We start from the raw sequence: 71,248 nt of genomic DNA on the forward strand, positions 1-71,248 counted from the left end.
CTGGATCACCAGCTATGAATAGTAGTTGTGGGTTGTGAACAAATCCTCTACTCCTTGAAAAGAAATTTAGGGTTTGAACAACTGTTTCAGGGCACGCCCACCTCCTTCTGTTGTGGAGCAAGCAGTTCCAAAAGGAGCAAGCTCTACTAGAAGCTGCATCCAGGAGGCCATGTCTGCCAGAAAGTGGAGGCAAAGTCATGTCCCTGGCAGCTCAGGGAGGAAGTGCAGCCATTGCCTGTGGGTTTGAGAGAGAGCTGGAGTGTAGTGACCAGAGTCAGACTTGCCCTGGAGTCATGTGCATGACATGTTTCCCCCAGCATCAGTGGACAACCAGCCTAGGGATGTATTTTTGTCATTGCCCTTGCAGCAGGGAATGAACGTGACAACTGCTAACAGATCTGACATGGAGAGGGAAGAGGAGTAGAATGAACAAGGAATGGGTAAGTATATAGTCATGCAGTTGTAATCTCATGAGAACAAGGTCAATAACAAGATTTAATTACACAGTACAGACAACAACAGAAATCACCACTTTCTGTGGGACTATGAACATCCATCAGTAACATTAATCTGGGAGAAGGAATCACACTAGATACTGCCAAGCGAAGCCCATCCCATTACAGATCACTTATCACAATAGTCCCCATTTGAAAGCTCCTGCCCAACTCATTTGATGGATGGTGTTTGTCTTCAAGGCATGTCACAACTCAAAATAGAAAGATGTGACTCAGTCAACAGAGCATCTGCCTTCAGAACAGTCATTAACACCAGTAAAGCTCAGATAAGCAAGAAAGCAACTGGGAAGAAAAGTCCTGAGAGTCCTCATGTCTAGGTAAGTGATATGGTTGCATTAGGAAGGCTGTAAACAACTGAGAGTCTTCTTTGGTGAACTCTTTCCCAAATACCTGACTCAGAGGAGCCATTATTCCTTATAAAAAATCAAAACTCTTCTATGTCAAATTCTCACCATGGCAGGGGAAGCTGGAGCTGCTAGGGAGGGATGCTGGCACTCTCTATATCCCCAAAGCCATCTGCAAACATGTAAGGTGAAGACTAAAAAAGAAGCCTTATGGCTCTGCTATTGCAACAGCTGTGCCCACCATGTGTATGTCCCATATATCAGAAGGTGGTGGAGAGGTGGGAATTCAATGTACCCCAGTGATATGGTGCATAGGGCATCCCTGGCCAAAGAGGCTGGAGGCAACCTTTGCACTGGGGTCCCTGATGTCAGTGAAGCAAGGCGGGATCCGGCATAATAAGCAAGACTGCTCTGCAGTCTTCACAGGGGAAAGGTTTACAGGACTGCCAGAGTGAAACCATCTGAGCATAAAACAGAAAACAGAAACTGCTTCAGTGAGGATGTGGAGATCGATGTCCACCAACAAGGAACAGCAGCCAGTTCCCTCCTCCACAGCCCTTGTATGAGGCAGGGTATTTTTGGTAAAAAAAAAAAAAAAAAATTGTAATGTTTCTGTCATCGAAGAATTTGAACATATCTTCCTGCAAGGCCCAGGAAACCACTGCTAGCTGTCCTGTGCTGTCTGACTACTTGGCTGATGCTCAGCAGAGTGGATAAAGGCTACGACCTCTTCCCCACCTTGCCATCACGAGCATGAACATCACCTCTCCCTGCCAGCTGGCCACCAATTCTCACCCGACTTTCAGGATTTTTCCTTATTAAGAGTGCTAGTCTTCAGTCAGATTTGTGTCCACCCAGCCAATGGCATTCTAGATAGATTGATGGACAGACAAACAGCAGATAGGGGAGTCCGATAGCTCTGTCTAGGGTAAAAGAATCAAAACATATGCTAAGCTGTTTTGGGACGGAAACATCACAACTGGTCTTCATAGCAGACTTGTCCAATATTTGATGTCAAGATAGTCATATGATAGCAACTAGAGGCCCAGGATTTCACAGTTGGCAGAGGGAGGCTGCAGGGCATGTATATACAAAGGCCGTGACCAACAAGCCAAGGTCTTACCAGAATTACAGCCAGAAGACTTCACAAACTCAGATTACTTCCTCAGACCAGATTAATATTTGGGAGAAAGCTGTGTATTTTGAACAGATTCATATGATGGAGCAGAGGCTGGGCATATATTTCACCAGACCATCACATACCTTCTTCCATTGCAGATGTAATACATTCCTTTAGATGTGAAGGGTTGTGAAGCATTGTCCCTTTTGTTTAGAGGGATCTGAAGCTGCAGTGGCTGAAGAATGCCCCATGGATTTGGGCCATCTGGAGAGAAGTTCAGAAACAGCCAGAAAGCCTTGAGAGCCATGCACTCTAACACCAAAGTATTGGCCAAGTACACACGTAAGAGCTTGTATAATACTAAGAGGAGATAAATAAAGCTTTGAAGCCCAGAGGAAACTGTTTCCTTGCTCAAGCTTAGTCAAGAAGTACAAAAGAAAAATTGCTATTAATTCATACAGCTACTTGGAGAGCTCCTATGGGAAGGTAGTAGCAGCTCAGGGATGCAAGTGGTCATGGTGCAACTGCTAAGACTTGGTATCTCCACTGTAGCCAAAGGCTGTAGAGGCTGCATGTTCAGGACTCAGCAGGAGATGACAGCTAGTGCAGAGGAATGACTAAAACCTACCTGATACACTGAGTTGGCTTGTCCACTTTTTTTAAGCTTGGGCCCCAAACACTCCGCTTTTTAGTTTCCTTTCTGGAAAGGGCTCCTGCACTCTCCTTGTTATCACCACTACCATCACTGTTTATTGCCGTGTCAGTGCTGCAGCACTCACAGCTCTCAAGGGACAGATGAGGCCCTGGGCCAAGGGGAGGGGAAGCCAGAAGGCCACACGACCACACAAACCGCCAGCCCCGGAGCATGCACCACCTCGCCACTGCCAACAAGCAGCAAAAGCCAAAGCCCAGTCTCCAGCCTGTGGTTGGGGCCCTGCCATGCAAGCATTTCCCTCCCAAGGGGGTGAGACACGCTCCCTGAGCCAGAGGAATGGCCATGCTGGAGGGAAGGGAGCCCTTGCAAGTGGGGCAGAGCCAGGGCGAGAACAGGTGATGGCAGGGAGCAGTTTCAGGCAGGTGACTCTGTTCTCTGCAGCTGAGAGTCATTTCACACAAAGCAAAATGAATAAGCATGAGATATTGCTGAAATGGCCCCAAATCAATGATATAATTCACTCACTCCAACTGGGTTGAACAGCAAGCAGTTACTGGCTGTCTGCAGGGTGTACAAGGAGGATGTGTGTGCAGTGAGCGGCTAGAGGTCTTGAACCAGTGCCAAAACAGCAACATCAAAACTACCTGCAGCTTCTCCACAGACACGGACAGCAAAGTTCTTGCTCTCCTTACTGGGACAGGCTGGAGGGCAAACACTATGTTTCACTTTGGGATCACTCTTGCTGTCTGGTCACAACAGGGGAAGCTTGCAGAGATATTTCTTTCCTGCAGATAAGCAGCAAATTTCTCTCTCCGGCACTATCAGTGCCCTCTCGCAGATCCAAATTCACACAGATAAAGGAAACCACTCAGAGCCTGTTCAAGTACTTTTCTCTTTCACCCCCAGGACTGTAGCATTCACACATGCACACACACACTTCCAATTTCTAAAGTATAAAACATTCCCCAGCAGAACAGCAGCACTGAGGACCTCTGTGCCATACACACTGCTCTTCAACGACCAGCCAGGGTCAGAGTACAGAGCAGAGCAGTAGGATCCTCTCAAAGGATGGGGCAGAAGGGGAGATTCACATTTCCCTGCAATCAGAGCCATTCAGTCAGGAGCAGTGTGCCAACCAGGACTCTACCTACTTCTTTAGGGCAGACACCGGGAGCTCGGAGAGTCTACGTGCACCTGAGACATCCTCCAGAGCGAAGACACAGAGCAGAGTCCTCGAGGTGCCATCGCCAGGTCCGCTCTGCCCAGCCAAGAAGTCACTCTGTGCAAGTGCGAATATTCCGACTGCTGCCTTGCCGCGGTCTCTGTTGCATGCTTCAAAGTCTGCAAAGTAAAAAGGGAAGTGCCTGAGTTATTTCAAGACAACTTCCTCTTTCATAGAGAAGTCCCTTAAGGAGAAAGCTGTCGCAGCGCCGGTCGTGCTCGCTCAGCACTCCCTGGGCATGCAGATGAAAGCAGACTCTGTCTTACCTTCTGTCTAATCTTCAGAAACCAGCAGTGCAGGTCAGGCTAGTTTTCTCCTGTGTTTTGCCACAGACCACCCCACAAAAAGGCGGCGAAGGCAACTTCCCTTGTGCTGACACCTCCCAGCCGAGGGAAAGAGAGAGCCTGAACACACTGCATACCCAGTGCCTAGAAATAAACAGTGTTGCTACGAGAGACAAGGAGGAGTCTGCCCAAAGCAAGATACTTTTCCAGTTCCCCATTCCAGCTTGCTGTCTTTCTGCTGCTCTGAACGATATTTTGTGTGTCTGCCAGCATCTCCCGCCCCTGGAAAAGCTCAGAGCACTTCACACACATCTGCTTTTGCACAAAGTCAGCACTGCCTCTGTGGCAGGGATGGGCGATCCGAAGGAGTCGTTGCTTTCCTGCTGCGGCTGCCAGAAGGGAGGCGTGGGCTGGGTGAGGGATGCCTGGGGCCTTGGGTGAAGCTTTCATGGGAAAGTTAGTCACGATGCTGGCAGAAATCGTGGCTGTATCTTGTTTTCTGGGCAGTGATGGAGATGTTCCTAGATGTGTGGGGCTGTGGGTCAGAGCAGCCCAGACTGTACTCACTATAGCTGGACGTTTGTCACCTCTCCTGACTCGGAGTCAGGGTGCTATGCAGGCTGGCTGCTCCCTGTAGGACCGAGAGTCAGGAGATAACGTCTGTCAAGACAGGATCTCACCAGTCAGGGCTTGTCCCACCACCCCCAGCAGGGTGAGGAGGGCAGACCTAGAGCTACTGGCCAGGTTCAACTAAGAGCCCAGATCACCAAGTCCATGGTGAAGAGGCAGGTCTGACACCAGGCTAGGCACTCAGTCTACCAGCTGGAGTTGGGATCAGTGGGGCCAATGGCCAGGCAGGCACAAGACCATGGCAGTACTGCTGTGGAGTCACTGGGGCAGGGACTGACAGCCCTAGCCTGATCTGAAATGGGGTCTTGCACGCATGGGCAGTGGGTCAGAGGAGGCTGGTCAGGACCATCAGGTCTGTTAGTGCCCTCAGTGTTCCAAGACTTGGTTAGAGCCAAGGCTGCATAAGCCTAGGCTGAAGTAAAGGGACCTGTGGCCCCAGCAGATCTAACTGATCTCAGAGGATGAATGCTCATCCTTATAGGACATAGGTGCAGGGCCTCAACTAAGACTAGGTTAATGAGGATCGGTGGGGGTCGCTGTTGCCCCAGCAAGCTGACAGGGTGCCACCTAAGTGACCACACCTCACAACCRTGGGAAGTTTCAGAAAAGCTCTATAGCACTGAACGATCCTTCCAGCTGGGGACTGCCACAGCCAATGCCATTCCCATTTACAGCCAGTGTCCTTCTGGGTCCCGATCTGGCAGCTTAACAGCCCAAGTTTTACCTAGAGCAACTCTTGGGGCTCTGATTTTCTTTGGAGTGAGTAGGCTAGGGGGAGAAGGTAGCGTGGGAACTGTAGCTGATACTGTATCACTTCCCATCTTCTTTTACATGAGAAAGAGCGTTAGGTACACTTACATACCTGGGCCTCAGATTTAAAAATAGCCTACTTCCTTCCTGACTGGGAGAGAAAGACAGGAGGAGGCAGATTTACTGGCTGTCAACATTATTTGCATTCAATTCCCATTTGTCACATCGGTGCCAAGTGGCTCTGTCAAGAAGCATCCCCTTCCCTTCATGGGCTCACAGCACTGCGTGGCCGAGCAGCCCTCCTGCAGGCAGGAAGGCTCCAGGGAAACTATAGCAACACACAGCAGCGGATAATAACATCCTCGTTTCCCCTGTCTTGTTTTCATTCACATTTGCTTCAATTCATGAAGGACACACGCACATGTCCTGGACCCCATACAGAATAGCTGCATAGTACGGATGCCCCAGCAGGCCCCTGGGCCAGCCTCGTGAACAGTGCGGTTATTGTGTATACATGTGGGACCCAGATTCCAAAAGGTTTGTCCCTACCAGTGTCAGAATCAGCATTTCCAACACGCCAGGTCTCCAGCCTGAGGTTTAGGCTGTTCAGTAGCTTGCTTGTCCCACCTATTTCCATAAATCCTTATGCTGTATTACATCCGTCCTTACTCAGCAGGAATTAACCAGTGTGCAGGAACTCCTGATGCTTGCAGAAACTTCCATGGAGATATTGCTCCCCACCCAAATGCCAGAGGAAAGTGAACCATCAATCAGAGAAACCAATGTCCTGACACAAGTGTGAGGGATTMGCCCAAAAGTGGTTGAGTCAAGAGGCTTCAGAGAAGCCCAGCAAGCAGTTTTCAAGTGGGATCACAAGTGCTGCTAGATATTTTAAATCTTCACTTGTCAGCTAGTCACTGCAAGCCTCAAATGCTCATCCTCCCCATCATTTGCATTAGGAGACTGTTTCTCTCATTGCACAACAAAATAAAAAGGATGCTTGGCAAAAGGTTGAGCCCAGCTCCTTCATCATCTTTCATTCATTTAGCTAAAAGGCCCTTCTGAAAACATTTCCTTGCTAGTTGCCTTTTCTGTATGCACCATCTGTAGTCATGCTAGCAGCTGGATTTCAGCCTCAGCGCTCCACTGGGTGTTTGGTGTCGTATTCTCTTGTGGCAGCACATGTAATGGGGAGGAAGGGATTGGTTCCCCTTGCTGTGTGTAATGAGCCTGCCAATTAGCACTGGTATCGTTAGACATTGAGACGTGGCTGACCTTCACCCCTGAGAAAAGAACAGGAACAAGCTGTCTGTCAAATAACCCTGGATAACATTGCATCTCTGCCAACCTGTGCGGGAACTGCAAGGTGAGGAGCTGGGCTGTTACACCATGGAAACAAAGGCTTTCTTATTTAATCAGAAGACCAAGCAATAACAAGAAGGAACAAATAGGAAGCCGGAATAGAGAACCTCTTATGTGGCAAATGGCAGGGATCCGAGTAAAAAAGTCTGTTTGTCCCTAGAAACATCATCCTCTGTGATTTACAGGTGTTATAGCAGCACTGTAAAAGGCCTTGCCTTTATGCTTCTGTGCATGCCTGGGACACACAACGACCTTGGATCAGTCCGATTCCCATTCACGTGAAAGAAATCTGTCCCCCAAAACAAACACAAAGAGCTCACCTGAAGCTCTTTCAAGAGGGGGGTTTCCAAACCAGAGGGAAATTTGTTACCCAGAAAGGGACTTTCCTGCTGTGGGAGCAGCACATGGCTTGATATTTTTTTCCCTCTTGAGTTACTACAGACACGGGTGTCTGAGGCTGTGCCAACAACAACAGCTTCCCCACCAGAGAGCACATTACACAACCGCCGGGCCGTGACGCGCTCTGAAACTGCGCGGGCTGCCTTTCTCCCGCCACGGCAGCTCGCCGGGCGGTCGCGCTCCGGCAGGTTGCAGCTGCGCACCTGGCTCTCCGTGCCCAGCACGCTGCAGCCGTCTTGCTCGAAACCAGCAGCGACGGGGCCAAGGAGCACTGGCAGCGACACCGGGGCTTGCAGCAACTGGAGGTTGGCAAAGGTTGGGCCAAAGGCCACATCATGACACTGATGTTCGGGTCCCATTTTCCCCTCTGCCTTGCACCCCAAAAATACACAAAGGTTCCTGTTGCAGGAGGAGCCCTGGAAACCTCTCTTCCTACCCCAATTTATATCATGGAGAYCTGAGTTTTCCCTACCTGAATTTTCTACCGTTACATTGCCACTTTAATAATATACTTAAGTTAATGCATTTCTGAGGGAAGCCAARGTATTTGCATGAAGAAAAAGGTACTGTTTGAACACTTCTCCTAAAATGCTTGACCGTCAGGGAAAAATTCTGTCAGCAGAGGTTTCAGCTATCAACATTTTAGTTAAGGAATGATTTTCTCCCAGTTTATAAGGGTTGTAAACCAAGGAATATTTTGATAGCGCATCTCTATTTTCCATCCTGAAATTCAACCGAAGTCTGGTTTTACCTCATCTTTAACAAGTAAGGGTCTCTGGGAGAGAAAAAGTCAAGCAAACAGCCAGTTTTATGCCCCGGGAACAGATAATGCTGCCGTGCACAGAGGGAAGTGTCTCCCCTCCACAGAGGCAAGAGGGGAAGCACATGGGCTCAGAGCTCATCAGACCAGCCAAAAGTTTCTTGACTTGCCCCATATTTCTTCCATCTTACATTTTGCCACAAGYCACTGTGTCCCTTCAATATTTCCCCTATCACCTGAGCAGAGCCTTCACCCGTGTTCAAGGAAGGACCTGTTTCTATAGCAAACAGAGAAGCCCTTTTAAAAATAGCCTGACTCAAAGAAAGACAACTTCATCTGAATGCCCTTCCACAAAGAGGGATTTGAAGGAAGAAGAGATGTGAAGCTCTCCATCCCTCACTCCAACATCCTCCACTTGGTGACATGGACAAGCCATGTCCCTTAGGCTCTCCAGGACAAGGGACTGTGCTGAGACAGAGTCTGAGATACAGAKGGAGATGCAGAAATCTCCAAACATTGCTTTTTTTGACTTGTCCAGACTGAGCCATTTCAAACTTTTTTCTTTTTTGAGAAATTTTGAAATAAGGAGATAGAAGCACATACCAGCATAATAATAAACCATGGACATTTTAAGTCTGAGCAGAATCACAGTATGTCCTGCAAGGGTGGAAAATRTCATCTTACTTGATAAAAATTGTACAAGTACTAGCAACAGGAGACATGACAGCTCACCTACAGATTAATTAAAGGTTTGAAAATCCAAGCAAATTGATTGTGATAAGRCTGAGCAAATATCTGATAAGAACAACCAAATTGTTAATCTCTTCTAGAGATCAGCTCTCACCCCCTAGGGACTGCAGTTATACATCTGATATTAAATAACTGCCCAGCAGCGTGGGCAATAGCAAAACTGCAGTGAATGGAGTTTACATATTTTTGAGCTGGTAATTTTGAGGAACCTGTAAGAAATGGGTCTGGTGCCACTGCTTTGGTGCTGCAGCTATCTCATTCTGACAAGCTGGGAATGTCCATGCTTTCACTTGCATGGGGATGTCGGTGACTTGCCAGTGCCAAGGAAGAGATTAGTGGCTTGAAAAGGCATCATTCCAGTGGGAGAGACTGGAAGAAAGGGGCATGTGATATTGCTTTTTGTCCAAACCTTAAGCATTGCATGCACACAAGTCATGGGTCATACTTCTCCAATGCCTGCTGCTTATAATCCCAGGATCTTTTTCACAGAAGCTAAGGATCTCCCGTGGGTTCCTAGGTGACAGTTTTGGAATGAGATCAAATATCTGRGTTTATTATTTCTTCCAGTGATAACATGCATTGAGAAACAGCTCTTTTTTTATCATAGTAAGTCAGCTCCAATCTGCCTAGTGAGCTGAAGACCTGAGTGAAAGAGCAGTTTCTACAGCCATTTTTTCAGACTGAATGAGCAGGRCTTTCAAAATGCTACCTGAGCTTCCAACCCACTGCCTAAGGTAGAGAAAAGAGGAGGTTGTTGCTTAGTCCTGAGAGGTGCTCCATCAGAGAATCCCAGAACAGGGCTGGATTCAGAAATCATCTACCTCCAGAGCATGCCCAAAGCAACATGAYGACTGTCAGGACTGTCTCCACAGTTTTTTTTGGCAGAATTGTCTCCTCCCYGGATGCTCCCCGTCCGATACCAGCATAGCTGCTAGTCCTGCCCCAGTGAGAAACCTAGTGCCTGTCTCCATTAAACAGCAACTGGGTAGATAAAAAAGCATACAGACTCAGCTCAGTTCATTTTAAATTCCAGTTCTCCACAGTCACCRTCCTTCACTGCTTGACCTCACCTGTAAGGGTAATTCAGATGTTCTCTGCTCCATCTCCCAGCTTGTTAATGAACAGATTGGAAAGCACCAAAGGTGACGTGAGTTCTACATAGCTGCCTTCCTCCATCCTTCCAGCTGGGCAGMAAACCTTCACTCAAGACCACAGAGACTGGCCTCCCATCCAGTTTGCACCAAGGCTTTCCTCAGTTCCTAGATGGCCTTTTCAAGGCTGATGCAAAAAAAAAATGTTTTTGACACTTTCAGCATCACCCATGAGTAGCTTTCTCTCTCCAGCAAAGTGATGACCAGCTTTTCCTTGTCTATCTCACACTGCTGATGTCCTCTCAGAATGAGTGTATGTCACTGTCATGCTCCTGGATCTCAGTGTCTGCTTCTCTATTTCTGGGGGATGCTCTTGTGTTTACTGTTAGTCATCTGCCTTAATTTTGATGCGTAGTCTATGTCCTTTTCATGTCCAGTCAGYGACAAGCTCATAACTTAGCCAGACGGTTGAGGCACTGTATTTCCTTTCTTTCCTCTGCAATGGGATGATCCGCACTTGCACCATTAGCCCTATTTCACTGCCTGTTGCCTCTTCCTGTAGACTAGCTTCCCAGCTGAAGTTAGCCTGTCTCAAACGTTTAGTTTGAGCCCTTCCTGTCTCTCAGCTTTCTGCACCTTCTGCCTGGCCCGCTAGGCTCTAGCTCGAGTTGCCTCTCGACTGAGAGCAGCTAAACTCTCCCACATCACAAAACCCCAGCGGTTCTGCCTGTTGCCCAGTAACCACCTCTCACAGCTCGAGCCCCTTCAGGCCTGAGTGACAACACCTGGGACCAGCACGTCCTTTAGGAGCACAGGTAGTCCCCGCTCTACATCACTTGCTAAGGAAGGGTATCAGCAAAGGGCTAATAAACGGGCTAAAGGGTTGCCAGGTAGCTCTGGCCTGCTCCTGGGTGTCAGACAAGCTGTCTCACCTTGTTATACATCATACCTGTAGCGTAAGAAAAGTGATACCACCATCTTGGGTGAAGCATGAAGAGATCTATTCCTAACCCCAAACGAAGGTGAGGGATTGTTGATACTGATATCAAGCATATTGAAATTTTTTTCCTGAATTAAAAAAGGCATTCTGATACCAATCACTCTCTCACTCTTACCTTTATAGTCATGAAAGATTTCGCCACTGGAGTTTCTTCCTTGGCATTGATAAATCTCTGTTGTGTCTCCCTCTGCTTCACCCCCTAGACTACATCTGTATTTTTTGAAAATAGATCCCAACTGTCTGAAAGAAATTTCTTTTAAAATATATTAAGAACTTGACACACTATTTTACTGATTTACCATTTCCTTTTTCTACTTCAATTTCCTCACTGCTGGGACTGTTTTCCCTAAAGTTCAGGGGCTCTGGAGGATTTTATTTATTTATTTTAAAGTGGGATGAAGAATTAGGAAGAGAAGAAAGGAAGGAGAAAACTGCAGAGGAGAAATGAAAAATCATGACAAATGAAGCTTAAAAATTCCCTAAAGAAAAAAACAGAATTAGAGAGGAATAGAAGMAGCAGCTCTTTCTAACGCCCCACAATGCAATGATGGTGCCTTTACTCTCGTATTCCCAGTTTTCCACTTTGCTTCAGTTGCTGACTGCCAAAATTATTCTTCCCCTCAGCTGCGGGGACCACCTCGCAACCTGGGTGAGAAGCCAAGACAGCTGCCCCAGGGCATCTCCATGGGGCGAGGAAGCGCCAGCACGCACCTTGGCACGTGGGGCTCACTGCGGTTTTAGCAGGGGCCTCTCCACACACTTAGCACCCACATCACCGATGCAGCTCCCACCCGCCTCCCACTGGCAGGGTGCTGGAGGGAAGAGCTGAGCAACACACGTGTGTGCTGGAGCAAAATGTCCACAGTTAGAAGCTGCAAATGCTTTCRCTGCCTGCATTGCAGGGATGTGGCTGCTGCCAGAGGAAGAGGCTGCTTTGATTTTTGGTTTTGATAATTTATCTACTAAAAGAGAAGCTTTATATAAAGAGCATGCATATGCATGGGTACCTGCCTGCTCTGTATCAACAGGTCATGAGTTAATAACCAAACTATGTCTATTTATATCACATTAATTTTCTATATTTAACAATAGAGTTGTGTGGGGGTGGAGGTGTTTAGGTAACCAAGATTCATACTGCACACAGACCTACACATATATGTTTATGACTTTACCATATAAAGTATGTATAATTGTATTCTATATTCTAAAAATAAATTTTTGGTGCATAGGTATATAGATATATACACCCACCTGCCYGTATCTGTATTGCATCYGTCAYGTATAATACAAYGSCTACACGTATACACACACAGAGGTTGAATGTTGTATGTCATACAAGCTATCCATTGACAGATACATGGAGACAAGTTAATTAGGAGATGTATACATTTATGCATATTCCCTGGTATGGGTGTATGTGCAAAGGATATTCAAAGGCTTAATAATGACTAATAATTGTCTTGATTCATGCTTACCTGAGTCAGACAAGTTGCATATTTAGACACACTAGTCATGTTGAGAGAGTTCAGAAAACATCTCTCTCTATTTTGATCTATTTGTAAATGTATCTGAATAGAAAGTGAAAAGCAAAAACATACCAGCCTGCTTTTGACCACATTTTACAGTCACTGATCAACAGGCGTTAGCTACACCCACCCTGCTCAACAGCGAGGAACCTGATTTACGTGTTTCAGCCATCCTGAGGCTGCCCATCAACCTCCAGGACTCCAGTTAAATATTCAGATGATATCTGACAGCAGTACCACAGGACAGTGGAATGGAGGGCACTGTAGTCTCAGTCTGTTCCTCCATCCTGCACTGTGCATGCTCCACTTCACGGGCAGAAGGAGCTCCACTGCTCAACCCAGTCACCAAGGCCAGGCTGAGGGGAAGGGGATGGGGGACCTGCAGCCCGGCCATCACGATGGACTCAGGTCCTCCAGCACACAACCCATTCACTCACCCACTGCAACGCACGTAATTTGTCCCAAGCRTCCCAGGAGCTGAGGGCAACGTGGGAACAATGCTGGGAGAGTCTCAGCTTGGTCCCACTATGGCCAGGCCAAGAACTGCCAAAGGCATAYGTGGCAAGTCACTCCTTACTGAAGGCTGTGAGGAAACAGAAAAGCTAGAGACAACAGGCTAGAAACCAGATATATCCGTCCTTGATTGTACACAGCCCAGGCTAAAGGTGCCCTTTCTCCTCTTTGAAATGTTTCTTTCCCTGGGCAGCTTCTGACCAGGATAGATATCTCTTCTGGTTTTCATTCTGCAAGGAAGGTGAGAAAGCAGCACGAGCAGTAGCCTCTCAAGCTTCTCTTCAGTCTCCCTGTGCTTCCTCGTGGCTCCACAGCCCYTTTCTCCCACTCTGAAGGCTTCAGCCCTTGTCCCTGCCTGGGCAGTCTTTGCCCTGCAGAACTGGTACAATTACCTGAATGATCTTAATTACCCACAGACTCATGTCATGTGTTAAAGCACAATGGCTCCATAGGATAGGAAGAAGTTGATTTCTGACCAAAGATTATTATATATTTCCCTTCAAGATGGCTGTAAAGTTAAGCAGAGGAAGAATCTCAGCTATCGCTCAATCTCCCTCCATACCCAGATTGTTCATGCCTGCTCCAGCACATCCCATCTCAGAGGAACCACATGCCTCTCTCACACAGTTTGCAGCAGGAAAGGGTCAGATGATGGTCTTTGAGCAGATACAGATATGAGCTGTTGCCTGCATTTGCTCTTGTTCTTTGCCCCTTGGCTGATCTTCCAGGGAYTGGCTCTGGGGTGCTGCTCTCAATCTAGCATTTACCTGATGTAGCTGGAGCTGGTCTATTGCTTCCTGCTTATGAAAGTATCCAGTGCACCGTTGAAACTACTCATTAAACAACAGCCAAAATTTAATCAACAGCTTTAGGATTATAAGCAAGTCCTAGGCAGGRAAACCCTCAATGGACTGAACTTAGAGCAATTTCCTCCAGAAACCTCTCAGAAGAATGTCCCATCCTCAAGTCTGCATAACTTTCAGGATTTCAGGAGTTGACCTCGACCAAGGTAAGCGAACACAGAGACCTACTATGGAAAACAAAAAGAAAAAAAGAAGGAAAAGAAAAAAGAAAAGAAAAGAAAAGAAAAGAAAAGAAAAGAAAAGAAAAGAAAAGAAAAGAAAAGAAAAGAAAAGAAAAGAAAAGAAAAGAAAAGAAAAGAAAAGAAAAGAAAAGAAAAGAGAAAAGAAAAGAGAAAGATAAAAAAAGAAAAGAAAGAAAGAAAGAAAAAAGAAAGAAAAAAAATACAGAGGTATACAGGAAAGAGTACTAATGATTCAAGATCTCATTCTTCCCGATAACTTGGTACTCAACCCTTGCCCACACACAGTGCAGAGGAGCAGCACTTGGGGGAGGTGACAGAGTCTGTGGTGAGCAAAGGTTTCCCAGTACTGTTGAATGTGGAGGTTGCTGTCTTGGGTTTTCTGACAGGTCCAGCCATAGATTTCATATTTCAGGGCCAGTGAGAGCCTATAGCTCTTAGATCCCTGCTATGAAGAGGTTACAGTGAGGACTGATCCAATCTAACATCTCAATGCCAGTGAAAAGGCTGTTCAGATACCCTCCCTGGTCCAGGCTATGCTAGGTCTGGCAAGCATAGGACTTTTGGGGAGCCACTCAGCTTCCTAAACCAACAGGAGATCAACCCAGCAGGAAGCAAATCATTTTGACTAGCTTAGGAGCTCCTTAGCCATCAGTCATGAGAGCAGATGCAAAGGAAGGGACATGGCCAGGAGCAGGACCAGACCTTGTGAGGACAAGGAGTGTTTGACTGTCTGAGCTGCCCTGCCTGGCTGCACTGGGGTCCTCTCCGCAGCCAGAAAGACAGACTAAGTACAAATATTGAGTTACTTTGTCCTACTGCTGTCCAGAAAGTTTTGTACTGTCAAACCCAAGTCTAGGTTAACCTAGAGCTGGGTAACCACTGAATYTTTTTCATAAGTACTTTGATATGATTTTTTTTTAATGTATTTGTTCTGACTATAATCCCTTCACTTTTGCATTTCTTTTCCTCAAATACTGCAGCAGAGGTACTTGCAGAGGAGAGAAGGGATTACAAGAGAGTGGTGCGGAATATGGAAGGAAAGCCATTTCTGGATTCACCCAGAAAAACCTACCTCGGTTACTCATGCAATCAGCTGCCAGAACCAACTGTCACAGGCACACAGGCTATAGGATGTGCACTSTTGTTTGAACATATTGACAATTATGTAACATGACATCGTTATCAAACCATTACTCTTCTTGAGTGAWTTTTCCCTGTTAGGAAAACTTTGTTCCTAATGCAGGCACAGGGAGCAAGATCTCTTTTAACCTTTAATTTGTCATTAATTAGCATAACTAAGATAAGGACACTGAGCAGCAAAGATCACTGGGAGAGATAAACAGCCTTCTGTGGCCTGGAAATGCTTCATTTCCCCATGTTTACTCTAGTTAGACCTGAGCAAAGACAAAGAGGGAGTCAATCTCCCCTTTCAGTCACTGGTACAGGCCAAAACACTTTAGAAATGAGCCCTAATCCTCAGGAAACTTCCAGTTTTCTCTGCTTTGCAACTCTCTATAAATGTGAAACTGAATCACATGCATTGGAAACAGCCTGAACTACCAGCACTGAAATCTGCAGCCACAAGAAGAAACTAGGGCAGGGAGTTCAGCAGAAGAAGGTATACCCTAAATCTTCTTCTACTTCTAATTTTCCTTTAGAAAGAAAGATTAGGCAGTAATTTAGAATGGTGAATTATTAGTGGGGTTCTAGATAAATCTCTTTAGGTCAGGCAGAATCTCCTGAGTATTGATACGCTCTTAGCGGAGGGGTGAATTTGGCAGTGATCACCCTGCAAGCAGGGCACAGAGTTCAGGGGGTCTGAAGCTCAGGGCCAGCACAGCCAGCCCCCTTGCAGCTCAGCAGGTGGTATCTGGCCCTGCAAGCACAAGTTGGAGAAGCTGAGCCATTTCCAGGTACCTTCGCTTCAGCTGAAGTAATTTGAGATGTAGCTATCAAATCACRTAGGCATAGATTTCTGGGGTTGGAAACTCTATCTGAGGAGATACCCTGGGTGCATTACTCTGGGAAGTCTGGCTCAGGTCTCTTCTATTTCTCGTTACAGCTGAGAGCAGATAAATATCTTTGAAACATACTGAAAAAATCTCTTTGGAAAGGGTCTTCTGAAAACAAGCTCTGGCCAGGGCCCACGTCCTGAGTCCCAAAGCGCTTGTAGTCTTCCACACCCTGTGTTGTGCTGTCTGCAGGTCTCTTCTTGCTGCAGAGTATCTGGAAGTGCCGCCTATGAAGCAATGGGAATTTGCTTCCAATAGGAAGCAAAAGTACATAGGGAAAGTTTGCCCTGGCACTTCCAATAAACCAACAGTTGAGCAAGAAGAAGGGATCAGAARTACTGAGCCAAACAAAGCTATAGTGAAGTTCTTATGCCTAGGAAGTTTGCCCCATAGGCACTCAAAAGCCTAGGTTACTTCTGTCACAGCAGTTGCTACCTCAGAAGCCYGGCAAGCCAAGCTGCAGGCTCTGGATTTCTCAAACAGCCTTCTTCCTGAACCTGGCCCTGGCAGAGCTCTGCTCAGCTCTGAGAGGCCATATGAGCTTTGTGGGCAAACCTTTACCCCCAAAAAACAGGAAACAAAGAAAWGCCAGCCTGAATAAATACTGTTATTTGGAGCAGACATTTTTCCTTCCCCCAAAATGCCTCAAGCCACCGCTATTATTGGGCGTATTTGTAAGAAAAAGCATCTCTTGCATACAAACAGTCTGCYGATGACATACTTGCATCATGAGAGGCTTGGGTTCAATTCCTCCACCAGTCAAAGAGGGATGGCATCTGTGTTTTCCATTTCTTCAGGGAATACCTTAACCCCGTGATAGAGAATTCAGCATTGGGATCTCTCTTCTGCATATTGATGCTAATTCATTCTATGCTCCCAATTAGCCACCAGATCAGGAATGGCCACTCAAGGACCACTCTGCTGGATGAGGGTTGGATCAGGTCGTGTTGTTCTCCACCTCATACATTAGAACRTTTCCATCTCTAAAGTTGTTCAGAACTTGGCTGGAAACGACTCTGAGCAATCTGATCTACCCTCAGAATTGGCCCACAGTTTTTCCTGAGGCTTCCTTAAGCTCACAGGTCTCAATTAACCATGGCCATTTTGGAGAACAGTGATTGATGTTGCCCATCAGAATGTTAAGCTCTTTGCTTCCAGATAGCACATGACCACAGCAGCTCTAGGATGGCAGAGCTGGCTCTTGGATGCAGCACAACTTCATCTCAAACTACCACAGCACCTTGCTTAAATTAGCACACGCCAAAACCTCAAGGCATAGTTTTGGGTATAACTTACCTCATTCAGGGTGTCAACATAGATTGGTGTMCCCAGTCTTATGCACAACAGGCTAAAATACCAAACACACCGTATCCATCGTCTTCTCATCTCTTGTGGACATGGACAGGCCACAGATCAGCTAAGTTTTGCTGCTGTAAGCAAGAGTCAGGAAAAGCTGTCATCAAAAGCTGATTTGACCATATATAATGGTCAAATTAATGGTATTACCTAAACCCAGTCTTAGTTATTTTGTCAGCACCTGTTCACTAAATCTTTCATATCTGTAAGAACAAAACCTTCAGCTATGAAACATTTCAAGGATCAGATTTGGGTTCTCACCTTAAACTTCTCACCAGGCATATTTTTAGAAAAAAGGTTTTTCTTTTGGGTTTGGATTTAAGAATGTGTGTCCCTCTATTTTTCTCTCTTAAAAAAAAAAGAAAAAGAAAAAGAAAAAGAAAGAAAAACATGGACTGAGAAGGGGAACTGTGTTTGCAAAAAATTGTTACTCCATCTTGAAAAAAAGAAGTATTTTTCTTTTGAATTTCATTTCCACTTTCAAAAAGCACTTTTCTTTTGAGAAAAATTAGCACATTTTGCTATACTCCAATCAGAGTGAAAAACATGACAGCCAATACATAAGAAAATACTGATTAACAGTAGTTATTCTCATCTGTTCCTTAGCTTGTCTACACTAAAATGACCTTTTCCTTATTGTTTTTGTTTTGTTTTGATTACAACCTTTCAGCTGTTATACCTGCCAAAGAAGCTTCTTTCCTTGAATATTCAATGCAAGAGAAGGGCGACACTTGAAACAGTTAAGCATTTGCCAATGTCATTTCATATTTCAGAATACCTTCAGCAGCAACAGCTCCATCCTCCAGGTCTGCATCCTCAAAGATGTGTCTTTGATGATACTTGCAAAGTATCTTTGTGAGTCAGAAGTACCCCCAGTACCTGGTTGCTGGACACAATCTGTCAGCTCTGGAGTATTTGCCCTCCCTCCCTGGGCTCTCCCATCCAGCTGTGCACCCTGGCAGGCCTTTGCCACGGCCCAGGGAGCTGCCAGGCACTTGGCTTGCAGAGTAACTGTCATTTTTCAGCAAACATCATGGAGCCTCCTAAAAGGAAAGGGCATGCACAGATCTCATCTTGCAGAAGCTGTTTTCCTTTCTCCTTAATCCAGGATGACACCAATTTGGGATTGATAGCATCAAAACACGCTTTTTTTTTTTTCATCCACAGAAGAACACAGCAAGCTAAATTAACTGCTGTAATTTTCCTCTGGAACTGGGCTCACCAATGTAACAACTTTACCAGCCTTTTCTTGCTCTCAGGTCAACTATTCTGCAAAGGTCCCAGGTGTACCCTTCCACCCACGTGGAAATAAAAAGCCCTGCTACTTCCTGCTGTTGTGCTCAGGAGTTACTTGACACAAACACTGTACTTGTAACAAATCAACATTTAATATTTTACAATTACTTTAAAAGTTCTTTGAACAGTATTTTACAGATCAGCACAGTCATTACAAAGATTTGATGAGACTTCACGTATATACAAGGATGGCTTGAAAGAACCTTTAACTTCCTTCTTTTCCTTTTTTTTTTTTTTTTTTAACATCAGAGGTCAAAAAATAGGCGGGATTGTGCTTGTTTTTCTCCATTACATGAAATTTTTCTTCAATATTTTCATAGGGCTAGCTGAAACCAAAAAGGTTTATGTCATTAACGGTGGCAAAGATATATTTAGCCACGGATATCAAGATCACAAATAGCAATGTTTTGACAGGATAAGGTGCTATTTTAAAGTATTGAACAACAACAACAAAAAAACAGCTGTCAAATTCCAGCCCCATTTAAAACAACGCACACAAACTTGTTTGAGAAATGAAAAGTCAGCAGGAAAACTTTTTCCAAGTGCTTGGAAAGACCTAYTGAAGTCTATTTCTAGTCCCTTGAGCATGTCAGACAAAGTATTGATGTGCAGAGGAAAACACACAGTAGCGATCTCAGCTGGCATTTCCACATCACCCTGCWGGCACCCTAGCAAGAAAGGGGACATCCCGCTGCAACCAGGCAGCGGTTTGGTGTCCCTGTTGAGTCCATGCTGGGAGCAGAGGAAAGACACTGCCCTGCACAGTATTAAATAGCAGGTGCTCTATAGGTTGGTGTGCAGACATGGAAGGTGGGTCCTGGCCAGGAGTCCAAGCTAGCTTCGAATCACAGTGGAGCCAGAACCTCTGTGTGCGTTCAAGTGATGCTTTGCCCTGAATAAAGTCTTTTCTTGGAGTCCACAAGGTATACCATCCTTGGGATGGTTTATTCAAGTAGGTGGATGAAAAACAGAGGCCTTGGGAGCATGTTCACATCTCATCGACGCTCATCTCTGGCCATGGGCAGAAGCTGCACCCAGAGTCGATAAGGACACCAAAGCACCTTGTCAATCTGAGATATTCACCAGGCAAGACCAGTCCCACAGGCCTGGACRAAGCTGTTCCAAAACAGCAACAGAGGTGATGGGGAGAGGGAGAGAAAGCAGGTCCACCAGCTGACAGACCACAAGGCCCAAGTCCCTGGGAGCAGAAGGAATCCCCCAAACCCTTTCAGGAAGGTTGTGAAGGAATCCTACAGACAAGCCTGGCCCACACCCCTCTGAGACAAGTGAAGCCCTCTTGGCTCTGGCCCTTTTCCTGGCAAATTTAACCTTCAAAGTGTTGAGTCTCCTCCAACTTCCAGGACAAGGGGGACTGCTGCTCTGCCAGCAGCCCTGTGGGACAGAGTCTGACTTGCTCTAATGAGTGCTAAGAGCTGATCAAGTCCCATTTTCTGAAGGACTGTCTGACGCACACTGAACTGAGTCACCATGGCTGAGCCCTGCAGCCTCCCGGCAGCCTGGCAGCCCAGGGGGCYATTTCTAGCCACTGCCCAGAAAGTGCATGTCCTCAGCATTCGGATCTTCTTTGCCTGTAGCAGGCAGTACAGACATGTTCTTTTGCCTGTCATCATTAGTGCAATCATCAACAACTATTGAGAAACAGCTTGAAAGCTAAGAAACCAAATGAGGCTCTTCTCACTTCTTTTATTGCTCCTGGAGTCAGACTACCTCTAAATACCCCCAGCTATTGCACCTTTCTGTACCTATAGCCTTGTAGCAAGAAGAGGGGGGAGGGGGAAATGCCCCTCTCTGCAGGAGAGAGGGGATCTCAAATCCTATTGCTGCTGCAAGTGTCACTAGTGTTTTTCATGCTGGGTCCTTCTCTACCAAATCTGCCCCCTCAGGTGAGTTAAAGGCAATCCTAGAGGTTTCCTCTGTACTTCCCTCCCTCCTATGAGTGTAAGTATGATTCCTGCCATATTTCAAGCAAGTATTGAGCATTTGATGCCTGTGATGCCTCTGTCATTCAGTGCCGGGGAGCAGGCCACAAAAGCATGGGCTGGGTGGAGCTCATCCCCTTCTGAATGAGCTCTAAAAGTCTACAAAAATCATTAGTCCCTCTCTCGGAAGTCCTGGATTTACAGTAAACACGTGTGCATGACAAGCCATCAATGCACTGGTATAGCCTATTGCACTGGATTCTCTGAAACACAAACAGCAGCTCTTCCTGGGCCTCAGCTAGGTCCCTCTGCTACGCACTGTTTCTCTGCAGGACACACACGTTTTGTAATTTAAAGCAAATCCATGAGAAAATCTATCCTCACCCCCATCCCAAAGAGCTCTCCTGACAATCTCAAGATTTATTGAGTGAAATGTCAACAGGACATCAGCTAAGTAGCCTGCAACTCTCCACACGTTGAGGGTGACTTCACTACCACTCAAGCCAAGCACATTCATTTTCCGCAATGCCTACCCACCAAATCCCTCCAGATGACACTAGCTTTGCAGTAACTGTCAAGTACACCCACAGCACCATTTGCTGGCAGGGGAATATCACTGCCCTTGCCTTGCTCTCTCTAACCAGGTGTTGGCAGTCTGCTGAAGCATGTGGACATCTCTAGGAAACTGCTTCCCTTGCATTGCTGAGRAACCCTGACAGGTACGAAAGCATAAAACTTAGGTTCCCATTTCCTGAGGACAGGCTAAGCATAGACCAGGAGCGGCTCAGCCGTGCTAATGCTTTGGGCTATAGGGTGTCTTGAACAAGAACTGTTGGGTCTCCAAACCCAAAGGAGTACAGCCAAATTGCTCTTCTTGTGGCTATTTTGGTATGCTGGATGTTAGTGTGGTCTGAGAGGGCACAGGGTCTGGCTGTCCTTCTATGGCAGTGCTCCACTGAAGGTAGCGATGGGTAAGCACAGAAGAGAATGAAACTCAGGTGGTTCCTGAGGAGGCAAAGAGGGCATTCTCAGTGCAAGGGGATCATTGTCCCTTGGTTTGTAGCACACAGAGATCTCACACCTGCAGGGGAACAAAAAGAAACCAAGATATTGGTAAGGTGTGTGGCTGAGAATCACAGGCCTTGGGTGCAGCAGAAACATCYGTAAACAAATAGGAATCCATTCACTTTAACAGGACTGGCATTTGAGTGCTGAGAGTTTAGGTCCCTTTAAGCTGCTCTGCTGGAAGCAGAAGCATCCATAAAGAGTAATTTCTGAAATTCATTAGGGAAAATGAGAACTTCTGCATTCTCAAATCTGGGGGAAGGGAGAATATCTGCTTTTTCATTTCTTGCATTAAACTCTCACATTAGCCTCCTAGATTGGCAATAAAGTTAAATTATTAAATCTAAGGAGAAGTTTCTTTCTTTTTTTTTTTTTTTTAAGAAATAAATTAAGAAATAATATCTGAAATTTTATCCATTTGAGCCAGTATAACTTTGTGGAGTTCTGCTCTCCCTGAGGGGCACATTAAAATGATTCCAGACTTTAAAGGTCAATGGATCGGCTGGTTTCACCCCTTTGTGCCCATGGAAACATGCTGCCTATAATGAGTTCTCAAATCCCATTCCCAGTGAGCCAGTTTTCTGCTCTAGGGACAACACTAATAGAAGGAGAATCAAATGAACAATTCTTGGCCCCTCTACCCCAATCTCTCCTGTGAAGATCACAAGTTCCTACTGCAAGGGATATGGCAAAGGCGATAGAGAATCCCGATGAAGTTTGGAAGCTGAAGGCTCTGTTTGTATCCAGTGCTCCTAAATATCTCACTGATGCTTCATGGCTTTCCTTTGGCTTACAATTCATCTTGCTGTAAAAGTTGTCTTCACTGAGCTGAGGAGTCAACCGGGATCATCCTTTAGACTGCATCAGTCAAAAAGGTAAACTACTACCAGGATCTAAGCAGGACCGTCCATTTCCCCTGAGCTCAGTTGCACTACAAAGCTTGGAATTACATCACCCAGCTCAGTCACGTGAGATAGATCCACCATTGTGCTTGGGACCACTGACCACAGCATGCAGTCAGCTGCACTGGAGGTCCTACCTGGTTACACTCTGCAGGATCTTCTGCTCATCCTGGTCCAAGCATACGGCAAAGGAGGACTGGACACCAATAATCTGGACCTTGTCTACTTTTATCTGGGACACACTGATCTGCTGAAAGAAAAAGCATTCAAGTGAGGGAGCTCACAAGGCTCTGTGCAGGAAAAGAGAGCAGGGGAAATTACTTTGCAGAAAGCAGTAATGTGTTTGCAAGACAGGATTTGGCCAGGGAAGGGCAATGACATGGGCTCAGAAAGGGGAGGCTCTCTGCCTGGGGCCAAAGTGATCCCTGTTACATCTAAGGTATTTATTGTTGCTCTGGAAGCAGCATTAGCATAATTTCCCTTTACTACTTGCAGCTTTGCTACATGATGACCTTTTTGCTGATCCATTTCCCAAATCCTGGGACAGGCCTTCCTTCTACAAGGGAACAAGCCTGCTCCAGCCTCCAGAAACTGTGCAACGCAGATGCCCCCACTGCAAACCTTAGAAGACAACTAACCTGCTTTCATATGCTGCTGGCCTTGTAAACCAAGACTGGTGGCCAGTGGCAACTGGATCCACCAAGAAGTTACTGACCACTTCCAGGGTCTCGAACTCCAACTCCTGCCCTGCTTTCCTCCCCTCCCTGACTCAGGCTGACCTCTTATTACCAAATATAAAAGCATTGTAATTTGAGTTACCTGATTGAAACTTTTCTTGGATTTGGAGTTTTGCCTTTTGACCACCTCAGTCATGGTTAAGTTGAGACACTCTGTTTTTGAGGCTGCAACAGAAAGGGAACTGTTAGCACTTCAGGCTTCTGGGCCACTAGTGGGAACCTTGATGGTCCCTCCATCCCTCCAAGTGTTCCAAAACTGACCAGTCTCAGCAGGACTCCATTGTCAGGGGAAAGCACCTGGCTGGAGAGGGAACATTCAGCATTCAGGTTCAGATCCTTGCTCTGAGCCTTGAGGCATTAATCGTCTTGGGATAGTGACAACCTCTATACATACACCCTGATCTAATCAGTACACTTTCCAGCCTTCCTCCCTCCCTGCCAGCCCACACAAAGGGAAGGCAACTCAGAGACATGGGTAAACTTGGGTACTTAAAGAGTAACTGCAGACTGCTTTCTAAACACGGCAGCACAGGACATATAACTGTATTAGGATCTAAGTACAAGAAAAGTCATTGCCTCATTGCCAGGAGGAAATTCTAGCTCCCACCATGGCCCTTGTTGCAGTCCACCTGGAGATTCTTTTTCATGTCTGGAATTACAGTGACATCCTGTGGTCAAGCTGGTGTGCACGAAAACCCACAGAGAATATCAGGAGACTAGGTTTCTTTTGAAAGGTAGATTGATAAAGGAGAAGCTTCTCCCCAGTATGGAGCTGAGGACAGCCCCCTGAAACAAATTCATAGCACTGGCAGCACGAGTGAAGCTCCTGAGCTAACACAGAGAAATCCAACTCAAAATACAGGTGTACAGTGGAGATGAGCAAATAACTCCTGTTGGAGTATTTCCAGGATTGTCTGCACAGCCTCACAGATGAGGTAACAGTAAGAAGAACCAGAGACAGAGGCTTAGGTGGAGCTCCATGGGCCATATAGAACAGATCTTGTATTTGGTAGATCACCCACTTGCCTCAACTGCTCTGCTTACAAACATACATGTGTCAAACACTGAGCACATGAGGAAAGAGGAACTTTGCAGCTTTATTCAATTTACTCAGAACTGACTGTCTGATTGCCAAAATAGGGCAGCTTTCCAGCAAGAATGAACAGTATTGCTTCTAAATAAGCACACTAAGAGACTGAAGATGTTGCTATGTTTGAAAATTTCAAAGCCATATTAATACTACATAAGGATCTGACTAGAAAAACATTTGTGAAGCAAAAACGCATGGCAGTCAGCTATCTCCAAGCTATAGCGAAAGCCCACTGAAAGTTTGCTGCGAGGTGCAGCTGCTAAGAACAGATTGACAAGTGCCAGCTTCCTCATTCCTATTTTATTTATTTATCTCTCCTCACTACACAGGTGTTGTTCTGGAAAGCACTGCTCTCAGGTGACTGTCCTGCTGTTTGCACAGCCCCAGYCTCTTTCCTAATGGACATCCAACACAACTAAACAATCCCCTTGCTGGAAGCTTCAGGACAAGGGGAAATCAAATTCCCCTCATCTCTGAAGTGCTGCTMAGCAAGAGCCAAGGAGCACAGAATCCACTGTCTCAGGGAGCACCAAGTATCTCCCACGCATCTTCTCTTGCACATTAAACATCCTTGCTTTGTTCYAGTGAGAAGATCCATGCTCTCCTCTCACTCTGCCAACCCCTCCCAGTGCTCCCTTGGAAAGCCACAAAGGACATCTGGACCCACCTAGTTCTTCATACTTCTTGCAGGCTTTGCTGAGGTTGACAGATGTGCAGACCTTCTCAACATCATTCCAGTGACTTCTTCCACTGATGGCTGTCTGCAGGGACCAATCAAAGCCTATGAGACACCACCTTCCAGCCTGATATTACCCTACCTCCTCATCCCTCACCCTCTGACTGGACTAGCTCAGATCTGGATTTACCTACAGCTGCACAGATAAAGTTTGAGTAAGCATTAAAATGCATTTAACATTGGATTTAGAAAAAAATGCCCAATGTTAACAGTAACTGCAGAGGAACCAACATAACAGAAGGCTTGCTGTGATCAGCAGGAAATTGCTCCCTGGAAGTGGAGCGAAATCCACCTGTATGAACTAGCACTCAGTACACGTCCAAACTACTGAAACTGGCTGCATATTCCCTATTTAGCTGGGCTTTTCAGGATAGGAAGGTCACTAGTAGTCAGCCAGTAAGCAGATGATGAGCCCGAGTTTGGCTCATTTGGGCTTGGAATCAGACTTTCCCAGCACACTGTCAGCATTTGTAAGCTCTAGCCTCCGTCAGCCCCTAGCTGAGAGCATGTTTGCACGGTTTCATGTCACATTTTCCCTGTGCAAGTCCCACGGACTCACCTTGCTGTAGGCGATTTGTAGTGTTAGTGGGATTGCTTCTCTGTCTCCATCTATACCCAGCCTTTTGCTGCCTGGACCTACATAAAACAAAGAGCAAATGTCACTCAGTGGCTTTTTATCCTCGTTCTTCAGTGGCCTACTGCTACATCAGTGCACTCAGTAGCTACAGAAAGGGTTCCTGGTTTTCTGAACACAGCTAAAGAGTGAAAAGGCAAAAAGAAGAAAAGGGGCTTGAAAGTTACCACAAAACAATTAATCCAAGCTAGGAATTTCAGCACAAAGCCCGGCAAGCAGCTTTGAAAAACTGACAGTGGTACTGGCTAAGCTGGTGCAGTGGGGTCAGTGCTCCAAGGAATACACAAAGCAGTAAAGGGCTGCATTTCTAGTGCAGTTCCACTTTTTCAGGGCATATTTGTGTCCAGAATAACTTAGTCTTGAAATTCTGTGCCCAACACTTATTAATGCTTTTTCCTGGATTTTTCTTCTTCAGTTGCAAAATGACAACACAGTAGGAAAAAGCAGTCAAACAGGATTGGTGGTTTTATGAGCTACTGGGAAGAGATCTTGGTTAAGTCTACATTTTGAGGGCATAGGGTGGTAGCACTTCATATGGAGGATATTTTACAGTCTCTGTTTAGCAGATAAGGAGAGATCCCAGAAAAGAAATTAGTGGGGTTTTTTTGGTTTGTTTGTTAGTTTGTTTTTTTTAAGTGACATGTTTAAATGCAGTATGTTAGTTGACCATGAGATGTCTCTGCAAGCTGTACCATACCAGACATTATGTGGTCTTTGGTAAGCTGGGAGAGAGCTGGAGACTGGACTGCAGGCAGATGCTTCTGTAATTATTTCTCCTGTCTCTAATAATTTTATGAATTTCTAGTTTAAAAACATAAGGATGTCTCTGGCTTGAAGGCTCCATGCACGTGCGAGAAAAGCATTCCTCCTTCCTTACTTTGCCCAGTGAAACTAAGTAAATGGAATGAGGTATTTTACAAACAATCATCTCAGAAAAAGCACAAACAACAGAATGCAGCAAAACAAAAGATGAAGAGCTGCACTTGGCATCGCTTCGCTTCCAAATCTGAAAACACACGTAGACCCTTGTTCATGACGCAGTCTGGGTTCTGACCGCTCTTGCAGCCCATGTGTGGTGCCAAAGCTGCTGGACACGCTCCCTCCAGCCCCTCTAAGGAGCTGCTCTATCCACCTCCCTGCCTGGCTAATTCACCCACCTCTGCTTCAGAGTTGTTATTGCAGAAGCAGAATGGAAATAAGCTACAAACCTGATGCCTTTATGGCCCGCGTAGCAGCCGAGTGGCCCAGCTCAAGTGAGTGGATGAAGACTTCAGTCATCTTTTCCCCCCCTATGAAGGTCAGCTGCCAGGGGAAGAAGAAACAAGATGTGATGGTGAGGAGACCCCATGAAGCAACACAGCTGGGGGATCCCACCTGCATCAGGCAGTGTTCATCTCTCTCATTCCTTGCAGCAAGGAACAAGTCGATTTGGGCAAACACTTTCAAATTTTCAAAATACACCTTTTAACCACTGGCTTGGGTGGCATTTGCCATTAGCTGTACTTCAGACTGTTTTAATAGGCCACCAGCAAATAAAAACAGACAATCCACTTACAGAAAACTCCTCAACACACTGGAGAAAATAAATAAATAAATAAATAAACAAAACATGATGAGCCTAGCAGTAGGGTCCAGGCATCACTTTGGGTAACAAAAATCCCAGCCTCAGAGCTTGTACCGAATCGCAGCAGTTCTGCTTGCCATGACTCTGCTGCAGCCCATCCAGCGCTGCAGCATCAAAGTAATCATTATGGCAATGCATTCAAGTCTTTCCCACCATGTCTGTGCACACAGTGCAGGCTCGAAAACAAGCTTGCTAAAGAGGGTGTTTTTTTTTGGGGGGGGGGGGGGGGGGGGGGGGGGGGGGGGGGGGGGGGGGGGAGGGAAGCAGAGCACAGGAGGATTTTGAGGCTTGTGAATGACCTGCTGGCACTGATGGGAGTCACTTGTGTGATGGAAAAAGTTATCTGAATGGAAAACTGTTTTTGTGCCATGAATTGTCTGAGCAGAACCAAGCCAGAGCCCCTAGGGTGCCATGCCAGGCACCAYGCTAGGAAGCAGCTAGGCAGTCCTGGCAGATGCTGCTGGCTCACCGAGTCAGCTAGGTCTTTCCTGGCTAATCCAGAGCCTCCTGCACACTCTTAGTCACTGAGTCAGAAGCATTAGCCAAAAAGCCATGAGCTCWCATGTAAGGGGCACCCAGCAGGCTCCCCAAAGGAATAAAAGGAAAGACTCAGCTTTGTCTCATTAGCCCATGGAAACTGTGTGGTACCCACGCCCGCTTTACAGGTAGTCCTGAGTTAGTCACAGAGCAGATCTTCCTTTCCCTCTAGCCGAGACAGGACTGAGACCTCTTCACCTACCTCCGTCTGGTAGAGCTGCAGCAGCACGGGGCGTGTGGCAAACCGGCAGTAGTAGAGAATCATGTCAGCCAGGATGGGCAGCTGCTCCCTCGAGTCCTCCTGGGGCTCAGCCTCTGGTTTGGCAGACTGAGATGGCAGGTGCAAGTGCATGAGTTGCAATCCTGATGGGCACATGCACACACAGCCCAGTGCCAAGAACTGCCTATCCCACCACACTGGGGACAAAATCCTCCTCCTAATTCCTGACCACTAAGGACTACCCCATGTCCATCCCCTATTCCACTGTACAGGACCAGGCCATTGGTTTGGTGGCTTAGTGTACACATAGGATCCTTCCTTCTCAGCTCCACCATACCACCAGGAAGAAGAAAGACAAGAAGAATGCCAGGCCCTACCATCTGGCCATACACATACCTGACAGAGGACATCCATGGGCAGGTTCATCAGCCCAAGAACGTTACGCTCGTACCATGGGTCCAACATCCCAATGTAGTGGGAGATGTCATTGGTGCTGGTCTCCAACCTGGCCAGCGTAGGCTCCTGAAACCAGACACACTATGGTCATTCTGGAGCTTCCCCAAGAACAGAGGTGTAATGGCTGCTCTTCAGCCTTCACTTGAGGCTGGCAGAAGAAACATCAGTGCTCCTCTCAGGCTGCCCACCAGCCTTCAGGCTTCACACACTGCCACTCTATGGACAGCAGCATGCCAAGAAGAGCACCAGCGACCCTGCAAGCCCTGCAGTGGGCAGGATACCTACCGTCTGTGCTGAGCCTCGGAGTTGCGAGTCCCCTGGGGATGGGGGAGGATGCATCAGTGGGGCTGACGGAGAGAGGCAGCTCCTCTTCACGGGGATGTAGTAAAACTGCAGCTTGAAGTACCTTGTCAGTGAGGGGCAGGTGCTTTCTTTTAGTCTAGATCAAGGTGCGAGAGGACTGGGTGAGTAAAGCACTCCAGTGTGTCCAGGGAAGGCAAGATATGATCTGCAGAATTAGACCCCAGTATCAACCTAAGGATCCTTCCCCTCTCCCAGGGCAACATGGTGATCAAACGAATAAGAAATAAGAGACCTATGGACAGGAATCCTTTTGCTCCACATATTTATATAGCATTTCCACAACAGCATCATGGAGTGATTTAATGCCAGTGCCGAGTGGTAGCAAATGCCTCCGATGCCTCCATTCTTAGACAATGGCAGAAAGATGTCCCTTTGCCATGTCACACAGCACTGGGGAGTCCTGGTTACTTATGACAGAGGGACCACTACCAGGACTCCAAGGATCACAGCAGAAAGGCATCCAGCACCACATATCCATCAGCCAGGGCATGCGGGTACCCACAGCCAGGTCCCCGGTACTGCACAGCTCACCTGAGGTTGCTGTAGGCCCGGGCCACTTTCCCTGAGATACGGTCAGAGCCGAAGACCACAACACGCATCGTGGACACCTTGGCATCCTCGTCATAGCTGAGGAAGGGCCTGCGGGGGAGTCTCACGTGCTGTGGCACATACTGTGCTGGGAGCCGCTGACTTAGGACATGCTGGGGCAGTGAATGAGCTCGCCGTGAACGGGTGAGAGTGCGATGCTTGGCTTCGGGGTTACACAGGCTCTCAGCCCGGCGCAGGGGCAGCGAGAGTGAGCCCATGTCTGAGCAGTCCTTCAGGTCTCTCCTCAAGACCAGTTGGCTTTTGCTCTTGAATAGTTTGTAGATCTTGTTGGTCAGTGTGTGCCTGTATTTGTGGTGGGTCTTCTCCACCTTGAGCTCTGGCCTTCCTACCATGTCCAGAGAGTTCTCATCACTGTCTTCTGCATAGCCACTGTCCATGCAGTCCCTGAGGCTGGAGACAAAAGACTTCAAGGATTTTCTGGAGACCATCGTCAGCTCTGAGATGGAGTCCTTGGAAGCAGTGAAGAGAGACACTCGCGAGTGCTTAGATCCTTCCTCTGATAACGCTGAGTACAYAGAATCTTTGGAAATGGCAGAGATGGGGGAAAGCAGTGAGTCTCTTTCTGGAGAACAGCCATCAATTTCCACTTCCTCCTCTTCCTCCTCCTCATTCTCCGAGACCATGGGCTCAACAACGCGGAATTCTTTGCTGAGGACATCATTGAGGACATCTGAAAGGCAAAGAGACCAGATCTAGCATGGACTCCTAACACCATCAAGAGACTCTACCATAGCCATTAGAAATGTAAACAGTGCATTAGCATCCCAGACATCCACTGGAGCTGCCTGCTCTACTGCAGGTTGGCCAGTACTGTCTCTAATCCTGAATGATTCTAAACAAAGAACTAAAACTCTACCCTTTGACAACACTTTTAGATTTCCATAAGGCACTCAGATTTGATGACAAAACAAAATGTGTTTCTCTTTGAAATCACATTCTGTTTGCGTTCTCAAAAACCCAAGTGCAAACAACAGTTTGGACTTTGCTTCCTTCCTACTCAGATTTCACAATGCACCATACGTCCGATCTGGGTTTAGCTGGGGAGTAGGAGAGGAAGCAAGGTATTTCAATAAACGAGCCAAAAATCAATGGTCAGACACAGAGAACAAGGCATCACCCCACTACAGACCACTTCCCAATAAGGTCATCCTAGCTGCAAAGTGCAAACCAGAGCTCTTAGCTCGTTGGAGCCAGCAGGCAATAAACACCAAATCTTCACAGGAAGAGAAAAGGTCTTCCAGGAATAGGGAACTTAAATCAAACAGCAYAGTGAAAAGGGAAGTCATCGCTTCCCCTGCAAAATTGCTGCAGTAGGACCAAGAGCATTAAGAATCACCAGTTTGGACATTAGAAAAAACTTCCCCAGCTACCCCTATGGTAGGAACAGTGAAAGAGTTGTAATGTTTTACAGGTCTTAAGAGCACAAACTTCCCGCTCATGGACCAGGATGTTTTTCTGTCAATGCTCAGCTGAGAGGTAGTGCTGCCCATCCATGCAAGGCCTGCATCCTTCTGTGTGGAAGGATGCAGAAGTACAAACCAGGAGAGGCCATTGCTGAGATTTCAGTGCATTCAGGCTTTTCTAGCAACAAGCATCTCCAGGGTATGAACAAGCCTTACTCCTTGCAGAGGAGCTCTTTACAGACCTGGTAAATGAGGTCTCAGTCCTACAAACATTCACATGGACGTTATTGTACTGAGTCTCTTCTAACTTAACGCGAGGCACAATTTTGTCCAAGAAACCAAGCCTGGCACGCTCTGTCTCCAGCAACAGAATGCATTTCAGGGCCATTGGTGCCTCACTCCCAACRTGTCACAGTGCAGGCGAAGGTTTTGCTTGGGAGTGCAGCAGGTGTCACCTCAGGGAGTCCTGCTTGAGCAGGTGGCCTGTGTCTTCTCCCGTCTGGAGATGTGTCTGTGGGATGGACACATCGCTGCCAGGGGACGCCAGAGCTCCTAGCCTGCTGTGTTACACCACCCACTACCACTGACWATTTAGCGGCTCCTTCAGGCTCTGACTGCACTTGGTGCCACATGCCCCAAGGCAAAAAGAGCTCATGGTGGGCAGACCTGCTGCTCTGTCACTCCTGTGGTCACTGAGATAGGGTAGCCCTCCTGATGAGCCTGCCTGTGATGGGCACCAGAGGGCTGAGATCTCCTGGAGAAGACAGGGGTCACTTCTCAGCTTACCAAAGTTATCCTGATCCCAGCTGTAAGTGTAACAGCGAGCCGGGGGGATGGGGATGGTGTGGAGCTTGTGGGCCTGGGCCTCACCTGGGAAGAGAGAGGAAGAAAAGAGAAGTTAKTTTGCAGGGACCCTCCTGCATGGAGACACTGTGTCAGACCACAGGTTCCTCCATCACTCTGCCTTCCTCCTCAAYGTCCTCAGGACTACTTGCAGAGGATGACAGGGGATGCTTTCCCTCCCAAAGCAAATTTAACATCCTTGCGTGGGTCTGGGATAGACCCCTCCTGACTGCAAGCAGAGGGAATGAGGCCCCAGCACAGCCTGTCCCATCTGCTTACAGCAATGTTTAGTCACCATGTTGCACTCCCCACCTGCCCTCCAGCTCCACAGCCTGGATACCGATCCTGGTGGCTCCCAAGCTTTACCCCTCCAAGTAACCCTCCCGCTAGGAGCTGTCACCCCCAGGACCTACAGCGGCCTGAAGCAGATGCTGTCCACCTCAATGCACATATTTGCAGCAGCCCAGGTCATGTGTAGCACCAGTGCTGCTGCCATTATCCAGGAGCACTAAGAGATTGTGTCTGTGGGGATAAAAGGACATTTGGCACTTCTAAGAGCTATCAGTTCAGGCTGCCTGCAGATTCAGGCAGATATCACTGTTACAATCAGTTTCTGATTGAATGTTTTTATCTCACCCACAAAGGCTGGAGATTTTTGTTTTGTTTTGTTTTAATGAAAGATGAGAAACAATTTCTGGTTCATCATGTGGTTATGAAATAAGACCTGGGCTTTTCTGTTGTGCTAGGTTGAAACTTTGTGCAAAACAGGATTTCACACTTCAAAGGGCCAGCTCCTGACACCCTCAAAACAGAGGAGTTCATCTTTTGCAATGGGCTGAGCTGTCAGAATACCCTGGAAGACGTGATGGCCCAGAGGGGAGTCTCACCCACAACTGCAGAGAAGGCTGCAGCTCCAGCGATGTCTTGCAGAGCAGAYTGCAATTGTTCTCGTGCCAAGGCCGAATCACTGCTGGCAGCTGCTGTCTCCTGGGCCTCTACGGTGCTGGCGTAGATCTCCGAGAGCTCTTCTAGTGATTTGGACTGAAGGGGAATAGAGGCAAAAAGAGAGATGGAGTGGGTTCCTTAGCAAAGCTAAAGCACAATGCTGTRGGGCAGATCATTAGGTGCCAACTTCCCTTCTTCTACTATCTCCTCCTCCCCCCAAAACTTCTGCAAAGGAAAAAGAAAAAAGAAAAAAAAAAGCCTTTACGCATACCTAAAAGGTAAGTTTTCATCCTCTATGAACACCAAAGTGCTCCTCTGACCAAATGAAAACTTTGGTTCTAATTCAAATCTTTCTCCCTCTACTTAAGCACAGAGAAAGGAATGAAGCAGTAAAGCAGTAAAAGGCAAGGTACTCCCTCCTTTCACAGCACAGAGCTCAAGTCTAAGCTGAGCAGAGAAGGGAAAGATGTATGTTTTTTCACAAGAAGTGTTATCAAAACACTTTTTTTTTTTTTGAGGATCAAATATCATTTTGGTCAGGAAATACATCAGCCAGTTGCACCCAAAATGTCCCCAGCTGCACTGCCGCATAACCAAAGCGATGAGCTGGACCACCGTGCTGCAAGATCTCACCTCGTCCCGCAGCCGACAAGGCTTGGAGTGGTTTGCTGCTCACTTGTCTGAGTGCTTTCCTGCAACAGCTGAGCCATGCCAAGGTGCCATGGCTGCATCATTCATGGGCCTGGCAGGACAGCGCAGTGCCTACCTTCAGGAGGTGGCGGAGGCTGTCCAGGTCGCAGCGGGTGCCGAAGTTGGCCTGGTAGAGGTGCTCCAGCAGTATGAGGAGCGTGGCACGCCGTGGCAGCCCGGGGGTGCTCAGCTTCTCTGCGATGGAAAGGAACTCGCTCTGCACCTCGGAGCGGTTGAGCAGCAGCACGGTGCTAGGGGTGGAGGGGACAGCGATTAGCCAAGCAGGCAGGCTCGTTCCCTGTGCTGGCCACCAATGGCACATGGGGGACACAAGACTCCTGGACGAATTCACGCTAGATGGCAGTGTCCTCTCACAGTAGTGGCAGCCAGGCTCTAGGTCTGTGTAGGGGTGCCAGATACGCACCACGGGGCCATGGCCAGCCTCCATCCTCCCCGCGTGGGACATCCCTTGTGCATGGACTGTCCTGTGTCACCTGCTGGGCTGGTGATACAGCTGCTCAAGCATCCCCAGCCAGCTCCAAGTCAACAGCCAGTTCTCCAAACCCAACACACAGCAAGAGAGGAAGGGCAGGAAATTAGAAGTCCCCCCACAGATATCTTCCTGCTGATRGATGCTGGTCAGAGCACTGCTTCTGAACTTCACAGTGCTGCAAAGAATTAAGCCAGCTGAAGAACTCTGCTCTCAGCAGTGAGACCATGCAGGTATCATCTAAGACGTCTGTGCTGAGAGTGGCTGGATTAACGTGCCTGRGGCAGGGGGGCTTCAGAGAAAGCTGGTGTATTTGCTTCCAGCTCAGGGAATGAGCACAAGCTTTGCGTAAGGCCAAAGTTCAGCTTTGTGTATAGCTTTATGCCAATTTTTCTGTTTTTTATGCAGATACAGCCATCTTGCTGTAAGCCACCGATGGTTGCAGTGTAAGTGTGAGGAACGGGATAGCGGTACTGGGAAAGCACCATATTTACAAGAATGCAGCTGAGTGAGGTACACRTTGTTACAGCTACAGAGACAGACCCAGAGCTGCACAGCGTACATGGACAAGCCAAAAAAGCAAAACAGCCTTCCCACACAGAGCAGGGGTGGCTGCACTAGAAGGACCGTCCCCCAGGCTGGGCACCCACAACCAGGCCTCATTTTCCTATTTACAAATGAGGTGCACTGGCAGGAAGAAAGTTTCAGACCTTATGGTTGCAAGGTGCAAAGTCTGAGTGCATTCAGAGCTGCAAAGCTTTAGTTAACCAAACACGAACCCCCAGCACTGCCACAGCTGGGAGAGACTCGCATTTCTCCCACTTCAGGCTTGCTGCTCCAGAGTACAGAGATCAAACTGTCTCCTGGAGGTCTTCTAATGCTGAGATCAGCAGCGCTCTGGGAGSATGTTTTGCCTTTCCTGCCTGTTCACACCAGCTCTGGATCCCTGGAGGGAAAAAAATGACTCTGGGAGATGTGGACCCTGATTCCGAGCTGCTGCAGGAGCAGGAGCAGGAGCTGCTGCAACCTCCTTTCATCATCTCTGTTCTCCATCTCCTCTCCCCAGGAGCCCCAGCATCCACCACTACCTTTCAGATGCGGCTCGCTACAGCCTTGCTCCTGCTTTTTAATTAAGGCTGGCTGTGGAAAAGCAGCATGCACTGGCAGAGAGACTACAGGGAGCGATGCAAGCAGTGCTCACAGAGGCTCAGCCCTGCCCTGGCCACACTTACACAGTGGAGCTCTGGTAGCTCTTCACAGGCAGCCCCTGCTCTGCCCTCACCAGCCTCTGGAATGAAATCCCTGTGGGAGAGAAAAGAGGATATGAGAGACAGCAACACTGCAGACTGCTCTGCCTCAGGAACACACCAGCTTTGTCATCTAGTGTAGCCTTCACCAGGCCGAGCTGCAGGGAGGATGAGCTAACCTCATTTCTCAGTTCATGGCCTGGGCAAAGAGGACTTACCKACCCAAGCCCCCAACTCTGAGGCTGGCAATCGCCTCCCATCAGCTAACATAAACCCTGGTGGTGAAGTGAGAGAAGGTGCTGGAGTAGGAAAAGATCAGGCAATGAGTGAAGAGGCTTTGAGGAAGAAAGGCTGGAAACACAAGGAACGGATGGAGGTGATGGGAGAGAAGCCAGAAGGCAAGAAGGGAGAACTGCCCAGTCCTCTGGATTCACAGCCCCTGAGATAGCTGGCAATAGCAAAGCCTGTTTTACCCCTAAGTGGCAGATGGACCAAGTGTATTTTAGAAGCACGTGCCTAAGAAAGATCCTGCAGCCTCATCAAGATCCAGCCCCGTTATTACCACAGGCAGCTACATCCAAGACTGCGTTGCTGCTCATAGCCCCAAGAGCAGCAGCTGCAGGGAGCGCCATACTCCTGCAGGGTCAGGGCTGGGCTCATTGGGTGGCTTGCAATCTTCCACATGGGTTCTCTGACTACAACTGTGTTTACCACTCTTGCTCAGGATAAAGCTCGAGCCCAGTTTGCAGATGATACTTTTGCATTCTTGGCAAATACTGAGAGCTGCTTGTTCTTGGTTACTGTTTACCCTCATCTCAATAAAAAGCTTTTGCTTTAGCCTCATGGCTGGTCATGGAACCTATGGAAGAAGAATAGGAGATCTCAGCCAGGTTTGCAGTGGAGGATGTAATTTTGCTGTTCTCGGCTCCAGATGGCAGGGAGAAGCTTTGGCCAGTGAGCAGCACTAGTGTCACCTGCCACAATACCACCTCCTGTGCAGGGGGGGAAACCTCACGTGTTTGTAGGAAAGGAAAAGCCTTTGGATCAAAGTTCCCAGCTCAGATAGCCCTGGGAATAAGTGACAGCATGACAAGAGCAGGATGCAGCAAAAGCCTCTTAGCACTGAGGTTTTCACAGCAGTGGTTGCAACAGGCCCCCAGTGGGTGTCACAGTAATAACTGACCAGAAAGGAGCTGGAGAAGCCCTCAGTGCTTGCAGATCATCAGCCTGGCAGTAGCCGGGCATGTCCTCACCTTCAGACCCGACCTAGCTTGCCCAGCACCAGCACCAGTCACATACAGGCTGCTCTGCAGGCAGAGCCTGAGCCCAATGCTCCTTCCCACTCACCCTGCACTGTGGAAGCATGGGACAGGTGTCCACCTGCCTGTGCCTGGCCTGCAGCTTTGAGTTGGAGACTGGATGTGCACAAAGACCCACCCTGGACCTCACACAACAGTCTTGGTTTGCATAGAGACTTGCAAAAAGAGAGGTTTAAAGGAAGGGATCCATCCCAATCTCCCCTCTGCACACTACATGGCCAACGTGCTGGCCCCAGGGATCCTGCGAATCTGCAGGCACAGGCTAAGCTGTGTTGGCATAGCGGGTCTGCAATTCACACTCCCCAGTGTTCTTGACCAGCAAGCTTTGAGCCAAGRCTAACACAGCCAGTTTGGTATCCACACTGGCCAAGCTCAACTTCCCAGGCCTTGAAAGCATCTGTCGTACAACCTGTGCCTACCACTTCACCCATCTTCCCACAGCTGCAATCACCATGCAGCACCTCAGTGCTGGCTAAGAGCCCTGCTGACACTGGCCCTGTGAATCACCCCTGGCTGCCGCTCACCCATCTTGCATCTCCATAGGACGTTGCTGCAGGGTCGCAGTGGTGACCCCATGTTGCGTGCCTTGTCAGCAGCATGAGGAAGCATTGCTGGCCTCAGCTGCCAGCAAACACAGCCATTCAAGCTCTCCTAAGTCCTGCTCAGAGCAGGTCTTGGTATCATTGGCTCCATATGGGGATTAAACAAGGGCTGAAATTTGCTCTAATGTAGGACTGTGTAATAATGACTGCACAAGCCATCAAAAGACGGGAAGATTAGGAGAAAGGGCCTTTTAGAAATAATTGGAGGAACTGCTCCACTGGGAACAACAGGACACATCCACAAGGAGTACTTAATTAAGAGAAGCACAGTTGCTGGTGAGAGATGTGTCCAAAGCCATATCACAAGGTAACATCTCTGCTATAAAGAAACAGCTGGGGAGTCCCTCAGACCCTACAGAAATTTCCAGGCAACGGCAGGCTCAAAGGCTAAAGCCACCTTGATGCTAGTGAATGGACCCACTGTTATTATTCCAGTTACGCACTGAGTCACTGAGCATCTCAAACAAAACCCTAGGCTCGGCAGGCGGAAGGAGCCAACACATGCTTTGCCATGCAAAAGACCCACCAGACTGAAAGGCAGCCAGGAGGCAATTACCTTTTTTGCTAACCCATACAAGTCCAAGAGTCCTGGGATGCTCCCACTACCTTGCATATAAAGCAACCACTAAAACCATAACCCAGCTGTCTAACTCTGCTCCTCCAGAGAAATGCAGTCTCACCTTGGTACCTGTACCTCACCTGTACCACCAGGGTAAAACATTCAGAGGGTGGAGGGTAGAGATCCTCATGTCCCAGAAAAGCCAAGGTGAAGGGGATGCAGAGCACAAGGTAAACAGACATCATGCTCAAACTGCATGGGACTCATGGAAGCAAACGGAGATTAAGACAGCAAGATCAGGAAAGTCTCAGCYGGAAATGTGGCCATGGCCAGTCACAGCACCAGGCTTTTTTGCTGAGACCTGCAAAATGGGCACAACCTCAGCCCCTCACTATAGTGCACCCCTAGAGAAAAGCCATGCCAGCACCACGTGAAGACTGTGCAGTGGGGTGGGAGCAYGTGGGCAGGCTTCTGCTTACCTGGGGCCTTGAGCTCATCACTGATAAAGGTGAGCAGCTCCCGGAAGATGTCACAGTAGGGCACAGGCCAGGTGAGGAAGTTATGGTAGATGCTGGCAGCCTTCAGGAGCAAGTCGGATCCTGGAGGAAAGTGAGGAGCCTGCAGGAGATGGGGCAGGGGGAGCACAGTTAGAAACAGAGCAAGGACATGAGCTTCAATGTCTGAGCTACCACCACCCTCAACCTCTCTTCCCAGAGATGTCCAGGTTGCACAAGGTAATTATTGCATAAGAAAGTGAGGGTTTAGGCTGGAAGTGGGAGAAGGAGGACCAGACCAGAGGTTTGCCAAGGGACAACCTGTCCTACGCCAAGGAAGGGTCAAAGAAACTCCATTTTGCACAGCTACAGAAAGACTTGATCCTTTCTGCACCTTCCCAACCTCTGCCTACGGCTCATGTGCCAAAGTCAGAGTTTTTCCTGATATATATTTTAAGATAATTAAAGATGAATCCCATTAAAGTTTGTGCTTTTGCAAGGTCTGGCAGCAATGATTTCCTTGGGATAATGATGCATTGTGCTAATAATAATAATAATAAAAAAGTATTTCCTGTGAAAGCTCTGCTGCTTCTTTTCGTTAGAATTGTCTATATATTTTGCACAACTGTAAGGGACAATGAAAAATTGGYGTTCTCTGCACAGAAACATTGTCCGACTCTTTCTGATAGACCCRTCTTTAAATGCAAAGATTAAAAAAATGGGAGCTCATTTTCTTCCACCTCTCTTGGTTTGTGCAACAGTTGTCTAGTCTTGATCCCTGTAGGTCTGTACTGGATCTTTTCTGAGATGAATTGATCAAAGCAGATCTTTCAGCTGAAAACTACCCAGATTTACGTGACAGTCCTGYTCAGTTCCCATGGGGCCCCAGTTCCCGTACCTCCCACGGAGTCAGGGTTAAACCACATTCAGCAGCCACAGGACTTACATACAGGACCGCATAGTAGAAAAGCGGTGCCAGTGGAGTTACAAGATCATAGTCGCACTTCTCCTGGACCTGTAGGAAATAGCCCAAGGGGAGAAGGATGAGCAGGGCCTCCTTGCCTCGTGTGTTACCCAAATGCTTCCTCCAAGGAGCCAGGGGATTCYCCAGTAATGCCAACGTGCACCCAACCCTGCATCATCACATCCCTATCCTCGTCCGAGTGGAAGTACTTGCCTCCAAGGGGAAATAACCACGGAARCGCAACAATCCACACCAACTGGACAGCAGGTCAGCACATGCTTCCTCTCTACATTTCCACTTGGGAAGGTGTATGAAGCTGAGTGCCCAACCCTCAGACACTTTCAATCTTTGCGGAGCTGCACAAAATTTTAGGAAAATGACTCAAAGGGGGCAGTTCGGAGATGTAAAGTCAGGCAAGCTGCTAGCCCAGCCCCTGAAAGCAGCTTACAAAACTAGGCAACACAGTGCAAAATCAGGCATTTTTGCCAGTCTTCACYGGTGAAGAGCCAGCAGAATTATTTCACTGGGGGATATGGTGATGACTCAAGAATACACTTGCAAACACTATTTCCCCCCATTTCTCAGCAGAGCACAAAGTGGAATATACACCCAATGTTKTCTGYGATTAGCTCAATTCCAGCCATTAARAAARAAGAAAAATCAGGTGGRGGAGGGAGGGGAAGGTGCCGGTCTTATTAKTCTGCATTGGTTCTTTCTCCCACATTGCCATGTTTTCCAAACTTCCTCTGAAGCCTGGCAGCTAGACCACATTTCTTCCATGAAAAATGAAAGGCAACGTTTATCCAATCATCACATGAATCCCAGTGCTGAGGCTTTAGCAGAAATGCCAGCATTTCCTCCCACATCAAGGGATTCCTCAGAGGTCTTCCCAGCTGCGTCTTGACRTGACCCTGCTTAGCTGGGCCACATTGCACTTYTCCCTCATGCAACRGGATCACGGCAGACTGATGCRGTCGGCCCCCCCGCGTCTTGCCTGYCTGCTTCGCTTGACCTGCCCGTTGCTGCAAGGCTGACCTGCGCTCAGCAGGGCAGCGCTCGCTCACGGTCCCTAACCGACAGCAAGTCCTAGTTCTGCAGGAAGCCGAGCAGAGCCGTGGCAAARTTTCCATTAAAAACAACAGGAAACCTTCAATTTGCTCTGAATTGGACAAGCGACTCCCACTAYCAGGAAGGCAGTTGGAAGGTCAGATCCATCTATGTAGCGCTCCCCCTGGGAGGGCTCCGTCCCCAGCATCCCAGGAGCCAGGACTCAAGCAGCATGTTGGGAACCCAAACCTCTTCCCCTGGCACCTGTGGTGTGATTCAAAGAGCAGCTCAGGCTTTCCCTTGCAGCCACCGTGCGCGGGATGTAGGGAGCTGCTCTGGCCAGAGCTGACACTGTCTCAAACCTRGTAGCAGTGGGGGCTGATGAAATTTCCATCAGATAAGGCAGATCTTGTAGCCTTACCCAGCTCCAGCGATACCAGTAGAGAAACAGCAACTAAAGAGCTAAGAGCACATATATCCATCATGCACCCATAACAAACGTCAGTGAAGCAGAAAAGCATCCTTCGAGCCAGGACACAGCCAGTCTCCCCCCTCCTCCCCAGCGGCCATGAGCTCACCTCTTCAGCTTTGCTGAGGATTTTCTCCACGAGGATGAGGTAGTTTCCCGCATCTCGGCTGACCAGCTCCTGAAGGCTCCAGCAGTTCAGACACAGCCCAGCTAGGAGGAAGACAGAGAGCAGCCACGATTCACCCCTGGGTTCAACAAGTTTACAGGAGGGATGCACARTATGAATGGGTCAAGGCGAAGGTGTTTGACGCCTGTGTGGTGTAACCGTAGAGGAAGAAACCATATGCCCTCATTCTGAAGGGTTCTTATCTCTGCTGATGGTTTTATCTTGGCAGCATTGCATTATGCCCAAGCGTCATCCTGCTGTTACTCACACAACTGAACACATGTAGCTTGGTCTATTCTCTCCCCCCTGGARAGAGGTTAATTCACCAAAATCCCTGCACTGCTGCATGCCTACAGCAGAGGTCAAGAGGGACGAGTGTGACACAGGCTTAACATGGTTAAACATGCCATTTCCCTTGTGGGAGTTTCTGAAGGCAAAAAATCCTATCTTAGCACAGAAAGCTTGCTAGTTCCATCCCCTAACCTGCTGTGTCCTGGCTCAAATGCCCCGTGGACATTATCACAACCTCTGGATCTGCCCTGGAGATGCATCACTCCCTGCACACAACACCTCAAACAAGACCCAGGCCTCAAATGTGGCTGCAGAGGGGTCATGGGCTGCCAGGGCCACACTCAGGAGGTACCACACTCTCATTCCTGCCAATCAACTGCTTCCATCCTTCAGCATCATAGCCTGCTCCCCCCTGTGGATGCAGTCACCAAGAAATGAAGACAAGTTGGAGCAAGATGACCTAGACACTGTCACCAAATCATCAACCTATTCCTAGAAGTCATTGCAGTGAAAGTTCACATAAGAACTTTTATTAAGCCTTGCTAGCATTTATTCTGCCTCCACATCCCCTCAAAAGTGTTATTAAAGGTGTGTGTACATACGTATTATATAGATAAATAAATATAAATATACACATATAAATAAAAAGATGAAGAGAGAGGGAGAGAGAGAGAAACCAGATATGGAAAGAGGAGTGTTGCCATGAAAAGGGATGGAGGATCCTTCACCCAGGTTGATCAAAACCCTCTTTGCCTCCATCCCCAGGCAATTGTTTCTCACTGCTGGGACATGACTTCCCTCCTCAATGTAACCACACAGCAAACRGCCCTCACTGTTTGTCATCTCCAGGGATTTTATCATCAGACCAAGCAGATTTAGTGCTGACATTGCCCAGCTCRGCCCACAGCGCGATCTGGATGGCATGAGCATCAGGGCTCCTCCACACTCAGTCAATGCGAAGCAAAGAGAAGAGAAACAGAGCATCTCTCGTTGCAGGGAAGCGGGGCTAATGATCAAAGAGGAGAGATAAATATAAATCCAGCTATGCTCAGCTCACACGTTCTATTAAATCGCACAGAAATGTAAGAAACGCATCAGCCCTTGTGTGCTGGCTGCAACATTGGAACCAGCACAGAAAAAAATACTGCGAGTTGGCAACACTTCCCCTGCCAGTTCCAAGCTGCCTTTGGAAGAAGGCCGATGACAAGATAGRCGATATTAGTGCTAAGGTCACAAACACAATCTTCATTTGTCTCCTCCATGAATAAACGTTCCCTCATCATGACAAGTACTGTTATTTCTATAGTTTTATGCCTAGCTCATAGTTGAACAAACAGGGCAGGGCAGGAAAGCCCCCCTCCCCCACTGCCATRCAACATTTTACTTTCAATGAATCAACATTTTCCAGTAGAGAAAGATCCTGTCGGAAAGTTTCCAGGGAGCTCCAATACACTCACTTCAGGTCTGAGGCCAGAGAGAAACAGCGTCGTACAGCAGTTCCTCCCTCTGCACAAACATACACGCAAATACATCTACCAGCTGCCTCATCTGCAGCCACCAAATYGGGCAGGGGATCACTGATAACAGTCTGCAACTTCATGGCCAAGCATAAGCATACGAGCAAGATTAATTACAGTTGCAATTTTTAATTAAAAGGCAATACTATCTGCATCTTGCTGGGTTTGTTTACACCCAAAATGTTCTCAGTGTGGCCTCATATTGCAATACCTAGCCTACAAAGGCACAACCACAGCGATTTGCCAATTCAAATATGTTCCTGTTTTCCTTTGAACCACTTTCCTCTCCTAAGTCAGCGTAATTGCGCAGAGTCATGACTCTGCTCTGGACTCGGCTCCAGCAGATTGCTCAAGTAAATCAATATTGTCCTAGAGTGTGGCATCCTCCAGGGAAAGCTCCAGGGCTTGTGAGATTTTTCAAGAAAGTAACTGTCCCAGCAGAAGCTGTCAGAGCTGCCRGGAACTTTGCTGAACTCAGCAGGCAGCGGTTGGGCTAACACAGCTCTGGGGACACCTTGGACAACCCACCCTGCATTGCCTGCGTGGTCGGCACAGATTTTTTCCAGCCTCGTTATACGCGGGAGCCAGAGCAAGCCAGGCCATGCCGGCTCCTTGCCGGCACAAAAGGAGAGGTCTGGCAGTACGGAGCAGAATTAGCAAGAGCGGTAGGGCTGGATTTCATCTCTGTGCATCGCCAGACGAGGAGAACGCTGCTTCCTGCACGAGTGTAACCACAAACACAAATAGCCCAGCAAGACACAGGCTCTTTCCTTCCTCTCAGTTCTAACGCGAGCGGAGGAAATTGATTGCAGCAGCGGCTCGCTGTGCTGTCCCGGACCGAACAGCATTGAGGAAGACACGCTGGGCTCCCTCCTCAGCGAGCAGCCGTGCAAACCCGCAGTGAACAGGCCTGGGGAGAAGGGAAGGTAGTAGGGACATGGGGTGGCCTCAAGGGAAGTATTGCAAATATCATACAGGCCTGAGGTCTCRCAGGGCATTTCTGAATCTTCTACGRGAACCAGGAGCTCAAGCACAAGGACGTGGCAATGGTAAGTTTGAGTGACACATCAGTGTAATCGGAGGAATTTCAGTTTAACACGTGGTCATGCCAAGGAGCCAGGGATTACCCACAATCCAAACACTTCCCCGAGGCAGAAAGCTGCAAGGGTCTGAGCTCCTAAATTTGGCTAARCACCATTATTCGAGCCAAGAAACAGCTGAGCCCTTGCTAAAAGCACTCTMAAAGACAAAACATTCTGGCTCTCAAATCCCCAGACACAGTATATAGAGACCACGAGGCAAAGCAAAGCGTCCAGTGCCATCAGACATCAGTCAGGACAGGAGAAGGAGACCTCGGTGGGAATTGCCTCCCCTCACCACTGTGCCTTCCCTCCGCGCACAGCCCAGGCGAGCATCCGCTTCCTCGGTGCCATGAGSAGAATCAGTCCCTGGAGCCATATTCCTTGCAGGCAGACTAAAGGATATTTGAGCATCGAGCGTGATGCTCCTCCCTGTGCAGGAAGGAGCTGCTTCACGGTAAAGTCCTGCTCCATCCTCCTGGGGGGCCGTGCTGGGCACTGAGGACACGGTGAGTGTTGTAGCGTACGGAGCGGACTTTTACGACCTGCAAAGCAGCATCGTTTTTAATCCCAAGGGCCAGGAYAGGCCAGGAGAGACTGCAGGCAGGTGAGAAACCAAATCCAGAGTTATATTTGCATGTTCTTTCCTGGTCCTCATCGTATCCAAGCAGATGGATCCCGCTGATGGTCTGCTGCGATAGCAAATCATGGTGGGTCAGGTCACAAACAGCAAGGCCAGCCTGAGGACAAGTGGTTTTCACCACACCAAACTAGTACAGGGCAGTGGCACTTCTCAGTGCAGAATGGTTTTCCTCAACCCAAGATGTTGAATTTTTACATGCCTGACCTCAGCAAGTCACCAAGGCAATGAAGAGCGACAGGTTTTATTTTAAAATCGAGGGTGGGATTGCYCTCTGGAAATACCCTACGAGTTCCCTCGCTGCCTGCAGAGGAAACCAGCCCTGTTAGACCACGCCAGGCATCCTCCCTGCGGCCGGCAGCCGCCTCGCTGGGGCCTGCGAGCGGAGGCCGCACGCCGCGGACACGCACAGAGCTTGAACCGCTGCCAACCTCGCTCCTGGACTTTGCACTCGCCTTTTAATTCTTGCAGAACGGTTTCTCGCCGCGGGACCTGAGGGAGGACCCAAAGCAGCGGGGTGCTCGTGCAGCTTGGGATGCCCCCGGATACCTCCTCAGAGCCCCTGCAGCAGGGTCGGCAGAGGGGAGCTCTCGCCCATCACTCTCAGCTGGAGCCCTCTTTTCTGTTAGTCTCTCTAGTGAGTGCTGGAAAATCCTGCGTTGGTGGGGAAGTCCTCTTCATACCTGACTGATCTAACGTTATTAGCGAGAAGGGTTTGCATAGCTCGGTCAGGTGCCTCTCAGCTGGGGAAAACAGAAAGCAAAATCACATAAGCAAACCACTTGATTTAATATCCTAGAAGAAAGCGGTCCGTCCGAGCGCTGCCTGCAAGGAGCGACCTGCTCTCTCCCTGCTGCGAAGCCGAAGCGATCAGAGTGCCGATACGCTCGTCACAGGCGAGCTCYGATGCTGCCTAGCAGAGGTGGCAAGATCAGCCCTTGCAAATGTGCCTGGCGCAGGGGGCCGGGAACCAGAACTCCTGCGCTGTAGCCCCCAAGCTGAACGGGTTTGTCACACGAGGCATCGGAGACCTCCCGGCAGGGTCAGGCRAGCAGCTGAGAGACCACACGCATTTCTCTTTATACGCGAAGAAAGAGTCGGATCCATCTGCTCACAACACAGGAGGCTTCACAGCTCGCAGCCTGGCCATGGACAGGTCTGGTTGGTACACACGGAGCCGCAGAAGTGGGACAAAACCCTGGTTATCCCAACTGTCCGAACAAGCGCAGACCAGGATACCTCCGGCATGAACCCCAACCTAAATCGCTGCACCTTTTTTTGCAGAGAAGAAAAAAAAAAAAGAGGCAGCCCAGTGCAACATAAGGTTCACTACTAATATGCACCTCCACTACCCGATCTGGAGAAAAACCTCCTTTGGAAGCCCAGAACCTCGGAGCAGGGACCCAGCACAGCGCTGAGCCCAGCCCCAGCCCGCACGCAAGGCTGCAYGGAGGCGCTAGCGTAGTGGCCCACGAGCCCCCGGCACACACGCAGGAGAGGAGCTCCGGCACGCTCGGTGTTTTCGCTTTGATCGCTATCGGTGTCAACCAAGATTACGGCATGGTGCCTCAAGCCGAGCRGCAGCAGGGCGAAGGCCCCGTGGGCGGCTTCGGAAGGATGAGGCTTAAAGATTTCTTTTCTGAGAACTGTACCGAGATGCGCTCTCCTCCCAGAGCRGCTCCTTCCTGAATTTGGCAGCTGTGGTTGAAATTTCCCCTTTGCTGCTCTTTACAGGGGGCAACTGTCAACTMAGAAAAAGAAATAACAAATGCACCATCTCCCTGCGCCCATGGACTGCAAGACAGGCATCCTCCTAAGCAGCTCCTGGTGCTGTCAGAGGTGATGCAGGGTGAGCGGGTGAAAAGAAAATGAAGAGATAACTCCATTTCCTCCCTCCCCCAGCTCCCAGTCCCTTTGTTTCCACTACACCACTGCTAGCACCGTAAAAAATACGGTGATTTTCTCCYGGGGGCTGCCCAGAGGGACTGCAAAAGTCTCACTAGTTAAAGGAACGGGGGGAATCTAAGGCTCCCTCAGGCCCACTCCAAAGGGGGAATTCGGCCCCATGGGAAATGCACAGGAATTGCTTTCCAAAATCAAGCACTGAGCTCAAGAAAATATACCCTGAAAAGAGCCATTTACCTGCAAGATAGAGCACACAAAGCAAGATTTCAGTGGACCCTGGACTCCAGAGTCAAACCTGCTGCTCCCATTTCCCAAGTGGTGGCTTTGAGCCACCTGCACCATAGCACCTTTTAGGGCTGCATCCATGCTTGGCACTTCATAGCTCCTCCCCCCACCCCCGCCCCCGCCCAGCCTCTGCCTGCTCCAAGGTTCATTCACAAGTTCTGCAGGGTGCCAGGACAAGCATTTCTGACATGCTTTTTAATCCAAAGGAAAGCTGTCGGTGGCCCCAGGATTGCGAGCAGCTCCATGGCTGATCGTTGTCCCCCAGACCCAAAAACAAGCAACTCCCCATCATGTGCCAGGATGTACGTGCCAGTATCCCAGTGCTCTTGGAGCAAGGCCCACCACAAGCTRAGCACACGGCTTTTGGAAATGACTTCTGCCCATAAGGGATGGGCTGTCAGCTCTGAGGCACAGCGCAGCCTGGGAAGGGCAACCTGGATTGCAGCCATCACAGAGTGGTTGAGGTTGGAAGGGACCTCTGGAGATCATCTAGTCCAACCTCCCTGCTCAGACAAGRTCACCTACAGCACACTGCCCAGGACCATGTGCAGACAGCTTCTGAATATTTCCAAGGATGGATCTCAGTGAGAAAATCCATGGCAAGGCTGGGGTAATGAGTTCAGAAGTTAAAATTTGCAGGGTGTAGAAACAAGCACACCTTAATTCTGCAGGTATTGCTGGAAGTACTTCAGACCTTGCATTTGGTTACTTTGTTACTAACCTGGAGACTCACCATAGAGATTTCTGTTTATTCCCCATACAGATATTTATCTGACTGCAGTCAAGCAGTGCCGTACATTTCCTTAGTCAGAGCTTAACAAACCGAACACCCRGCATGGAACATCAAACCCTCTTCTCGGTCCCTGACCTGCCAGCATCCTTCATCCTTCCTGGCTTGCACACCCCCAACTCAGAGATACAACAGYACCTCCCCATCTCTGTTCCACACACCACTGCTTAGGCACATCCACACTCCCCATCAGCTCCCGGTCCACCACGATCTCCCAGCTCTTTTTGCACCTCCGATTCCCTGGGACAGCATCTCCATGCCAGCGGTGGCCTGACCTTGGCTGGACCATCTCCTCCGCAAAACGCARTTTCACTGCTCACTAGCAAGCCCCTTGCCCACCCAGCAAACAATAAAGTTATTTTTCTCCCTTTAGCATGCTCTGATTTTATTATCACTTCATGAGCAACACAGAGGAAGGCAAAGAAGCAGCCATCTGAGGTTTCTACAAGGAAAAAGACATTCTTTTCCATTGCTTGCCTATCACAGAAGGTTCCCACCCCCAAGTTAGACGCAATTAATTTTAATTTGGTTCCTCCAATAAATCAAACAGTTCAGGAAAGATTTTCTTCAGGCAACTTTGGGTWGGTGCTAATTAGCCCACAGACCCTACCACGGACAGGCTCATGGCGCAAAGCTGTGATGGTCAGAGTGTTCCCATTTTGCCTGTTTGCCAACTTCACAAACCTCAGCTATCCAGTCACCTATTTCTGCGGGGASATGACCACGTATCGGAAGTGATTACTCAGTCGTTCTGGAGCAACCGCCTGTAAAATTATTGCGTAAAAATAAAGCATTAAATAATTCAGAAAAGAACAAAATTCTAGTGAGGCTCCAACCCAAAAAGCTGCAGTCTGGAGTGCATTATTTTACTGTCCAGAAGTGGTGAAAAAGAGAGGAAAGCAAATAAATTGGGAAATAAACATGATATAAGAAGTTAAAAAGTGGAAAGGAGAAGGCACGGTTAAGAACAGGATGAAAGGATGTATTAAATATGAGGAACAGAGACTTGCCTTAAATGACAGCCTAGATCTGATACAAGACGAGGATAAAACCATCACTTGTAATACAGGAAAAGCAGAAAATTGAAAACATTTCTGCTCTGTTTTTGAAAAGAAATAGGACTCTTTATTAGGGGGTGTACATAGATATCTGTATTATCCTCTTTCTTCCCAAATCATATGTTATTGCAATAACAAAGTATTTCCTATTCCAACTGCAACTGAGTAGGATGTGAAACAGCAGTTCTTCAAAGGAAACATTTTAAGAGTCAGCAGGACTAGATAACCCACATCCAAGAGCACTAAAAGAACTGGCCKAGAAAAGTCCGCCCCAGGGGTGGCCAGAAAAGGTACTCTCAAGACAGCACAGTTATTAACATTACATCCACCAACAGCTACAGAAACCRGGGTCTGTTGGTCACACTGAAGATTTTTGGCAAGAATACAAATGTGGCTGATGAAAGAGAACTTTTTGATGTGAAAAATGTCTGAGATTCTCCCAGGAATGCCAGGTCATTTTGCCAGACCCATAAAGCCTACATGAAGTGGACCGAAAACCAGTAGGCTGATAGATAGCGGAAAATCATTTGGAATGGGGAATCATCAGGCTGTTTCTAACAGAGGCCACCACGAGCTAATCGCAGCCCCACAAAGTCTTACCTTTGCTAATGAGCTGGACAAATTATGGAGAAGTCATTTTTCTAAAGGCTACCCCAGTACAAACAACACTGAGGGCCTGGGATCACATGAGGGTGAAGTTTGTGAGTGACACAGAAATTGATTAATTATAATTACGGGAAGAGACGAATTACACAGAGCACAACRAATTGCTTGAAAAGGTGGATGCCTTTGAACATGCGTTTTAACAGTGCCAAGAGCAAGGTCGCACTTCCAGGAACACCAAACRTAGGTCACATTTCAGAGATTGCTTCCCACAGTGTGGGGAGACCAAACATGGTATCTGAGCTAGATTTAAATAAAACAGATATAACTCCTGTTTCTGACAATGCAGAGACATTTGCATCAAAGCAAGGCAAGGCTTGCTGGTTAAACAGAAATACTTCGTGGTGAAAAAGACTTYCTTCTCTTTCCAACTCAGGCGGGGATGACTGGCAGGATGCACAACTACTCTGCCAGGTCTTTCTCTTTGCAAGGCCTAATACAAATTGCTCAGCATCTTGGTACATCTTCCTATTGCAACAAAAAGCACAGGAAGATGGACTGGGCTGGATCCAACTCTAACTTTGAACCTCAGATGAGAAAAAAGGCCTCCAAGCCCCCAGTAATCCCAGCAAATYACTCCTAACCAAGCGCTCAGGCAGGTCAGTAACAGGAGAATAAATCATGCAAACAGAGACAGAAGAACAGAAGAGCCTGGCCTTATCAAGGCTGTCAGGGAAGTGAGAGTGGCTCAGGGCCATCAGATCACCTACCAGCCCATCTGCTGGAGACAGCATCTCTGCTAAGCCCATGTAGACATCTTTCCAGTGCATGATAGATCCTGTCTTCTGTGCACGTGGTGTGCTGCATTTTAATTCATCTCCTAAACAGAGAGAAGGAAGAAAGTTAGCTTACCAGGTCTTTAATTAAGAGCAAGGAAGAAAGCACTGAAACRCTTTCCAAGAGCAGACAAGATGGTCCACGTGATGTCCCTGTTAGTGACTCCTGGCAACCTTTGCACCCCRAAGTCAAAAACGTGCCCCCTCTGGTAGCTATCATCTTCCACTCTGCTCCCCAAAACAGCAAAGAAAAGRAGGTGCACACATTCGTGACTCAATTGCTAGCGAGGCCAATGGGCTTGTAGTCCCCTCCGACCTGCCACATGCATGTCGGCGTTCTCATAATTTCCACCAGCAGGACCAAGCAAGTCTCACTCGTGTTTGTGGCAAGGAGGTAATCTTGGGTTAGTCTCCATCGAAGATAACACCGCAAGAGATTAGAACTGCAACATTTTGCAATGGGCTTGGACGGGAAAAGAGACAGAAGACTCCAAGCTCCTACTGTCTACATTATGCGGAAATTATTTTTGATGGCTCTGATGTCCACTCGTGGTAGTTACAAACCTCACGTGCTAGTTGTACACCAGCAAGACCAGCCAGGAGAGCTGTGGATGCTGCCTCCGTCACTGTCACTTTGCTGCTGTGCAGTCGACAAGAAGAAAAAATCCAGGTGCCCCTCTCGCAATGCAGGAAAACACTGGGAGGACCAAGCTGAGCGTGTTGTCAGCCCAAACGCCAGAGGATGTTGTGAAACAGTGGATTGCAGGCCTGGCTGCCCACTTTTCACAATCCAGCTCTCTGTGTCTCACCTCTCCTCCAGCGCTCAGAGTACAAACCTAATCCTTGTGCTGGCAGGATTGTGAGGAAGATTCTATCCCACCCCATTCAAAAGTACTAGCCCGGGGCCCTGAAAATAAAATCGGCTTGCCCAGAACATTTCAGTACAGCAGCAGCCACACACCTGCCTCTTCTGTGAGCAAAGGGATTCCCAGCAGAGAGAGATTTCCTTCTTCCCTGCAACATCAGCTCCGCCATCCACACGGACATTAGGCACACACCTCTCTCAACATGCAGGGAAGAGTTTCTCTTCCAGACTCTTTGCTTCTTGGTAAAAGCTACACAAATAAAAAAAAAAAAAAAAAAAAAAAAAAAAACAAAACAAAAAAAAAAAAAACACTGACAATGCTAGAAAAAACACCAGCTGAGGGGGTCTTTGCTTTCATCCAGGTCAGTACATTCCTTTACTCCTGCCATGTGCTCCTGCTCAGACTGCTCCCAAAGCTCCCCCAAAATACTTGATTCTCTGTTTATCCTGGTGAAGTTTGATTCTCTGTGTACTTAGTGGGAGCTGGGTCATCACAGCTCCTCACCTTCATCCCAGCAGAAGGGAAAGCTGCTGTTATCTCAGCAGAGCCTCCATCAGGTCCCTGCTGTCCGCAGCCTCTCTGCTGCCTTCACGGCCTGGGAGGTTTTTCAGCACAGCCACCTCTGTCAGCGTTTCATTCCTGGCAATTCCCTGGGATGGCTCTGTAAAGCCATGTCCCTGGGGCTCCCCAACAGCGGAGGGAGCTCAACGAGCCACATCCAGCCCTGTTGCTTGGCCCTTCTGGTGCTCGAGAAAAGTCACAAATGCCTCCAATCAAGTCAAAACCAAACCCACAGCAAGGAAACACTGACCTGGCAAGCGCAAGCTCTCTCCTTCACCCTGAAGAGGCTCATGGACTCCTCCTACTAATTTCCTACTGCCTCAGCCTGTAACTCCATCTTGCCGAAAGTTTTACACATCCACAGAGTCCGGACGAGCTGTGCCTGAGAAGGGCTCTTTCGAGGTGCGCAGCACTGAATGAGCAGAGAATCTGTACATCAGCATCTTAGTCATGACTTGTGGCAAGAGAAAAGCAGTGACTAAGAGCCCAGCATGACTCATAAGCACCCTTTACAACACTCAACTTGCAAAAATACACTCCCTTGCATGTCAGCGTGTTTTAGAGCACAGCTCGGTCATCAGAGGAGACCATGCTCCCGTTCGGAGCTAGCAGAGCACAAGGCAGCTACCACGCCARCCCAGCGACCCCTTCCCTGAAGCCTCTTGTGTGCCAGCAGAGAACATGCAGGTAATTTAAGGGCAAAGCATTACAGACACAATATCATAACTTTCAAACCACAAAACACAGATTCTTCGTTTGTTATTTTCCTTAAGCAGATCACATATAGATCTAAACTTTTTCASCTTGGGCGGTGTTTCTCAAAGCATCTTTCATGAGAGGGGACTCGGTTTGTCCACCACAACCTAGCAGAAAYTTCAGTCTCTTCCACTGTTTTTTCCCCAAACTCTCCCTTCCTTCCCACCCATGCTGTGTGAAATGACAAGGCAGGGGACAGTTCTGCAGGACGTAATCAGACTTTCCAAATAGCTCTGTTAAATATCTCAAGAGCACTAGAGAAAACCAAGAGCTGAGGTCAAGTTTTTTTAAAGTGTTGCAAAACAGCTATCTATGAGGGTGTTTAAGTGCTGAGCATCTCTGGAAAAAAAAATGGCTCCTCTTCATCTCTCTCCAACCAGACTCCCAGTAACAGAGCTACTAAATCAAGACCTCCTTTGGCAAAACTGCAGGCGGGTTTGTGAATACACCTGTGCAAGGCATTTGGTGCAGGTGAAAGGGACCACGCAGACACTGTGCAGTAAACTGCCTGTGGTGACATTTCACAACACTACCAGAGCGAATGCCGAGAGCAGTCATGCCCCAGCACCCTTCTGGGATGCCCACGTCACCAAGGTTCACTGTCGCTGCGCATTTCCAAGCAGAACAACATGTTACAAAAGATGAGGGTTTCCCTGCCTTCTCCCCATGTGTCAAGTACCTTCCTGTGAGCCAGCACAAGAATAGCCCAGGGAAGAAAAAGGGGTTTTGAGGGATGAATTAGGACAAAATCATGGAGAAAAGAATGAGAGGTCTTCCAATATCAGGTTGTCACAGATCCCCTGACAGCAGCTTGGGGGGCAGTGTGATACAATGTACAGGTATCTACTCAACCCCTATATGAAGCCTCTAGAGATATTGCTCGTAGGAGGTAGGAAGGGAGGGAACATCACAATAGTTTTGAGGAACATTGTCTGGCAAGGACTAAACACTATCCTTGAACAAGGCGCTCACTATTTCTCTTTAGAGAGCATGTTTGCATATGGAAAGTGTGGCTCAACTCCACCACCTCTCCTGCCTTGCATAGTCATGATAGCAGTTGACCTCAGCAAACAGAAAGGTTTTATCCCCTCCCTCCAACACACACATACACACACACACACACACACACACACACACACACACCACCAGTGCATTGGATCCCAGACTTACAAAACCAGCTGCAGGACTCCCATCCTCAAATATTTTCCGTCTACAAGGGCATCAGCTTCTCTCCTTCAGTAACTTTGCACCTCAGAAAGAGCCTCCAAGCACTGTGCAAGCCACAGGCTTGCCATGTAAGAGGCAAGAAAGACAATAATTGGAAAAGTTAAATGATTTGCCTGCTGTGCCACAGTGACTTGTGGCGAAGTGGGAGCAGAAGGCAAGTCTTCAGCTCTCTAGGCATGTCCCATACCCTCCATGCCATCCTCCTGCCATCGACAGTCTCAAGACAGTCAAAAAGGATCAGACTTCTGAAAGAAGATGGCAAGATCTCACCTAGACAAGCTCCCCACCATCTCACATCACTCCGATCCACAGAGGCAGCCAATCAGCCAAGACACCTACCATTGCCTGTCACAGTAAATCCCTTCTGCTCCGTCTCCCACGCAGGACGGCCGCCCACTGTCAGCGGGGCGCATCCGCGAACCGCCCTGACGGACACAACAAGAGGAACTGACAGACACCGAGAGGGGAACTGGGAAGCTGGGAACCACAGCTAGGAAGATGACCTACTCGCAAACAGCTACAGGACAAGGCAGASAGAAAACAAGGCTTGTTCTAGTTAGCGTTACATCACATCAGTAACGTTACAGCACTCTCAGCCACAGCGGTGACAAAATTTAAGCTCCACAGTTTCCTTTGGAACAGGGTATTATTAAAAACATCTTGCCCCTGTTTTGTCTTGKTTTTGGCACATGACTGATATTCAGCAATGTTACAGGCATGCAGCAAAGTTGAAGCTGACTCCCACAAGGCCTGGATGCCCCAAAGTTACCTGAGAATTTACTAATAAGAAACAAGTTTGATTAATTCAAATTAAAATCAGTGAGAAGGGCCYTTTGAGGCAGAGGGTTTGCCAAAAACTCAAAGTTATCAAAGAATATAAAAAAAGGAAAAAARGGAAAAACAAGAAAGAAAACCAAACAGTAAGATAAATTTTCCTGCTGGCCTGTGAAACTTGAGGCTATGGTGCACTCTGAGGATGCCACAGTTCCATAGAAGGGGTTTTCTGCTCAGCTGGGGCAGATCATAGTTCCCCCACTCACCTTCATTGCTCYGCGACCTTTTCTTTCTACGACTTTTCTCCTGCTCAGTGTCAGAGGAAAAGAGAACGCCTCAAGTCCTTCATGCCTCCAGGATGAAGCTGCCCTATGATAAGACAGGCCCCTGTGCACRCAGCAGCCAAGCTGGGGACATGACTTTGGCCATTAGCAGTTACCACGTGGTCAGGTCAGGACACATGGGGATCATGAATCCAGGTTCACATAGGGCTTTAATGCAAGGAGAAGCACTTTTCTTGCATTGAGGCCCACATGAGTCTTAACTCCAACATTCAAAGGACCTCTCTGATCTCCTCCTATTGTGGTGGAGCTCAAACCATTAGATTGTAACACAGAAAGAGAGCTCAAATACCAAAGGTGACACTGGTGTCAAGTGAAACAGTGGAGGGAATTAGATCACCCCTTGCAGTGAAGCCAGTTGCCTCTGATCTAAGAGGCAGGGCATTTCCCTGCCCACCTACCCTAGTCAGCTCCAGAATGATGCCCTGTGAAGACACCACCCTGCTCTGCTCAAAACCACCTCCATCATGGGAGGAAAATCATGCAGCCATGTCATTAAGTGAAGATTTCCCCTTCCACAGCAGTAAATCCCAGCAGCACCTCCTTGAGACATTCATGGGCCAGAAAGAACCTGGTTGAAAGTTCTCTGCCTCCCCCAGAACAGGGCCCCTGCAGCAGGGGGGCACAGTATCACTTCTCCTGGGCTGGAGAAAGCCCCCGCATACCTGTGTGGCAGGATAACGCCCTTTCCTGCCCCAATTGTTCTTAGGCTGCTGGCTGAGCATCCAAGGCAGGAAACAGRAGAGGAAAAACAAGCCCCCTAGCCCAAGGGATTGGTTCGGAAACATGCTGCCCATGTTTGCTGGCAGATGCAGTCAGAGAGACATAGGCTGTCTTGCAGAGATGCTCACTCACAGAATAGCAGGAGGATCTGGCTCAGTACTTGGCTCACAGTTGTAGGAGAGCTTAGGGCACCAGCGACAAAACAGCAAGAAGCTAGATGTGACTAAAGAAAAAGGAGCCTGGGCTGATGCTAGAAGGGAAGAACCACCACTTAAGTTGAAATAAAGCAACTTAATTCTAGCTGGTGGGTTTTTATTGTTGTTGTTTTCTGACTTTTTGGTTTTTTCCCCAGGGAAGATTCTCATACAAGTACATCAGCAGGGACTCCAGCAAGTCATCATCCCTCAAGAAACATCTCAACTCTCTGCCATCTGCTTTTCCTCACAAATGAGGGTGTGAGGAACAGGATGGTACTGGCGTGCTCGGGAGACACGTCCCCACTACAGCAGTGGGACTGAATATGTGGTTGTGCAGCACAGCAGAGCAGAGCATACATGATACCTGCTCCAATGAAAGTATCTGTTATTCTTAGATTACAGAAGACGTATTGGTTTTAACCTTCCTTGCCTTGCAAGATTTTACTGCCTCCTCTACACCCTGTATGGGAGCCAAAGATAGAAACTCAGAGCTAAGAGAGGGAGCAGCTGGAGGAAGCCTTTGTAGAAATCAGGGGCAAAGAGAGGAGGAACCTGCAATTTTTAAGATTCAAACTTCAGCCACAGTCTGTTTACCTCTCATGTAAGTGCTGTGCATCAAAGAACAGTGAGATGAAGGTGATAAGATGTTCGTTCAAACCACACAAAGGCAGCGTATCAAAAGATCCAGGAGACAACTGGTTTGACAAACATCCTTTCAGGGTGCTCGTAAAGGAAAGCATACCATCCAAACACCCTAGCACCGTGTTATTTCCTTATAGGGGCATAGGTTCCTGTCCCACTGAGCAAGGATGAAAGCTGCTCTTACCCCAAGGCCTCCAAGCAGCCCAAGGAGATAGAGCACACYGGGCCATGGGGAGGGACCATGAGTGGCCTTCACTCCTCAGAYCACAAAACTCGAGCTCCAGGTAGTTTCCACTCCCCGAATCAACAAAGAATTAGGCAGCAGAGAAGTGACACAGGTCTTTTCAAAAATTGGCTGGTAAGTCCCAGATCTGGCCATTACTGAATCCTGGGCACCGAAGAACCAATGGAAACTAACCAAAGAAGCTGTGGTGAGCAAATGCAAAAGGAATCTGCTTAGGCAACAGTACCCATAGCTTCACAAATCCACTTGTACATGTCCTCACCCACCCATACCACGTAGGCTTGCCAAGATCATCGCAGCCACAGCAGCAAGAGATAGGGGTTTGTCTGGTTTAGGATTGAAAAACTTGTCGTTAACCCTTATTTCTCAARTAGTCAATGGTAGCTGGGCTGCAGTACTTCAGGGACTGCTCCCTCTCCTCATCTATAAAGCAAGGAGCCAAATTTCTTGGAACAGGGCAGATTACAAACATGAATCACAGCAAGGTCCCATGATGCTGCCTGCTGTACTTACACATMGCAAAAGCCTACCAACAGGCAAAACAAAACCAGCAGGAAAAGGATGCACCATTATCTCCCTCCTTTTCTTGGGTGTGAGAAAGAAGGAAAGGAAGATGAGGCAAAAAATTAAGCAACTTCTCCCAGAACATGAAGGAAAACTGAAGCAGAAACTAACTATAATGCTATCTTGCCAAATCAAGCTCCACCACCCCTTACCATCTAGGGGCAGAAATAGCTCCAAGAAGCAACACAGAGTCAGGGATTAAGTGGTGAGGATCCACAATACAAACCTTCAGGAAGCAACATATGCCAAGGAGGGAGGTCAGAGAATTCAGATAGAAAGGCATCAAGTGGCACACATCAGGACTAAGCTAGCTTTTCAGAAGACCAAAACTGCTCAACTGTCAGTGGGGCACTGGGCTGAACAAGCAGCATGGGAAACTCCTGGACAAATAGGGCACCTAGGTGGTCCACTGACCACATCGATGCTCAAAACTACAGCTAAAAATGAGCTGTCTCACCTATCACCAGCAACTCCACATTCAGGGTGTCCAAGAACTGCTACAAGAGATACACCTCTGCTGGGAAGGATAAGACTGCCTGCTGAGAGATCCCAACGGCATCTGAAGTAACAAGTTTCTCAAACAGCTCTGGAAGGAAGCGTTTCACAGCAATCAGCCCCCAACTTGGGGTTAGCTGGATAAAGACTGAATATACTAGATAAGCAACAAACCAATTTTAAGGCTGTCAGTTCATATAATGGTGCGGGATTTTCAYGTAAAATAGGATTCTGAGCGAATTGCAGCATTTGGAAGTGAAATAGAAAACTGGGGTTTAGACAGTGAATTCCTCTCAAAGAAGAAGATAAAGCCCATGGTACAAGGAGAAAATATGCTTCTGGAATAACCACACTAAGAGCTGTTACTCCACCACAGAAATAGAGCAGGTAATCTCTACCATGCTAACAGTAAGCAAGGCAGATCTGATTCATTACTAGTAAAATTCTCTCTGGGAAAAGCAGAGGTGCCAGCCTGGCAGCTCCATTTATATAAAGATCTTCAGGGTAGAGCAGCATAGAGCACTGTGAAAGTTGAGTCTTCCACGAGCAGAAGGGCAATTTTATTATGTTGCTGAACTGCAAAGACTCATTTATACCAGAAATGGTGAGAACTGGAAAGCTTACTAAGATTTAGAGCTCACCCCTTGTTCTCACCATGTCTGAGAACCTGGCTGAATGAGAGACTCCCACCACAGAGCAGGGAAAGCACCTAACGTACAAAAGTGGTTTCGGAGTCCTTTTAATATTGAACTGCATCTACAGAGGTATGCACAAACAGAGCAAAGCAGTACCCAGGTTTTATGCCCAGGTAAGGCTGCCAGTTCCCTGGCAGATGGCTGGGCAGCCCCACACAGACAAAATACATTCGCAGAAGACAGGCGGCGAGCGCAGCTCTTTGCAACAGTGAAGGAAGAGTGGCTCAACACAGCCCAAGAAAGCCAAAAAATGAGGTGTGATTCATCTCAAACTGCAGACAGCTGAATTCAGACACCTCTTTATGAGCTAGTTACCTGTCTGTCCTGGGAAAGTCCAGCTAATGTCAAGAAGTATCTAAGATGTTCAGTTGTGTCGTGCTGGGCCATGTCCATTCCTCTCCGCTAAACACAAGGTGATTAGCTCCAATGGAGACATCCAATCCATAGCTATGTAGAGCTGGACTGGATGAGCCTAGCCATGGACTCAGATCACAGGATGCCTCTTTGCGGAAAGAAGTCCAAATTAATTCACAACATATGTTCACAAATGCAACTGCTCTGTGGGAAGGCAGAGTGATGGCCATAACATAGTCCATGCCCAGGGCACACAGAGGTATCCATAAGCATCAGACTGTTCAGATGCTTTGGAAGCTAAGTCTCACCTGACAACTACATGTCTGTACATTTATTTCTGCTGCTCCTCTGCTCGTTGGGCCCATGAACACTGCACACTAACACATATCAAAAGGAAACATCTCTGATCAGAGGAAAAAGGTTCCTAAGCCTAGAAAGGAGCTCAGAAATGGTAGTGCAGCAGAGAGCATCAGTACCATTGAGGGTGAAAAAATGTTTCTCAGGGAAATGGAAAGAAGAAAAACTCTCTCTGACATCTTCCTGTAGAAAGCAGTATCACACCCACAAAGAAACCATCTAAGCTGCCATGTAACAACTAACAGCTAAAACCACAGGGCACCCCTCAGCCCCAGAGCCATGCTGCTAAGCTAAGCTGCAGGCAAGGGAGCCAAGGATGGGGAARAATTGTGGGTCCAGATAGGAACCTTGCCCCAGTATTGGACAAGACTGACTTTTTATTGCACAGTATGGCTTTCCCAGGTCTATATTCACTGCTAAGGGCAGCACTTAAGAACCCCAGAGCCTGGAGAAAAGGGAGAAAGTCTGGAGAAAGGAATACTTTCCTTTGGTTGAGAAGGACAGGATTAGAGATCTTCTGGGTAAGCCTGACATTCACAGATCCATGGGCCCTGATGGGATGCGCCCAYGAGTGCTGGCGGATGTTGTTGCCAGGCCGCTCTCCATCATCTTTGAAAAGTCATGGAGAACTGGAGAGGTGCCTGAGGACTGGAAGAAAGCCAATGTCACTCCAGTCTTCAAAAAGGGCAAAAAGCAGGACCCAGGCAACTATAGGCCAGTCAGCCTCACCTCCATCCCTGGTAAAGTGATGGAACAGCTCATTCTGGATGTCATCTCCAGACTCATGGAGGAAAAGAAGGTGATCAGGAGTAGTCAGCATGGATCCACCACTGGGAAATCCTGCTTAACCAATCTGAKAGMCTTCTATGATGGARTGACTGGCTGGGTAGATGAGGGGAGAGCAGTGGACGTTGTGTACTTTCACTTCAGCAAGGCTTTTGACACTGTCTCCCGTAACATCCTCCTAGATAAGCTCAGGAAGTGTGGGTTAGATGAGTGGACAGTGAGGTGGATTGAGAACTGGCTGAATGGCAGAGCTCAGAGGGTTGTCATCAGTGGYGTGRAGTCYAGKTGGAGGCCTGTGGCTAGTGGAGTCCCCCAGGCCTCAGTACTGGGTCCAGTCTTGTTCAACTTATTCATCAATGACCTGGATGAAGGGACAGAGTGCCTCCTCAGCAAGTTTGCTGATGATACCAAGATGGGAGGAGTGGCTGATACACCTGAGGGCTGTGCTGCCATTCAGAGAGACCTGGCCARGCTGGAGAGYTGGGTGGAGAGGAACCTCATGAGGTTCAACAAGGGCAAGTGCAGAGTCTTGCACCTAGGGARRAATAACCCTAGGCACCAGTACAGGCTGGGGGCTGACCTTCTGGAGAGAAGCTCYGCAGAGAAGGACCTGGGAGTGCTGGTGGATGACAGACTGACCATGAGGCAACAACATGCCCTTGTGGCCAAGAAGGCCAATGGTCTCCTGGGGTGCCTTAGGAAGAGTCGAGGGAGGTGATCCTGCCCCTCTACTCAGCCCTGGGGAGGCCTCATCTTGAGTACTGCRTCCAGTTCTGGGCTTCCCAGTACAAGAGAGACATGGGGCTACTGGAGAGAATCCAGCGTAGGGCTATGAAGATGATCAGGGGGCTGGAGCATCTGCCCTATGAGGAATGGCTGTGAGAGCTGGGCCTCTTCAGCCTGGAGAAGAGAAGACTGAGGGGGAATCTTATCAATGTGTACAAGTACCTGAAGGGAGGGTGTCAAGGGGACGGGGACAAACTCTTTTCAGTTGTCTCATGCGACAGGACAAGAGGTAATGGGCAAAAACTGAACCACAGGAACTTCCACCTGAGGAATATGAGGAGGAATTTCTTCATTTTGAGAGTGACAGAGCACTGGAACAGGTTGCCCAGAGAGKTTGTGGAGTCTCCTTCTCTGGAGATATTCAAGGTCCACCTGGATGCAACCCTGTCTAACATGCTCTAGGTGACCCTGCTTGAGCAGCAAGGTTGGACTAGATGACCTCCTGAGGTCCCTTCCTACCTCACTGATTCTATGATTCTATATTGCACACCACACCAGTTCTTTGCTCTCAGGGAAGAGCAAACACACTGGAGATGTAAATGCACCAAGCTGCAAAGCCGTGTGGATTACCACAACACAAGAGCAAAACCTAGGGGAGGAGGGAGAAAAGGAGGAAAGGACACATAACCACGATGAAGCTTCACACAGGCACGTGACATCGGAGCCGGCAGAGCTCAGCCTCACGTAGCTCAAAACTGCAACACCAAAAAGTAAATACAACGCCTAGCCACTCCCTATGTGTAGAAAGCACGATTGCTGTGGTTGTAGAAAGCAGGTTACCCAGACGTACTGGCCTACAATAACGCTACTACACCACTGCGCAAGCGATGCTTCCCAGCATCGAGAGGCGATAGAGGAGACACTCACAGAGTGGCTGGGGACAAATATTTTGAGCCTTCTCTGCAGCCAGGTGAGTGGTTTATGAGCTTTAGATCCCACATTATTGGCCATTTTCAGTGTGCTAATCACAAGCGGCTTATTGCCCCAGCTCCCTCTGGTACAGCTTTGCTCTGTTCAGCCATCACTAAATACCCACAGCTAAGGGGATCAGGAGAGAAAGCCAACAGGAAGCTGAGAAATGCCTAAGACACATCAGCTCCTCATAAATGCCTCCATCCATGCCTTTCACGTTGCTGCAAATGGGAATTAAYATGATTTCCCAAATTCCACCCCCAAGATTACTTGTATTAGCAGCTGGAGCTTAAGGCTGAGGCTTGGGGTGGGGGAAGAGACTGTGAACTACAAAAAAAAATAATATCAAGAGGCACAACCAAATAGCAACTCCAAATCTTCACCACTTGTTGTTTCAGATATTCRGAGATGGAAGCTCCATGTGCGACAGGGGCCTAGTATTACATACATTTGCTGTCTTTTGCCCTGAAATCTGCCATCYTTGAGCTGATAAAGGGTCAGATGCATTACTTGGCATCCAGAGCAGGATTTTCACTGCTTKCCATCAGCCAGCTTAAAGCAAGCCTGTATGTGCCAGCCCAACCAGGCAGATGAGAGAAAGAGAAATTCAGGTGACCTACTTTAAATGTGTTCCTTAAATCAAGATGAATCATACCCCAAGCACCTCTCTCTCTCCTCCACTACAGAAGGCGCCTGGATGACTYGCTCCACCAAGCCAGGTATATCAGAGGTGTCCAAATGCAAACCAGGTGAATTCCTGCTCCTCTGGGCTCCTCTACACTCCCACACCAGCAGATGGGATGGTGCTTGCCTCCAGCAGTGGTTGAGCCCTGCAGAGCACAGGGGCATGGATGGTTAGGGTTAAATTTAAGGCCTGTCTCCTGTGGCTGAGATAAGCTTCTCGCGCCCAGAGCCACACCAGCCAGGAGATTTCTGGGCATGCAGCAAACCCATCTCAGACTCATGGCATCAGGTACCGGCTGCCAAGCATGCAGTGTCCCACCTGCAGGCCAGGACTTGGTGTGACCCTAGGACCAGTCTTGATGATTCCTGGAGATGCTGCTTTAAGGAAAAGTTTTCAGAAGCACCTAAGTTTAACAAAAGTAAAAAGTTAGATCTCATTAGGAGCAGCACTAGGACTGCAAGAAATTTAGCAAAAAGGAAAAAAAAGAGAGAAATTGATTTGCGGTAAGTAAACTCTGCAGTGAATTTGACTGGATTTCAGTGAAATGTTGCTGCTCTGAGGGTGCATGAGGAGAAGACATRGTAGACAGGGGGGTCTTGAGGACTCGGAATGAAACCTTTCAACCAATCATTTTGAAACAACCTTTGCATTCATCTGACTGTGATTCAAAAAGTAAAACTAAGCCAGAAAAATGAAACCTCCCATTTCTAATCAAATGAGACCTTTTTCCTCTGCACGCCAGCATTTGGGTTCACACTGCAATGAGCAAGCCTCGGCCAGGTCTCCCAAGGACCAGCCTCACACTGCTGTTCAGATCACACCGGGTGGGGGATGTGGTGCCCGGGCAGGCACAGCTCTGCTTGGGCCCACCACTAAGGAYGCTTCCTCACAGCTTCGCCCACCTGCGACACACCAGCCATCCCCGAAGCAGCCGCTAAACTGCTGCCGTTCCAGGGTGGGCCAAATCCTGAGTGATGAGCATGCTGCCATTCCCAGGGAGCTTGCAGAGGCTTGTGGCTGGGTTCCTCCCCCTTTCCTCCACTCGCTATGGACCTATCCAGCAGCTCACGTCCTCCCTTGGAGCCAAGGCAAGGCATTAGCACGGAAACGTCTTACCCATGCCAGAGTGCTGTGAACCACCAAACCTGGGCACCCTGGCTGGACCAGCACTTGCTCTCCAGGGCGCAGGAGGGAGAGCCAGGCACCAAGCTCACACTCTGGTGATATATGTATCTTTTTTTAATGAATGGAAAAGCTTTTCAATCATTTACCAGCTGGCTTCCCTGGCAGGAAGGGCAGTCCGGGAGAGACGGGCTCTGCAAGCCCAGCAAATCCCCAGAGCCTCACTGTAACTCACCAGATGTTTCAAAGCAGGAAGAAACTCTGCTAAGCACCAGAGGCACCGTAGTATTGTTTATCTAATGGTTCCTGTTTTTAGGTTGGTCTCTGTTTTCTTTCTTTGTTCTAAAAATTGTATAGTAATGTCAATACCTGGCCTGAATGACAGGGGATTGCTTTGAAATAAGAACCAGACAAGCACTTTGTGCTGTCGATTTTCTTATCTAACAGAAGAACATAGAAGAACAGAGGCCTCAGTCCCAAAGCAAACCRTGATCAGATTAAATTACCTGCACACCATTTGTTCTTTAAGATGAATGGGAGCATAAATTTACAATCTCCTACTTGAGAGCCCCTGTTATAAAGGCACACCCTTGTGCGCATGTGACTCACGGAAGGCAGGGCTTTCAACAGGGACAAGTTTCCCTACGTGAAGCAGTGCCGGCCACCAGCTCTCTCCGTACTGCAAGGCCAGTCCAAAATGTGTCAGGGATTTGTCATCAGCACCTAGTCAAGGAAATGCAACTTGCAAACTGCTATCCCAGCGCACCCGCATTTTGAAAGCTAACTGTGAGGCCGCCGCTGGAGCTGACACAGGGCACGCTGCTGATGGGACACGCAAACCCTCCTGCAGTCCCATTTGCCAGCGTCTTCCAAATCTCAAGCAGGAGACTGCTAGAAATGATGGCTTTATCGCAAAGATGCCACTAGCTAAGACTGCAAAGACTCACGGGTGCTGATGCAACAGGCTCGCCTTTGCTTTCCCCAGGTTCCCTTCACGCTGCTGGTATCCCTGAGAAAGGTCAGCCAGGTCCCCCTCATCAGGAGGGCTCTGAGCCCGGAGTAGAGCTTAGAGCCCTTCTCAGGCAGGCCTAGCACGGGGACAAGGCTGACTGCACTCTGCAAGAGCAGTAATTCTCCGTTACTGAAAGAATGGGCCTTGCTAGCCCCAAGCCACAAGCACAGATGGGACCGAGTTACGCTCCAGCTGCAGCTCTCAAATACATGTCCTGCAGCTTGCCGAGGAGGGGCCAGCCTACAAGAAGCTGTATTTTTAGCAAACCAGGGCCCAGGCCCCCAAAAACCTTTACTGGCTCCATCACAGAAAATTCTCCACGCATCCACTCCATGTTGTCCCTGTCCGGCTGTTGGGTTCGAAAGACTTTGACTTTCATTTCAACCTTGCATATCCTCCAATTCCATCCTGCACTGTGAGCCAGCCCTTCATCTCCCTTGTGGTATCAGGACCAATCTCAAACATCTCCCCTCTCCTTGTTTCTTCCCCTATTCCAACCTCCATGTGCAGCATCTCTAAGTCTGCTCACCAAAGCTGACTCCAGGAGCACCCTCACATCAGGGTGCTACACCAGACCCCATCCTGCACACAGGTCTGTGTGGAGTCCCTCTGACAGGATGTCAGAAACATCCTGTTTTATTAGAGAGCTGCAGAAAGAAAGAAAAAAAAAAAAGTCCCAGTTCTTGCATAGCTTCTTGCATGACTTCAATATCAAACTGAAAAATCAACAGGTCTCAGGCTGTGCTTGAGAAGTCACATGCCACTGCCCTAAGGTGTAATCAGTCCATTCCCAAAGCACAGATTAGCACCCAGCTCCTCCAGAACCACAGTCTAAGGTAATCATTTACATCCTATTCTCTCAACACCAGATCTGAAAAATCTTTAATGCCCTTATCCTCAAATCATTCTTTGGAGGGAAAAAAAATTATTACCCTTACAGAGATGGGGAACTGAGGCACATAAAGGCAGGGAGATTTTGCCCAGGTCACACAGGATAATTGTGGCTAGACAAGGAACCACATCAGTATCCAGACAATATTTTTAACAGACAACCATTTCACCCTTTGAGAGGCATTACAAAACCTGCTCATTATATTAATTCTCTGTTTTTCTCCAGTTTTCCATCTCTTCCATTTTATCTTTTCACTGCTATCTGCTCACTACTCGGAACATACCTGAATTTAGCTGGTCATTCAGGGATGGTTTCCTGTTTCTGAGAAGTGCCTAGACATTCATTTGGGTATTACAAATAATAATAATAAAAGAAACAGCATAGATTCAGCAAAGTCAAGTCATTCTGGTCTGCTGGTACACAACTTTTAGGAGGCTTGGAGCAGACCTGTGGGCTTCTCATCACAGCACTCCTGGGATAGGGTCCAACCTATTTCCCTTCTCTTTACCTCTTGAAAATTTTCAAGGCATTTTTTTTCTTTTAATTTCAAAATATTAACTTAAAATGACCGCTACATCTCCTGTTTTGACTGATGGAATCTGAGCTTCTCTTTTGCATCTGCCAGGTCCTCCCAGCTCAGCTGCCTCGAACCTGAGTCCCTGGGAGCCTGGCAGAGATCACAAAACGCAAACCGAAGAGCTTGACCAACTTGGGAAGTCTGCATCCCTTTGGGAGTATGCTCCACTCTGCAAATCAGCTGATCAACTGAAAAGGTGTAAAGACCTGTCTAATTAGCTGGTGTGACACCTCCCCATCCCCACCTTTTGCAGAAAAATTATTTAGCAGGGAATTTGCCTCTAGCAGTGGTAAATCCTTTCAGTAGAGAAATAATTACTCTGTTTCTAGGAGGGTACATCTTAAGTGGGTTAAGTGTGAATTGCTTTTGGTCATAGCTTTCTGACATTTTGCAGCTATTTCTGCCCCCCTTCCCTCACAGTTCTTCATGTACAAAACTCCCTCCAGCAACTGCAGCAGCAGTTCATCTCAAAACACAGTGACTGTTCTTACAAGCCCAAGCAGCGCTATCCCCAGATCATCATAGGGGTTTGCTAGGGATTTGCTCTTTGTATCAGCCAAGGCAAAATTATTCAGTCGACTTGGAAAGGATAGGGTAAGGAGATCAAAGAGTGTGCCATGTTGATGGCCAATAGCTGATTTTGCCTGCCATCTTCCAATCTTCTGTGAGCCCCAGCATCAAAGAGGTTCCAGGAGCCTGAGGGATGCAACATCAAAACCAACCCTTTCCTCAAGGCAGTCTTATCATCCAGCCAAACAAACAAACAAAAAAAGCCTGTTTTGGGCTCCGGTGACTGAAGCTGGTCACTGACTCCAACTTTCAGAAAATGTTGAGCATGCTGCTTCCTTCAAAGGCTTTAAATAATTGTGGTGCCCAGTTAGACAATAAATAGTAAAAGTTGATGTGAATAGTTGCATTGGAAGTTTTTGCTAGAAGCACTGACCTTCTTTCCATGAACACAGAATGGACATCTCCCATGAGCAGGGGCTTTCCAGTGCTTTACTTCAGTGCTTTGCTCCCAGCCAGCAATGGAAGATAATGTCCCAGAGAGGAGAATCTGACCACACCCCTTGTGTCCCGTGACACGCCCTGATGGGACAGACTGTCTGGAGGTGGTCAGGAGGTCCCCTTCTGAGGTGAGGAAGGAACAGGGCAAGCAATGGTAAATTTGTTGCATCAGTTTGGGGGTGAAATATCATTTCACAGCATGCAGCACTCTTCGCACTGGCATGCTGCAAATCTACTTGAGTCAAATGCTCAGCTGAATGCAAGCAAGGGGACTTGGAGTCCATTTCCAGGATGTCACTATTTGCCTTTGGCCGGTTAGCTCAGCTGGTTAGAGCATGGTGCTAATAACGCCAAGGTCACGGGTTCAATCCCTGTACGGGCCAGGTTGCTCTTTTCCAGAGCACTAGAACAGGTCTCCTAGAGAGATTATGGAGTCTCCTGCTTTGGAGATATTCCAAACCCACTTGGATGTGCTCCTGTCCAGCCTGCTCTAGGTGACTCTGCAAGAGCATTGGGGGTTGGACTAGATGATCTCCAGAGAGATTCTCCAGAGAGAATCCAGATGATCTCCAGAGAGATCATCTGATGATCTCCAGAGATCATCATAGATGATCTCCAGAGAGAATCTCCAGAGAGATCTTCCAATCTCAACCATTCTGTGTGATTCCAGGAAAACTCTTTTCAATCTAGCCAAATATGAGAACTAGGTAGAGCCATCACCTTGTAGATTTGCAGGATTGTAGAAAGGCAATCCGGAAAGACACATTTCTTAATGCTTTGCAACACTGCCCAACCACAGGCAAGTTAATAACTTTAGATGCTTATACCGAGAGAAGAGGTACTGTATACACAAGGAGCTTAAATACTGCCCATTTTAGTGCTTCATTCTCTGGAGACTCCCTTTTCCCATGACTAGATGAGCCTCCCAACACAATTTGAGTGACCTCACTTCAGTCTCTCCGTGTCCAAACTGACCATTTGTAAATGAGATGAGAGTAAGATCAGCACATCACCATCACAAGCAGAGATCACTGCCACAGGATTTGCAGGGTGCTCAAGTGCCCTGGCATCAGGACTCCAGCTCTGTACCAAAAAAGCAAGACCCCCCAACACTTGCCTTTCTACCAGATCACTCAGACCTCAAGATGATAAAAAGATAGTGTTGTCTAGCAGTCATAGGAGGAACTGAAAATCCTCAATAGAAACTAAGAGCTCTGAGGTCCCATGGTATGCTGAGTGACCTCTCTGTGCCTCAGTTTCCTCCTATAAATCAGAGGCAAGGGCTCCTGTTGCAAAGCACCCTGTTAGACCCAGTTTGCAAAGCAAGAGCAGAAAAGGTGAAAGCATTATTTTTCTTGTATCCTGTTATTTTTAATTCCTAATGAAGTCTTCACAACCCCACTTCTAACCTTGACAAGTAAGGCTGGAATAGCAGCACATGTCAAAAACCTTATTTTTTTTAAAAAAAAACAAAACATACTAATATTTCACAGAGGTTATTTCTAACCCACAAGAACCACTTGCCTTAACCAAGATATCCTGCCACGGGTACCTCAGGAACAAAGCATCAAGATACCCATCCTTGAACTTGTCAAGCAGTAAAAATGACGACATGCAATCAGAACAGCGCGGGCAATATCAAATTGCAGAAATAAAGCTAAGTGTGAGATAAGGATGTGTGTTCTTAAAGTAACACCAGTTCACGCAGGGAGCTGTGGATTTGACCATTAATAACAGGACTTCTTTGGAGAGCTATTTTTTTAAAAAAACTCAGATTCCTAAGAAAGAAAATACAGAACTACCTTATCAGAGTATTTTAGCAACAGCAGCCACTCAGCTCAGCAAATCTAATTAATGAGCCAGARAAAGGGTCATTCGTTTGCTAAGGACTTCACCCAGGATTGCCAAATAGAAAGATAAAAGTTTCAACTGGGGCCTGTTCCAAGCAGAGGAGCTGGGAACCTGGCAGAGATTGCAGAAGATTAGAGAGGGGTGAAAAAAATTAAAATAGATTAGCACTTTTAAAGTGCAAGCATGTAAATCAGCTTATGTTTTATATAATGCCACTGTTGTGAAGTGTCTGGCCACAGATCTGACCACAGCACCCTCAGGAGTGGTATACAAGAAGTCGCAGCTGAGCTGCATTTTATTTGAGCTCAGGAATCTCACACAACCAACTCCCTCACAAAAACACCAGTTTTGTTTTTACCAAATTTGTAAATTCTCACAGGAAGCCAATTAAGGGAAACTTGAGAACTGCAGAAGATTTATAATTGCAATTAAGGCTCAAACTACTGTTCCTAAGCGTGGCCTTTAAAATCAGAACTGGTTAAGAAAGCATCTTCAAGACTGAGCTTTCAAATATCCCCAAGGTTGGAAATGCTTTTTGCTCCTGGAATAACTCACTGCCCAGTGATCAGGTAGCTCATCTCAAAGGCAAAAAGAAGAGCAGAGTGGGAGCCACTTGAAGCCGCCGCCTCCCAAGCGGATGCCTCCACTATGGACACTCAGAGGCTAGCAGGAGTCTGCCTTTAGTTTGGGGGAGAAAGCTCAATCTTGCACTCCAGAAACCTTTCTCTGCCAAAGAGTTTGGTTTCAAACAAAGTCTTTTTTTGTTATTTGACATTCTCAGCTTCAAGGACAGCCCCKAACCATCACAGCATCCCAAACATGGACAGAATAGCTTTGCAAACTAGGCTGCCTGCTGGGACACAAGAGATTTGGRCTTAAAACTATCTGTCACTTTGAAAGTGAACCAAAGATTGTCACTTACTGCCATGAACCATGATCCTTCATACTGTCATAGATGAAGAAACCCTCTTAAAAGTTCAAAACAGTTTTAGCAGTAATCTGCCTACTAAGAAACAGTCGATAAGCAGTCTCAATAACTATGTGCGTTTGCATTATGACAGAGCTTGGTCTGTGTTTGCAGCCTAACATCTACCACAGCAACTCAACACTCCAACACAAACGCTGCTGTGGCTATGAGAAGAGCTGGGAAGTTTGGCCCTGTAGACCCACCTACCTCAATGCTCAGATGGACTTTATGGTCACAATGGAATGGAGATGGCTGTTCTGGTTTTGCTTCGTTTTTTATTGAAATGCAACCAGGGAGATGCTGCACATGCTGCAGTTGACTCATACCCTTTCAGTCAGAAAGCAACAGCCACTGGTTTTGGCTTGAGATTCACAGCACAACCAAGCAAGTGACAGTAACTGAACCACAGCGTCTCATATTAGTAACCCTCAGAGATGCAAAAATTGAAAATATTCTATGATTTGTTGAAGCCTAAAGTGTTTTAGCCCATAGCCTCAGCTCAGCCATTTCATCTTTCAGCAAGCTCATCCCCAAAATATCCTACTTACAGGAGACAGTCCTCCAGAAGCAGTCAAGAAGCTCTGATCTAGATTAGGGCCTCTTGTGTGTTGGAATATGTCAATGATACACACAGCACTGGCCAGAAATTTCTTAATGGGGCTGCAAGTTTTTTACAGTCCTTCACTTGCAGAAAAGCTCAGATAGAGGAAGCACAGTTTACAGGTATAACCACATCTACACAATGACATCTTGCAGCCCAGCACTGTCAGTTGTAGACTGCACTCCTTCACATCCCTCATCAGTACAAATAGTGCTGGCAGCCTGTGCTACATCCTCAAACTCATGGACTTACCACTATAACATGCCTTTGGTAGAAATAAGTGTTGAGAAGAACTGAGAGAAGAAAGAGAAAAGTAACTCACCCAAGGTCTCAAGGTAAGCCTGTGGTAGAATTAGGAGGAGACCATGGAGGTCCTGTACCAGCTGTAACATCAGGCTCTCAACTGCTCCACCCTGACTGGTTTTCTTACTGCCAATACTCAGGCACTTCCCTTGTGATGGCACCTCCTCTAGAAAATGCTCCCAACACACAATCTTTTTTCCAGCCCCTCCCAACCTCGCCCTCTTTTTATGTAGCCTGAGAACATCATGCCTTAGCAGGTAGCAGAGCCGGGATAGAAGATTCAAAGGCTGTTCTCTCCTTGGCAGGGATGCACACTTTTCCCTCCACCTGATGTAGCAAAAGCCTCCCAAAGCCCCTGGAGCTGCAACAATGGCAACACTTGTACTCAGCAGAGCATGGAGGAGGAAAGATTCTCTGCTCCTATATATAGGTCCCAAAATCCCAAAGAGGCAAAGTGATTTGCCCTCGGTCACCTTCATCCATGTGCAAACAAGTCTTCTCTCTCGCAACCACCTCACACACCCCATCAACTGTCATTGGTGAATTGTTCTCAAAGACTTTGTGGATGAAGCTCAGAGTCTATTGCAGGATCTGCCATGTGAATTTGGAAAGTCATTTGTGTATCTGGGTATGTATTGGCTTTAGGTATTTTTGCATAAACTACTTCTCCTGTGGTGTTTTTGCCATATCACTGAATGCATACAACTCAGTAATCAAATTAGGTCAAAGAAAATTCCAACCAAAACCCCAGCAGCTTTAGTCCCACCAAGGCAGCAGCCACTACAAACAAACCAACAACATCCAAACTAGCGCAACCCATGATTAGAGGATCATTCCCCCTCCTCTGGCAGCACGGCATGAACTGCTACAGAAAATGAGAATAATTTGTGGGATTAAGCAATGTGCCATAAGCAGGGCTGACATCTAAGACATGACATACAGGCAAACAAGGATACAGAGTACTAATTTTCAAAGAGAATAGGCAGAAGAAATGGAGAAAGCAACTTTTTAGGGAGAAGACTCGCTGCAAACCCTGCAGCCCACCCATCCTCTACCTCTCTCATTAACGCACTGAGTAGACTTTCTGTCTGAAGAGGAAGCCACAAACTGTGTGGCTGAATCTACCCRCACAAAACATACCCCTCCCCTCAGCCTAAACACCCAG

The 71,248-nt window shown here is 47.8% G+C and overlaps 2 protein-coding genes and 1 non-coding gene across 10 annotated transcripts in view; 1 reads left to right on the top strand and 2 right to left on the bottom strand.

Annotated features, from left to right (window-relative positions):
* Positions 1-4,234, bottom strand: part of PIK3R6 (phosphoinositide-3-kinase regulatory subunit 6) — a 40,616-nt gene extending 36,382 nt beyond the window's left edge. For 6 of the 7 annotated variants that reach the window (XM_085298303.1, XM_085298300.1, XM_085298304.1 and 3 more), the window contains exons 1-2: positions 4,123-4,234; positions 3,786-3,975 (exon numbers count right to left, since the gene is read on the bottom strand). The gene's annotated coding sequence lies outside the window, so the exon portion shown is untranslated. Of the gene's footprint in view, positions 1-3,278; positions 3,420-3,785; positions 3,976-4,122 lie in introns of all 7 variants that reach the window. The other variant, XM_085298301.1, reaches the window with a different exon arrangement.
* A 17,050-nt stretch (positions 4,235-21,284) lies between these two features.
* PIK3R5 (phosphoinositide-3-kinase regulatory subunit 5) lies at positions 21,285-49,821 on the bottom strand. 2 transcript variants are annotated; one of them, XM_085298308.1, is made up of 18 exons: positions 49,720-49,821; positions 40,725-40,825; positions 39,082-39,150; positions 38,121-38,259; positions 35,147-35,216; positions 33,501-33,675; positions 32,677-32,830; positions 31,733-31,816; positions 29,466-30,213; positions 28,857-29,010; positions 28,512-28,637; positions 28,098-28,223; positions 26,943-27,036; positions 25,660-25,736; positions 25,032-25,125; positions 23,357-23,439; positions 22,675-22,784; positions 21,285-21,651 (listed from the first exon to the last, which is right to left on the bottom strand). In XM_085298308.1, the coding sequence occupies exons 1-18, from the start codon at positions 49,814-49,816 to the stop codon at positions 21,510-21,512; spliced, it is 2,643 nt and encodes an 880-aa protein (XP_085154434.1). In that variant the 5' UTR covers positions 49,817-49,821; the 3' UTR covers positions 21,285-21,509. The 2 variants fall into 2 exon arrangements, with proteins under 2 accessions (XP_085154434.1, XP_085154433.1); XM_085298307.1 differs by having other exon boundaries at positions 22,675-22,787.
* A 16,849-nt stretch (positions 49,822-66,670) lies between these two features.
* Positions 66,671-66,744, top strand: TRNAI-AAU (transfer RNA isoleucine (anticodon AAU)). Its single transcript has one exon. It is a non-coding gene; the product is annotated as a tRNA-Ile (tRNA).
* Positions 66,745-71,248: the final 4,504 nt, after the last annotated feature.

The sequence above is a fragment of the Rhea americana genome, unplaced genomic scaffold (genome assembly GCF_003343005.1).
Source record: "Rhea americana isolate MKP2758 unplaced genomic scaffold, rheAme1 scaffold_138, whole genome shotgun sequence".
Classification (NCBI taxonomy): Eukaryota; Metazoa; Chordata; class Aves; order Rheiformes; family Rheidae; genus Rhea; species Rhea americana.